Consider the following 72,089-nt stretch of genomic DNA (forward strand, 5'->3'; position numbering starts at 1 on the left):
GTCCTCCGTGTGCTTGTGCTTCGGTGGCATTTCCCTTATGGACATTGGCCTTTGGGCTTGGGGTATCTATTGTGTCCCTCCTTTCCAGCCTTGGTTTTGGTTGTCCTTGACTTGTCGCCTTCTTGGTGGTGTTCTGGGCTGGATCCCTCCCGCTCGACTGTTTTCGGGGTTGTGCATTCTGTGGGCCAAGGTGCCCTGTTGATCCTTTTTGTGTGGTTGAATGCCTCCTTTGTGCCTGTAGCGGCTTCTCCTCTCCGTTTGTCTCTGGTGCTGGTGTTTCCGGCTGTGGTGTTGGGTCCTGGTCCTTCCGGGGCCTTGGTTGTGTCCCTGCTGGTCTGTCCCTGGCTTTGCTGGTGTGTCTGGCCATTTTCGTTTTTTTTTGTCGGTGACCTCCTCGCTGGCCTTCTGTTGAGAGCTGTCTCTGGTGCTTCCTTGGCAGGGGCTCCTCCTCCAATGATGGTTCGGGGCGTTCCCGGTGTGAGTTAGTTGCCCTCTGGGTTGTGTGGCGTTGGGTGTCCTTTGCTGTGGTTGTGTGGCAGCGCCATGGGCTTGCTGGTTGTATATTCGTCCACCTTAGTTGTCTCCTGCTTATTCTGGGTATTGCGGCCCTTTTTGTTTGGTTGGGAGCACTGCAGGCAGTGTGCCCCTGCCTGCTTTTTCCTGTTGTTCTCCTGTATCGCTTCAGTTGGGATGCTGCTTTTGGTGTGGTGTCCTCAGTGTTCTTTTGGAGTTCTGAAGGTCGGGATCCTGACTATGGTATACTACATAAGTCATGAATGGGACAAGGACTGGAGGGACCTGGGGGTAATGCCCTATTACTTACTGGTAATCTTTATTACTGCTGGTCCCGTTGTCCTCGTCCCATTCATGACACCCCTTCCTCCCTCCTGGACATCTGGCCTTTCTGTTGGTGGCTTGGTAGTTCAGGAAGAATGCTGGGTAAGTACTGGTTAAGTACTCCCAGTGGTATGGTGTGGTATAGGGGTCCCTGCATTCCTCTGTTCTTTACTGTCTGGGAGAGGATTATCTCAATAAATCATGACTGGGACGAGTGATATTAAAACAATACTCAATATTATTCTAGATGAAATTAGAGATCTTAGGCCTCACAGGCTATTGAAATTGCAGCCTTACATCAGAGACTATCCAAAATTGAAGAAACTGTGACTCTACTCCCAGAGAGGTTGCAGGAAGCTGAATCCAGCCAGTCAGCCAGTTCAGAAAGCAAAAATCTTTGTTGGAGTACAAAATTTAGGAGCTTGAAATCCATTGACGCCGCTCTAATCTATGTATAGTTGGGGGTCCCTAAGGGGTGTGAGGGCTAGCAGGTTCTTCAATGCGTGGACTCTTTAATTAAGACTCTTGTCATGCCAGAACATTTAGGCAATTTGACCATTATACAAGCTCATCCGGTTCCGGCACGCTTTCCCAAATAAAAATTTCCACGTACTATCTTGGTTAACTTCTCTATTGTATGAAAGAGCGCATATTGGCCAAAGCTTTTGAGAAAAACAGTGTTCAACACCAGAAATACCCCATTGTTGAATATTTGCTGATATGTTGGCCTCTGCATCTAGTCACTAAAACAACTTTGTCAAAATGCAGTATCTGTTTAAGGTGCAGGGTGCTCAGGCTACTATTGCACAACAGTCTAAGCTAAAGGTGTTGGTAAAGAGGCAGTTCCATATTTTCACTAATTCAACAGAGGCTCAGGAAATCCTGCAGAAGATCTCAAATTGATTAGGGGCATTTCTGTGTATATGCTGTTGCTCTGACGATCCTGGCTAGGCTGATGATGTTATTGATGGGGGATGTACATTGGATGCTCTGTGCCAGGAATTTAAGAATGCATAAGATGTAAGCTTAGTCACGATTCCTAAGTGCTACATAGGGAGGGCACTGACTGGAGGGTGTGGTGGGAGGGCCATGTGTGCTCCAGGGTGGAGTTCCATGGCACCCCGTGGGGTTGGAGTAGTTTTGAGAGGCTTATTGTGGGCGATTCATCCCTCGCAGGGGTTAGGAAGTTCTTGGGTCATGTGAGGTTGTAGGGGTGGTTCCAGTGGTGGGGAGCACTTTCATCAAAAAAGAGTACAATCAAAACATGACTTGATTTGTTTTTTAGTGTCATAAGAGCAGTATTAATTAGGAAAAGGTGGTTAAGCAATGGGTCTAAAAGTTAAACTTATCTCTTGCCATGTTAATGGCAAGTCTAACAAGCGGAAAAAAGGGTGTGGGGGGTTGATTAGATGGTTGACCTTATTTTGCCCAGAAATCGTATTTTTACCAGAGACCCATCTTAAGACCAAGTTCCTGGATCTTTTAATTCCAAAGCAGTATCCATATGCTTACTTTGCTTTAGCCGGGTTGGCAGTAAGACGGGGTTGCATTTTTATTAGGGAGGGGGCTGGATTGGCTGGTAGCCAATGTAATTAGAGATCCTCAGGGAAGGTGGATTTGGCTGAAAGTTCGTGCTAATGGAAACCCTCTAAATTTGGTTAATTACTACACCCCAGTTTTTGACAAAGTAAACTCATTGTTTCAGATTTACAATATTGCCATGCGGCAGTAGGCCCGATGATCTTAGGGGGTGATTTTAATTACATCCAGGATTTGACTTTGGTAAACATCGAACAAAACTCAAAAACAATTAAAGCTCCAAACTAAAAATGTAGTTGTTGTGCTGACTTCCAATTTATTGATCCATGGTGTATTGACCATCCCAGCAGTTTACAATATACTTGCTTCTCGCATCGGTTTCATACCGTTTCTCGTATTGATTTTTAAAAATTTCTTAGTGTATTAAAGGGGGGCCTCATTTATTTGGGCCAACTCATTTTCTGACCATTCGCTGGCCGCCATTATAATAGAACTTGATACCAGTAGATGCGAAAGGCCTAGGTAGCAGCTGGACCGGAACCTTTTTTCTAACCAAGAGTGGCTTTTAGGAATGAGAACATTTATCCAGGTTTCTTTCATTTAAGTAGCCGCACAACATCATTGTTCTCAGAATGGGAAGCCTTCTAGACTACAACTCGGGCAGATTATTGCTTATAAGATACAACAAACTAAAGTGTGTGCAGCTCGGATAGCTGTGCTCCAACTGGCCATTGGATCTGGCCCTTCAGGCCAAGAATACACCTGGTGATTTACAGCTCCCTATAGAGAACCATCTTGAAAAAGCCAAGCAAAATCTGAGGAATTTCTTTATTATGGAGGAAATTAACAGTTCAAGGGCATTAAAGCAACAAGTATACGAATAGTGTCAGCTAAATGGGAAGTTTCTTGCATGGTCGACAAGGCATTAGTGGTATGTTTCATTTGTGAGGGAGTTACAGAAGCCAGCCACTGGGGAATTAGCATCGGAGAAGACTGAAGTGTCCCACATTTTTCTACAGCATTATAAAACCTTCTATGAAACTAAATATGCAATCTTGCAGGCTAACATATCGCATTATTATCGGTCCATCAGGCTGCCTCATTTGGTAAATTCACAGGCAGAAGAAATGACCTCTAATATATCAGCGGTAGAGGTGCAGGAAGCTCTTGCCACTATGCCTAATGGGAAGGCATGTGTCATTGAAGTTTTTTTCAAACATTTGCAAGAGAGCTCATATCCTTTTTGCTGTTCAACTTTGTTAAAGAGGGTGGGGAGGTTCCCTCATCCTTCAAGGAGTCCATGATTGTTAATCTTTTAAAGAAAGATAAGTATCCCAGCAATGTTAATTCATATCAAGCGATTAGCTTATTGAATGTTGAATATAAGCTTTTAATGAAAATATGGGCCATCGGGGCTAGCCCCGGGGGTGGTCTTCCCACGAAACTGCATTCGCTAGTTATGGGGTTGGACTGGATAGACGTATGGCGACGTATGCATGGCGATCGGCGGGGATTCACGTACCTCTCGGCGGTTCATAACTCACTATCCAGGATTGACTGCTTCTTTGTCCCTCGGGTGGCAGTTGATAGGGTGGCGTCGGTGGAAATTTTGCCTTGCGGCCTCTCGAATCACTCTCCGGTGTTCCTTGAGCTATATATAGGAAGGGGGAAACAACCGTTTCGATGGCGTTTATCAGTTTGGCACTTGCAGAATGCAGAGTATGGGACCCATATGAGCGAAGTAATTGCCCAGTACCTGACGGATAATGAGGGGTCTGTCTCTGGCGCCGCGACTTAGTGGGAGGTGATGAAGCCCACCTTGCACGGGGTTGATATATCCTGGTGCGCGGCGGCCCGTAGGGAGCGTAGGGAGGAACTGACTCGCGCAGAGGCGGACGTGGAGGCACTTGAGCCCTGGTGTCAGGAGGCAGGGAGGGGATCAGCACGTGCGGAAATTGCTCTTTGCACAAGAGGCCTGTGCTGCCCTTTGGCTGTATGAGGCGCGTCCGGTCTGGCTGGCGACGGGCAGCAGGGTATACCAATGGGGGGACAAGTCTAGCAAAATGCTGCACCGTCTCTGTCAGGGTGCCTTTCACGCCCAGGCCCTACCGGGAATTCTGGATTCGGCGGGGCCGATTACTGACCCCCCCGCCATAGCGGAGAGTTTCGCTGCTTACTGTGCGGAGCTGTACGCCCGCCGGGAATGTTTATCAGGATCCACCATCGATAAGTTCCTCGCGGACTTGCCCCCCAAAATGGTGCCAGATGAGGTGCGAGACCAGTTGGAGGTCCCCTTGACTGATGAGGAGTTGGGTGTGGCACTGGGGAGCTCAGTCCTGGTAAGGCACCGGGACCCAATGGGTTTCCTAGCAAATTCTTTTGTTGCTACAATATGCAGCTAGCCCCTTATTACTGGGCAGTAGTGGAGAAGGCCCGGGAAGGGGGCGTGCGCCCTCTGGATTGGAGGCACGCGGAAGTGGTGGTGTTCCATAAGCCCGGCCGACCCCCAGACCAACATGCCTCGTATCGCCCCATTTCCCTCTTAAACGTGGAGACCAAAATACTGTCGAAGGCGTTGGCTAATCGTCTTCTGCCCCACATTTCTGCTCTGGTACACCCGGACCAGGCGGGGTTTATGCCCCAGAGGGCGACCAGACACAACATAAGGAGGGCGCATGTGGCGGTGGCGGCTATACGGCAGACGGGAGAGCTGGTGGCGCTACTCCTGGCAGACATGGACAGGGTGTTCGATTCCTTAAGCTGGGTTTACCTCTTCGCATTGCTACGGAGACTCAGTCTTGGCCCCCGCTTCCTCTCTTACATAACGCTCCTCTACACGGAGCTAACAGCGTCGGTTCGGGTGGCTGGCGCGTCCTCCTCCACTTTTTCCATAGGACGGGGCACGAGGCAGGGGTGCCCCCTGTCTCCATACCTCTTTGCCCTAGCCATGGAGCCGCTGGCTGCGTGGGTACGCATCGATGCGCAGCTCCGGTGATTTGAATGGGCCCCGGGTCTGACCGACCGGATCGCGCTATATGCGGATGATGTCCTTTTTTTTCTCACAGCAGTGGACAGGACGGTGCCATGGCTTCTGCGCATCATGCAGATTTTTGGGGAGACGTCGGGGTTGTATATGAATCCCCGCAAATCCACCTTGTGGGCCCTGGGAGATCGAACGAGAGCGAGTGCATGGGCGTCCTTGGTCCAGTTGGCGGTGGGGGGCCTGAAATACTTGGGGGTGTTCCTGTCAGATATACCGGCAAACTCCTGGGAACGGACGTGGCTCCAGTGTGGGAGCGAGTTCGTTCAGACCTCAAATCTTGGTCCCGTATGCCTCTGACTCTGTTTGGCAGATCGGCAATCTTCAAGATGGTGGCGCTTCCCCGGCTCCTCTACCAGCTACAGAATCACCCGTACCCCATCCCGCCTAGATGGTTCCGGCTGGTGAATTCTGTGCTTGGTCAATTTTTGTGGGAGGGGGGTAGGGTGCGCGTGGCACTACGCACGTGCTTTCTGTCCACCTATTGCGGAGGTCTTGCATCCTCGGACATTCTGTCGTACTACCAGGCATCACACCTGCTGGTTCTTAATGAATGGTGGTATGGGGATAGGGGAGACTCAGCATATGCGCTGGAGCGGCAGCTTATGGGGCGCCACTCATTACACACACTCCTATACTCTGCACCATTGAGGGGTGCACTGCCATCGGTCACACGGGTGGTGTTCCAGATTTGGCGGCAGGCCCTGCGCCGTATGGGATGGTGGAATACCTTGACTCGGGAGACCCCTCTGTGGAACAATGGGTGCCTGCCCCAACTGGTGGCCCTACAGGGCTTCCGGGGATGGGACAACATTGGCATTTCAACACTGGGAGATGTTATGAGGGGTAAGACACTCAAGCCCTTCCAGAACCTACAGAGGGAGTTCCATATGCCACGGTCTAAATTTATTCGGTACCTCCAGTTTCGTCACGCCCTGTCTCCTAGCCTGGAGGGTTTGGAGTCTCTCCCTGAATTTAGTCCACTGGAGGCGAAAGTCTTTATGGGGGACCTAAAAGACAAAAAGATCTCTCGGATATACCAATCCCTGGTTACCCACTGTTCGTCCACACTACAAAAGCTTTGGGGAGACTTGGAGGCTGACTTGGCGCCCTAGAGGAGGAGGACTGGACGGAGGCACTGGCAGCTCCGCGGGGCGTGGCAATAGCGATGCGACTCGTCTGGTCCCTTTCAAATATCTCCACAGGGTCTACTTTACTAGAACATGACTGTGGCGGGCGGGATTGATTGCTTCCCCGGAGTGTCTTCGATGTGGTCAGGAGGAGGGCACTTTCCTGCATACTGTTTGGCAATGTACGTCCTGAGATCGTTTTTGGAGGGGGGTATTCGCATGCCTCTCGGAGGTGCTTGGGTGGGAACTCCCTCGAACACCACAGCTGGCCCTACTTCACGTTATGGAAGGAATAGGGGGCAATGTCTACGAACGACACCTTATGTTGTTGGGGTTTACGCTGGCAAAATGAGATATTGCTAGGGAGTGGAAGGCACCGCGGGCCCCTTCAATGGCTTCATGCAGAATGGATTGGATTTTTGTATGGGGCTGGAGCAGCCATCTTTGTCGCCAGGGGATGCCCACGCCAACACTATAAGATTTGGAAACGGTGGGCGGACTATCGGGGCATATGGTTAGAGCCGCCAGCAGAGGCGGAGACCCATTCACTGGGGTAGTTGCTAGCATGGTCCAGTTGCAGGGGGGGTGGGGTCGTGGGACTTTTTGTTTGTTTCTTTAGATTGTGAACAGGATTAAGCGGATGCAGTTCGATCACAAGGGGGTTGGGAGAGGGAGGGTGGGAGTTAAGGGTGGGGAATCTTATTATTACTTAGCATGTCTTTGTTCTACATCTTGATTTTCCATATACAAATGTCGTTTGCTTTCATGTATACGTATGTCTGATTTGGCAGATGTCTTTGGAGTACAGAGCCCTGCGCTGTAATGGCTAACTGACGAAATAAAATATGTTTTCAAAAAAAGAAAATATGGGCCATCCATTTTACTCCGGCAGCCGAAGCATTAATTCATATTGATCAGATGGGGTTTGTGGCAAAGATGGGCTTCTTAATCCATGCACGGGACTACTTCTCTGCCAGTCAGATTCAAGCAGCTGTAATAATGGTTGCTGCAGAGAAAGCATTCAACTTGGTTAACTGGGAAGAGCTCTTTTATGGGCTTGGGAAGTTTGGTTTTCCCACCCAATTAATTTAAATACTGCAGGAATGTATGCACAAGCAAAGGTGTTTAACCAACTCTAATGTTGTGGGGATTAGATATTAATAAGGGAACTTGTCAGGGATGCCCTCTGTCCTTAATTTTATATCTTTTTTTAATAGAGTCCTTGGCCATCAGGATTCATGGCAATAAGGGGATTGAGGCCCCCGCATCAGGTATGGCAAAATTAAAAATGTTTGCTGACAATAATATCTTATATTTGAAGCCAGAAAAGGAGATTGTCCAAGGGCTGTTGGACGAGTTTGAGCAGTTTAAAAGGATTGGGGTCATAAAATTAACCTGAATAAAACTGAGCTGATCATTTTTAATACTTCAATCAGCAATCCCCCCATCTCTTGCTAGCAGCAATCCTGTTCCCAAAGCCCGATACGCTATTTGGGGATCTTTTTAATGAATAACTACTCCCAGCTTTATCAATTGAACTATGTAGTAATGCTAAAGAAACTTAAGGGGCTATCGGATAAATGGGCACTCCTTTCCCTTACATTAGTCAGCAGAGTAGGTCTTATGAAAATGTTGATTTTACCTTTAGTTCTATTTCTTTTTTCGAATGCTACGATAAATGGTAATAAGAGTTATTTTACCGAATTAGCAGCACTCTTTAGGCATTTTGTCTGGAATAAGAAGGCTAAAACTCCCCAAACTTCAATTCGACACTAGCCATGGAGGGCTGGTTTTAACCCATGTACAGACATAATATGAAGCGTCTTTTTTAGATGCTTTAGCGAGATCACTGGATGGCAAGGGCAGTCATTCTTTATTTTTATGGATAAATGGTCCAGGAAGCTAAAACACAGCTACCAGTTTTTATTAAGACAGCAAAGCTCCCAAAGAAAACAAAATACAAGGTCCTACAGGAGATAGCTGGCCAACTCCAATCACTGTCTTTCTAAACATATTCCATTGGGGTACAAGTATCTTACACTGCAGGAGTGCATGTATGTCGGCCAGATAATACCATATACTCTCAGATAAGATTCTGGAATGCTTGGGGTTTTTTAAAGAGTTGGGACACTTACTGTTAAGGGGTAAATGCATTACATGGCAAGAACTGCATGCTCGGTGTGGTGAGCGCTGCAAGCGCTCTTTTTTGGGCTTCCAGCAGATCATCCTTTAATTTAGGAACCATTGCCAGAAGTCTAGTCAAGACACTCACCCCACTATATGCTCGCTTTTAAGGTCCAAGCTCCAGGGAATCGGAAATTGGTACAGGCTATTACATACTCAGGGGGTTATCAAACATGTGGTAAGCGTTTTAGAAAAATGTAGGTTGTCTACACACTGTAGCCTTTAGGAGGAGGACTGGCAGACTATTTCAGTAAATGGCCATAAGGCCTTAAGAGCGGCAAACTTTAAGAGGATGGCTTTCCTATCCTGGTGAGTGAATGATCATACTCCTGCAGCCCTTTATAGAATGTATCGTGAGGTTGAGGACCGCTGCTTTCGATGTCAACAGCAGGGGATTGGGACCTGGCTTCATATTTTCTATACTTGGGGCAGTTTTGGGAAAAGGTCTTAGAAGCTTTAAGTCTCGGTCTCCAGGTCAATATAGACCGGGAAGCTTGTATGGCACTGTTTGGGTTCTTAAAATAGAGCCAGGGTTATAGCATTGGTTAATGGAGTCAGGTGTTTATATCAATAGATTTTTAATTGCTCGCCCATTGATTTTACAGAAGTGGAAAACTGTCAGGGTACCAACATATCAAGATTAGTTAATAAAATCCTTAGAACTGAGAAGTTTGAGGAGGTATATGCAAGACGGGTTGGGGGGGCTCAAAGAGATTTAATGCTTCTTGGCTGTTTTGGGATTTAATAAAGATGGCGGGCCATGACCCGGTAGCAATGCATTCGGTGATTGCGTAAGGGAAACATTGAAGATTCATGTAATCCGCAAGGTACCCAAGAAGGATTGGGAGGTATGGCAACCTCACATCTGAAAATTCTACCATATGGCTCTCTAATTCCTCTGTCTGCTTATAGAGAGCTAAGGGGGTGTTGGGATGCTTTGCTCTTATCACCGGCAATTATGACGGCCATGTTTGCAATACGGAAAGGGGTTAGACAAGGATGCGTTTTGGCCCCTTTTTTATTCACATTGTACATTAACAGATTAGGTCAAGCCATAGTGAATCAATGCCAGGATTTGCCACAGATTGACATGCGTTTGATACTTTCACTAGTGAATGCGGAAAAAGCTGTTTTAATGTCACGAACTCAACTCAGCCTGCAGTGAGTAGTGTCTAGTTTCTCAACATTCTTGCATAACCTGGGCCTTCGAGTGAACGCCTCTAAAACGTTTATTATGAAATGTGGAAAAGATAGCGCAAAATGCAGAGACATATTCATTGATAATAATACGGTTGAATTTATTAATACTTTTTCATTTTTAGGCATACTTTTTGATCGCAGGGGGCCTTGATACCAGGCTGTTCAAGTAAGAAAACTATTATTTCTGAAAGACACCTCCGCACTAGCTAACTTCGCTAGAAAATTAAGCTGACGACCGGTCGTCAAATTATTACAGATTTATAAAGCAAAATGCGTCTCCAGTGCTATGTATGGTGCTGGCATCCGGGGCTATGCTGACCCCCACCATCTGCAGCTAGTTGAGAATGCCTTTTTCCGGTATTTGCTGGCAGTCCCAAGTAGCACAGCCACTTATGTATGCCATTCTGAATTGGGGATGCCACTTATATCTGACTTTATAAAAATACAATCCATTTTACTGTGGCAAAAGATTTGGTCTACAACATATACCGGTTTTAAGCCGATATTTTAAATGATGGTTTAAAATTACACCGGCCGTCTACCATCCCTTGGTTAAAATATGTTAAAAACTTCATGAAAGACCTTGGGCATCCCGAATACTTTGACGACCCAGGTAGCATAATTACAATCCCAAGAAAAACATTGAAAACTAGCTGCTTGATGATTTTGGATACAAATAGATTATCAACCGAAATTTTAAAGCCAACGGTACAGGAGAACCAGAAGCTGCTAATCTTAAAATTGTTACTGGGGCTTACGATAGGATGATGTTGACACGTTTTCGACTGGGGAACTTTCACAGGTTAATTAGCTTCCCAGTCATGAACGACTGGCCTAGAAATATGAGTACGTGTCCATACGATGATAAGTCTCTGCAATCCACGATGCATCCTTTTTAATTTTGCAAATTTTATTCTGTGTTAAGAAAGAGGTGAGTTTTACCCATTTTAAGGTAATTAGGTCTTATACAATGTCGTTTAATACTACAATCTCTAGAGTATGAAGTGTACACAAGATCTATTGCCTTGTACTTGAAAAGCGTAATCAGATGTAGGAAAACTATTGGCATATGAATCTGCCTTTTTAATTTTTGTAACCATCAGTATTTTAATATTTGTGTTTTCTTAATGCTGGCTTGAGTATCATATTTGATATACTGTGTTTTTATGATTTATAATCTTTTAAATTGAAGAAAGCTTTTTGAATTGAATTGAATATGACTGAGCTGGTTTGAGAAGTTTGATTCTGTGTTTGCTGCTGCTATTCCACTTGTACTGTATTTAAATGTAATCACTGAATGAACAAAAAAATTCTATAAATAGTGGATTAATGATACATGACAGCACTTTATCTGTTGATAGTATGCATTTGATGAGACACAATGACACTTTTATATATTGATACTATATAATTGTTAACAAACAACAGCATTTTACTTTTCGAGACTATGCTTTTGATGAGACACGACTGCACTTTATCTATTGATATTATGAATATAATCTTTGTTAATTTTCATGAATCGAATGTCATAATCTTATCTCTTATGACTGTCTGTGCTTTTTTTATACTGTATAGATGTCTGCATATTTGTGTTTGGAGAAGGAGTCCAGAGGGGACTCTTTTTTCCTATTTTAATGCGTATCTTTTGTCATTTGTATTGTGTTAATTGTATATATTACTGATCTGCAACTCTGCTCATAATTTTTTTTTTAATTAAGGGAGAATCCGACAGTGTTGAATGCATTTTGCAGCTCAATTTAGAAATTGTGAGAGCTAAAATCATAGGTTTGGCCAGCAGTTTGGTAGTGAAACTAATGAGACATTCCATTTTGTATGAGTCTGCCCCAGTTAAAATGAACCTTTACATTAGATAGGGTTTGATCCTGTTGAGGCTCATGAGGGAAGGATCAAATATCTAAATCAGAAAAGAAACACTACATCCCTACTAGCCAAAGATTAAACTGTAAATAATTAACCTACACGGACAGCCGCAGCCCGTGCTGGTAAGAGCAGTGGGGCCAGGTTCGGGGGGGGGGGGGGGGGAATTCGATTGATGAGACCACAAGGGAAAATGAAATAAATAAATACTTTTACCTCGTCGTCGTCTGTTGAAATACCCACACCAGGCCCCTCCGCCCCACTGCTCTTACCTGCACAGGCCTCGGCTGTACACAGAACTGAATTAATGTGCATGTATGTATTTCTTTTAATTTAAAGATTAATTGGTTTTAAGAACGTCACTCAAATCTTTATCTTAAACATGTTTGAAAAGCATAACAAATCAAGTTGAAAGGCAAACTTATTGAAAAATATAACAGTATACAACAAGTATAAATTGCACAGCTCAAAAACATTATTTAACTTAGAGGACATGTACATAACATAAGTACAGCAAAACACACAAGATGATGGACGGAATGTTGTACATTGGCAAAACATTCATCCCCAGTCACAGATCTGGGTTCAATCCATCGTTATTTTGCTCACCACGCCACCCCAGTTCAGACATGGCCATATGCAAATCATTCTTGACCCTGTGCCTCATGGGAACATTCCAGCCCAAACTGCCAAGCCATGTCTTCCCTGGACCAGAATCAAGCATCCTAGGACTGGTTTCGGGGTTTCACCCCTCTCCAGCCAGGATAGCTTGACTCCAGTGGCGTAGTGAGCACGGGACCCACGTCTGGGCATACCCTTCCTACATAGGGCGAACAGCAAAACGCATAAGATGATGGACGGAATGATGCACATTGGCAAAACATTCACCCCCAGTCACAGATCTGGGTTTAATCCATCGTTATTTTGCTCATCACGCCACCCCAGTTCAGACATGGCCATATGCAAATCAGTCTTGACCCTGTGCCTCATGGTACACTACTCCACTGGACTCAAGCTATCCTGGCTGAAGAGGGGTGAAACCCCGAAACCGGTCCTAGGATGCTTGATTCCGGTCCAGGGAAGACATGGCTTGGCAATTCGGGCTGGACTGTTCCCATGAGGCACAGGGTCAAGACTGATTTGCATATGGCCATGTCTGAACTGGGGTGGCGTGATGAGCAAAATAATGATGGATTAAACCCAGATCTGTGACTGGGGGTGAATGTTTTGCCAATGTGCAACATTCCGTCCATCATCTTGTGTGATTTGCATAACATAAGTACAAACATGAATGCTCCGCTTCCTGCAAAGTATATCACAGAAAAACATAAACCTTATTTGTACTTTAATATATGACTAATGGGGGTACTGTGTTTTTTCTGCCAGTTAAAAGGAGCAGCATTACTCAAAATGGCGAAGCATGCATGTGCCTTTGAGACAATTGTGTTAGCGATATAAGTACATTAAATGCAACATGCAAATCTTTGTGCCACAAGAGAAGCAGCATCTACCCGAAAGTATGCTCTTCTAGAATTAATGGACCTCAGAAATCCCGTTGTAATGCCAGTTAATAGATTATCAAAAGTTCAGTGTCAGAAATGAAACTGCTGAATGAATGCTGGTATTATGTAGGAGCTATGAGATTGCTGGCAGCAAATCTGCTGACCAGTCCCAAGATGCACTTTCCCAAGTAGTCCTCTGGGCTCAGTCCATTTAGCACTAAATAAAATGGCTGAAGACCAAGTTTTGCGCGAACTGGTAAAGCGTACTAATCAAATATGCGATGTTACATCGTATGCGCTACAACGCATGCAATTACTATTCCAACTCGAGCGTGTGCAACAGTAGGGAAGGTGTTGGAATAGTAAATTATACTATTCCTTAGTTAAGCGCACCCACTACAGCAAGTCGTAGAAACGACTTGCGATGTAATGGCTTGAGTTGTAACAACGCGGTCATTGTAACATCCGCATTGTAATCGCATGCGTTGCAGCGCATGCGATGTAAACACTGTTTCCCGTACTAATCAAGATGCATTATGTCCACACCAGTGGCAGCTGGTAGGGAGGGATAACGTTTTTAAAAAGAAACAAGAAATAAAGAAAACTTACCTACTGGTCGCGTCGCCAGCCGCCGCCTCTCCGCTCCCTCTCCTCCGTCGAAGGAGGTACCTGGGCTACAGACTCTCTAAGCCAATTACAACGCTGCAATGCATTTGTTTTGGCGTTCACAGAGGGACATGGAGCCTGCTTATGTTCCCCTCCAGGCTGTATAATGCAGCCTGTGGGGGGGAAAACATGCATAACTGTTTGGCCGGCCGGCCGGCCAAACAGTCATGGGCACTTAGAGTGTGCTCAATGCTCCTCCCCTTGGCCCCTGCCTTGGCCAGCCCCTCCCCGCACCTAGAAACGGGAAAATAAAATGATAATAATGTTCCGTTACCATCATTTTATTTTTCCTCTGCGCTGCTCTGAAAGCAGTGGGGCGACACTCTACCATCTTAGCGGAGGAGCCACCGCTGACCCACACGCTTCTATCTCTGGGATGACATTACCATGTAAACTACACTTTTTGACATTTCACACCGCAGGCCTGCTGTGTGATACATTATTACATAGCATGTATATTCGGTATCATTTCGAGGTTTTCTTTGTCAGATTTTTTCAACATCATCATTGTTGATCACTTCCGTGTTCTCGTCAGTGTAAATACCTTCTGTCAAATGTGTACTCACAAGATTCACGGCAGACATATCATGCTGTTTCGCTATGTTTCTCGGCATTAAGATTCCAGGTCATTTTATAATTTTAATATTTACACCTCAGGCAAGTAGGGTAATTTGTTACACTTCATGTATATTCTTTTTCATGAGTTTAGTGTTAGCATTTCATTTGTTTGTCATGGGATCCCTCCCAGCATGTATAACGCGACTGAGCATTTTGTGACTTCACATATTAGTATGATTTGTTTGAAACCAAGTTACTAGTTATGTAATAAGTGGTTCAATGTACACACGAGCTGCTGGAGCACACAATGCATTGAACACCATTGTTTTTGTAGAATCTACAAGCACAGTTAAACTTTCCTTTTCAAGTCATTCAGGAAAATTACAAACATTGGTTCATGTGTTGCGGTGTATTAGGTCCCACTACACTGCATAATTAAATGGATGGTTTATTATTTTGTTTTTAGTTACCTCGATGAAGGGTTTTGTTTACCTGAAATACATTGGGTCATTTGAGATATTGGAATCCATTGAATAGACACACACGTAGATAATGTTTGATAAAGGAATGAATTATTTTGCTGGATGCTGACATACAGTGTTGAATGAATGCAATATTCAAGCATTACAAATTTTAATTTGCGCAGAACTTGGTCTTTGGCCAGTTTATTCAATGCTAAATGGATTGAGCCCACAGGCCTCCTTGGGACAGTCCATCTTGGGACTGGTCAGCAAGTTCGCTGCCAGCAATCTCATATTCATGCTGGTGCTCATCTGGACAGAGAACACATCAAGACAAATTTGCAGTTCGTTCCACTGAGTGCATCTATCTGTCATCTATTTCACATTATATAGGGGCCACCATTTTATGCCAGTAGGCCTCCTTCTTCAGGATGTTTCCTAAATATTCCAAAGTGATGCTAATAATAGATGCAGAATGTGTCCATCTGCCAGGGAGGCCGCTCATAAATGAAGAGTTATGTCCACTGTGGCAAGGTCCCTGGGGTAGCTACTCAAGGGCAAATAGACCAGAGATACTTATTGTACAAGAAGACTTCTCAAGGTGGCAGATCTTTTATTCAAGGGGTTAGGAGTGATGTATATACCACTGTTTTAATGTCTTGCACAATAGTAATCCATTAGATTTCAGTCAGATGATTCTATGATGTTTTTATGCACATTGCGATAACATATAAAGCACATGCATTGTGAAAGAGTCCACTTCGCTCCTGCATGCTAAGTATTTTGACAGTATACTGTAGTGATGTGATGTATCTGTGTATGTGTGGGCATGACCATTTTTCATGTAGTTTTTGTGTCATTTTGTATTGGTGTTACATTTGTAGTGTGTGTAAGGAATGGGGATGATGTAGTAACATGACATGTCAGTGTATGGATGGGCTGAGTGTCAATGTTGTAGAATGTTGAGTGTGGCTGCTGTTAGAATGTACCTATGCATGGAATGCTGGTGCCTTTGAGCTGGGTGAAGCCTGGGAGTTGGTGACATTTTGGGGGAAAATGGAGCCCTAACAGAATTTATCAGAAGTGGCTGTAACCTAATGGCCTAGCATGACATGAATAACTTACCTCCTACATGAATAGTTCCGGGCTACTGTGTGGAGACCCTGCCTTCCAACTACAACATATAGACGTTGCTCCCAGAACCCAATTGTACTACAACACGGATTCATTCCGACTCATTCTTACAATGCTTTTGTTCTCAGTCAGAAGAGTCTTGCAAGCTCATGACTCATAATCTACATGTTTTGTATTTGAGGAAATAATGTATCATTATGCGGTATGTTTATAAGGTGTTTAAACATGAATAGAAAAATGGTGAGACAGTGCTGTGTAACGAAAACATGATCAAATAGCATAGAAATGCATAAATATTACAATAAGTCATAGTACTTGTTTATAAAAATTAATTAGGTAGGACATTAGGTTACAATTGAACTAATTGTCTGAAATAGATATTATATATGCTTAAGCAGTCCAGAGTAATTTAATATTGCCAACATTTTGACCCCAAACAATTATTTAAGTGCAGGTCTTCATCAGGAAGTAAATTGGATGCACCCTTCATGCGGAAGGGTGCAAGTCCAACCCACACAGCGGAATTGGTTGAATCAGTTATTTGCTCCCCAAAGTAGTGAAAGGGGGTCAAAAAAATCTCCAAGCGGTTGCAAAACTTTTCCTTCAGCCAATTGTGAATAGAGGGATCACATAACTCCCCCACCGCTCCCCCCTTCAATCGGGCTTTGGCCCTCATAAACAGTGAATGAGAGAAAAGTAAGCCCAATATGTAAGCAGCATTACCATGCAAGTATTCATATTTACACTCAGTATGTATAACATAATTTCTAAGAGTAACCTGACATTAGGTTAAGTTTTAACCCTGCTTTCGTTGAATAGAATTTGAGAGGAAACTAGAGCATAGTGATGGCTTTGAATGTTTTGACTTATTGTACTCAAAGAATCATGAACGGACTGTATATTTCCTTTACGTGATCCCAGAAATGGGGGCAGTCAATAAATCCTGATCAATTCAATTTCAGTAGTTCTTGAGTTGCCACACCACTTATACATGGATTCTTTTCTTACATTTCTGCAAGACTGAAAGTGTCATAATTACATATAGCCCATATGTATACAAGGCTTACAAATGTAACAAAAAAAGCAAAATCTCATATACACAAATAGAAATTGACAAAAATACCCATATTTCCATTTAGTGCATCTTAACTCGTAGGCTAAAAGGAATTGGGGTGCCAATCTCAATCATGATAGGCTTTGCTGACATTTGTAATCAATTCACTTAAATTGAGCAAAGTCTCAGTGTTATTGAGGCTACTATTGCAGTGCTACATCTAGTATTAGGATTAGGCCCAAGCTGAGTTCCCGGAGTCCCACTACGTGGAAATCTGCGGAGTCCCGAAAAAACTCTTCTTTGCTACGCGGAGCTCCGTGTTCAAGGCATAGTTTGCTGGCGCACCCATTCGCGTTGCGTTGGGAATGCAGAGTGAGTCTGCGTGCTATAAAATTGTGCAGGAGCGGCACTAGGTGGTCCTGAAGTGTGCTTGTGTTCTGAATCATGCACAAACAGCACCACGCGATCTGCATGGGTGCAGCTATCCTATTTTTCTGCTCTGTTATGGTGCTGGGCCTAATTATTTAGCTCTTGTTAATCCTTGTCATCCTCCTCCTTTATTACTTTTTTACCTCTAATTTTTGCTTTTTACAATAGTTTGCGTCTTTGTCTATTTTACATTTTTGTTAAGATTTTCTTGTGTTTTTGTGACTTTCGTGACTTAGTTTATTTCCCCTTCTTTCCATATTTCTTTCTTCTTTATTTTCCCTTCCTTTCACTTCTTAGTTTATTTCCCCACCCAGCACCATGGCAGATGGGTGTCTTCCATGCGGGCGGCGCCGCCGCCCAGGTGTGCAGCTCCAGGAGATCTTTCGAGAGGAGGAGGTAGCAGCACTAGTATTTTTTTTTGTGCAGCAGCATCTTCCCTCTATGCTGGCAGCAGGCGGCAGACCCGGTAGCGGCTACTCACTGAGAGAGCTTAGGCAGCACTGGGGGACAGTATGCCGGTGCGTGCAGCTCACCAGCGAGGTTCAGTGCACTGCTCAGCAGCTGAGGCTCCGCTGGGCTGATATTCTCGACAGGGAACAGGAGCTGCTTGACCTGCTTGGCATCAGGATTCTGGGGCTCGGTGAGTATTAATTATTTGTTTTGTTTGTGTTCTACAATGCAAAAAAAAATACTAATGGCATACTGCACATACTCAGAGGTAAGTTATGTTTAGTAATGTTTATGCTGGTATATTATTGTGTGATCCAGTTTCTAGCATCAGCTAGGTCGGTCCCGCTACCTAATCGCATTCATCAGGCGCTTGCTTTGGCTGATTAATTAAGAAGCCATTGCAGACTGTTTCTTCTCACTGTGTAGCGCGTTCTCTCTGTGATTTTATTTATGTAGCTCATACAATTCCAGGTTATTTAATTGAATTCACAGTGATGATGTGAAGTATGCATCTATGCATTGCAAAAAAGGAAGACTGATTTGGCTCATCAAAGGTGTTGAGAAAAGGGAATAGAATAAAATCAAAGATCATTAACTGCAATACATTAGTTCCAAATGTAGTTTTTGTTAAGGAGATTTGGAATATGGATTTAACAACAGTCAATAGACTTGAGTCGAACTTAACTAGTAGTACTATAGGTGATCTGTTTTGGCGACTGCGTTTGCTTTTCATAAAACATTTTGTGTAGGTTATTAACAGAATCACTAATCTATCTTTATTATCTTCTTAATTTCTTTCATCAGCACCCAAGGGGAAGAAGAGGGACACTTCCGAGGGTCTGGGGCAAGCTGGTCAGCCAGCGACAACCACCAGCTCCGCTGCAGAGGGCTCGGCAGATCCCAGTAAGTCCTTTTATGATTGGTGTGGACTTCTTAGGGTAGAACCATAGAATCTTGGGGTATTTTCTGTCTATTGGAATGTTGGTGCTATCTACCATGATTCATGAAGATTCAGATTACAGGCTCAAGTAAGTAAGTATTTTAAATACAAAAAATCACCATGTATGTTTGTTCAGAGGACTTTCCTTTTCCTGCTTATGCCTAGCTCTAACACAGTTCAGTTCACGAGACAGTGGCCATGGTCATCATGGACCACACTCCCACTCCCAGTGTAGTGTGCTGCAGACCCGTTCATTTATAGTTACAGTACACCACCAGTTTCCAATGACCGTGCATCAAGGCTGAAAAAAAAAGAATGAGGTCCCACTCGCATTGCATTTGTCACCCAACACCATAGGTTTTTCATTGAGCGTTATTCCACGCCTGGCTTGTCTAACTTTGTGAACCAACCAATCAAATGCCCAAAGTGATATTCGGAAGATACGTGCGAACTGAGCTGTAGTGCTGCATTGATGTTATATTTGGGGTAGCGTATCTGGGATCTAAATTATGTTTAATGTTTTATATTCTAGCCACACAGAACATTAGTGATGCCATCTCCAGTGCTGCTGCAGGAGGAGACAGCGATGGCTCAGTTACAGGGGGAGAAGCGGCAACAGGGACAGGCACTGGTAAGTCACATATTTCTTGCAATTACTATGCTCACTACCTATTGCTATGGCATCGCTTGTCATCGTAATCAAAAATGACTGTGAGGTGACCCCCACCCCAGCTTTACCAACCACAATGATGGTTGAGTTATTATGGACTCTTCTATTTGCAATGCAGCAACATCTCAGATAATGAGCTTAGATGGCTTAAGGGAGACATGAAAGAACTGAAGGTAACTTAAAAGAAAGGAAATGGTATAGGAGTGAAAGGGTGGGCGGGCCATTCTTGGCATGTGCCACATTTAATCATGCAATACCCACGTGAAGTGATTCCAGACATATATCATGGTTTCCCATAACAGATTAATGTACACTTGTTTGGAATTTGCCCTTGTAAATTGAACCATGACTAAGTAAGCCAAAGACAATGAATCGATGATCAGTGTAGTGGGCCCTCTATTATATATAAAAAAGCTCTACACTACCGGTCTAATCACTCTACCCTGCCCCTGCAGTAGAGAAAATCAAGTTTTCTTTGCTTGGTTCTTGCCCAGCAAATGAATTTGTTGGAAAATGTGGTGGTGGGCGAGGCCACAGAGTAAAGTGGGAGTAAGTGCATAATTTGATATCCAGTTTGGCATATGGGATACACAGTGACAAATGTGCTAAATAAAATCTATACAATCTGCTCCTTTAGCTGTAGTTCAGTCCATTAGATTCATTTTCCTCAACGTCTACTTTACGGCAGACAGGACATCATATTAATATCTGCATTTCATACATTAGGTGTGTGACTGACGTAGTATCTTATTTATTATTCATCAGCCTCTTTGGAGATAGGGTAGAAAGAGATATGCATTTGGCGAAGAGCAAGGCCATTGGAATTAGATAATTGTCAACTACAGCTGCAGCCAGTAGCAAACAATCAGAGGCGCTGGCTAGCAATGAGCATGGCTTCATTATCTTAGCACCATATTAGTGCATAATGTGAGAAGGTGGCCTGGTATATGCTGTCCACTACTTAAAGTGGGCATCCTGTACCAGTCCACATAACCCTTATGATGTATGACGTCAAAGATAACCTTTAGAAAGCTATCTTAGTGGTAGCTGTGGAGAGCAGCCTTCAGGCTTAATCTGGAAGGAATGTAAAGCAGCTTGTTTTACCAGAATATCACCTCCTGAATGACTTAATGAAAGGAGAACCACACAGTAGTTATATAAAAACATGCATTTATTAATATAACACTCTCTACTAGTCTCTACACGAGATTAGAACACAAAGCACACAATACTGAATCAATAGAACATTCGTAAGGAGCACAATACACAGCGGGCTCCCGGGGGAGACTGAATCATATACTAAAAAAGGTATAACAATCACGACTTGACTAGACACAGTGCCTAGAGCACGTAGAATAGCTGGGACCCCAAGGAAGCACCCAAGGCAGTGATACAGGAAGCCCACGGAGGACGGGTGCAGTGAGGAAACACGACTGCGTGCTCCGTACAAATCTATGGAAAAGTCGTAGTTGCAAAGTTATAGTTTAAGGACACTTCTACGAGGACTTCAAGCAAACCCTTTGGAACATAGGAGGTTCTAGAGCCAACCCACCAGTGAGTACTGAGGTACCCATGTTACCTATCCCAGAGGAGCCGGGTGCATGGGGGTAATGTGGTGTCATAAACCTTCATCGTTTTCAATGGAGAGCTGCAAAGAATTACTGCTGCCGGGAAGGCGGAGACTGTCCGGTGGAATACAAGCCTGGATTCTAGGTGAGAGGAACCTGAAAGCAGAGGGGACAGAGTCTGGGTCACTTTAGGTGACCAGGGGCTCGATAGTCGAATGCCCACCGATGTCGGGTGCTTCAGGTGCGAAGAAGGGATACTTGACTTTGCAGCCACGGGGACCAGGAGACGTCGAGGAAGACCAAGATCCGGAGGTCAGCTGTCCTACAATGGAGGTCGAGTGCTGAGGGATCGATGTCCGGCTGGAGTACAAACAAGCCTTGGCAAATGCAACCCATGCAGGAAGGACAAACCGGTTACAGTGTAGACCAGCAAGATCCAGGGGACTCTCCAAGCAATGGAGAGTCAGGGCACATCTGGAGCAACCAGGGAAGCCCAAGAACAAACAAGGTGACCCTCGCCAGGACCCACAGGCCAACGGACCAGGGATCGCGAGGAGACCTCAAGCAAGTCTGCAAGGCACCAGCCCACGGAGAGCGAGGAGGACGGATTTCTTCGGTGCAAATACTGTATGGGGTCAGGACTACTTGGAGTCTAATGCACAAGCTCAGGGATCACCAACAAGCATATATTCTTGCAAATGTAGGCGGTGCACAGGAGTTTGGGTCACGCGGTCCCCACCACCGGATACTGGTCTCAGAATCGCTGAGAGGGCAGATCGACCTCAGGGACTTTCAGAAACCCACCTCCTGTGTTGATGAAATCTTCAGAGTCCTCAGGAACTTGGGAGATGCAAGCCTCTCAGATGCACTCAGGTGCCTGCTAGTGCAGGGGAGTAACTCTTTTAGTCCAAGGGAGATTCTTCAATCGTCCAGCGTCATGCAGGCAGTCGAAGTACTTTGTTGTCCAGGTAAAATCTAAAGTCATGTAGCCAGGTAACCCACTTTATACCCACGTGAAAGGATTGGACAAATTCAGGGGACCCTCCTAGGGCAGGGGCAGGACAGAGGGGTGGCTACACCCATGTCCTTTTTCCAATTTCATGCCAGAGCAGGAGCCAATGGCTCCCAGAACTGGTTTGAGCTGGACTATGCAAAGGGACACCAAATGTGCCCCCAGTGCAGACTTTCCGGCACTCTCAGAGTGCACCGACCCACCTCAAGTCACTAAACCCTGTCTGGGAGGTGGTCACATCTCCCTGTGACAGGATGCCAATTGTCATGCCTTCCTCTGCTCGAGCTTGGCTCAGCAGCAGGAGAGAAGAATCATGTCTGTGTCTGGCAGCGTCCATTTTGTGCCGCCGGGTTGAGAAAGCTGGTACCGGGTAGACCGGTGACCCACAGTAGTGGTTTCAGAAGGGTGGAATCGTACCTCCCACACCAGTTACTAGTGTGGAGGTATGATTCCAAGGTGTTTGAAACCAAACACGACATGTTTCGAAGCAGCCATGTTAAACTCAGAATTTACCGCGAGGTTATAATGCAACTTAATCTATATGTCTGGCTGCATCACAGACAACCCCGGAGAATGGTCTCCGAAGGCTGCAGAGGGGCTCTGCTCATGCAGGGGCATCCTCCCACATAAAACCCAGCACCCTGCATACATGATTGACAAGGCCTGCCATAGGGGTGACTGATAGGGTTTTAAGTGTAGTGATTTAGATAGATATGGTGAACCTATATCTAAGTAAGTGGTGCACGCACCAGCTTACAAAGGCTGCTGTAGCAGACCTGTGTGTCATTTTGAATGGCCTCTCATGGGTGGCATAATACATGCTTCAACCCATGGGAAGCCTCTGGGATACCTATGACCTGGGTAAATGGTGTACCATATACTAGGGACTGATAAGGGTTCCCCAGTATCCAATCTGGAGTGTACCTAAAGTACATACATAGCAATTTAGGGGAGAAAGCAGATAGACTGGGGTCCTGAATAGCAGGATCCCAGTCAGACTAGTCCAAAAACAGTAAGACATCAGCAAAAAGGTGGGGTAACCATAAGAAGCAGATACTACTTTCCTACACATACTACCATACTCATCAATGAGAAGTCATTTATTTTTCAACTCAAAGTGTCTGACTCTGTTTATAGTTACTTGAAAAGCCATTCGAAGAAAGAAATAATCCAATCACAGTTTTTTTTAATTCTGTGATGTGATGGTATTAACAGTCTGCCTGTTACTTTTCTGCCACACAGTCACTGCTTTCTTATGTGTGGCAAATTGTATGGGTATAAAAAACATTAAATTGGCCTTGTGATTCTCCTAATCATAATCATCACATCAAATACATTTCAATGGCCCTAGGAGATCAGCAATGTACTTCTACTGTGCCACGCTGTTATTTAAAACAGTTGTTTGCACAGAGCATTATTTACAATTTGTCTTTTTTGTTTTTCTCAATATAGCTGCTTCTGCTGGTCCAGCTGGACCACCCAACAGGCAGGAGAGAGCGGCCCATTTGCAGCAGCAGAGACTGGAGCGTATTCCATCAGGAATACTGACAGCGGATGGTCTTGCAAGAGGAGGAGGACGAAATCAGTGCACAGCTCTCGGGTCCATGTGCAGCCAGTCCCTCTCAGCCTCCAGCTTCTCATCCATCCCATTACCGGCGCTGTCACCAAGTGCCGCTACCCCCCACCAGAATGGCAACAGGCCATTGCTGCGCCACATCCTGCATCGGCTAGACACTATTGAGGGCTGGCTCACCTCGATGGACCAACTCCGGACCAACATCCATAATGCCCTCTTCTGAGCCTTTTTTAAATACTATGTTTGCTGGGGCTGGGTGGAGAGGGTGGGAAGGGAGTTGGAAGTGGGATTCAAGAGACTTTCCTGAACATTTTGAGTTATGAAGCTTGGGTCAGTTTTGTTTGAGAGCGAAATGAACATGTTGTTTGGGCGGGGAGGGTGGGTTGCTTTGTAAATAAATAAAGGGGGCAACTATTTTCTATAATCTAAAGTTATGCCTGAAGTAATTTATTTTACTTTTACTTTACACTGCTGCCTTCAAGCAGTTTTACGCAGCCTGTTAATGTGCTTGTAACTTAAGACTAAAGATAGCTTAGCACTTAGTTATAGAGTTTAGGCTTATACTTCTCTAGCTATATTGACCATTATGGGGAATGCTGCCATGGTGAGATGACCTAGGCTTCAGTGGCGGCTCCTCCATAGGGGCGTTTAGGCATCGGCCCACTGCTTTCTCGCAGTGCGAGAAGCAGAAACATAAAATGGTAAAAACTACTATTTTATGTTTCTGCTTCTTGCACTGCGAGAAAGCAGAAGTGCCTGGTTGGGGGCAGGAGGGTGGGCGGTCGTGCTCGAGTGCAGGGGGGCAGGGGGGAGTGGCTTACCCACTGTTGTGGGTACTGACTGTTTGGTCGGCCACTGGAGCCGACCAAACAGTCAGTACCCACAACAGTGGTAAGCTACTCCCCCCTGCCCTCGAGCGCGACCGCCCATTCTCCCTTATCTCTATGTAGGTGAAAATGGCACAGCTGGGGCGCTCTCCCTTGTGCCTCACCACAGCGTTGTGATTGGCGGAGGCGGAGGGGAGGGAGGGAGGCTGCCTTTTACGTCACGAGGAGAGCGCCGCATGCGTTGGTCGATAATGCTACCGTCATGGCACGCATTTGAAAAGTGCAGAGTTCAGTTTCCCGCAAAAGGTATGTTAAATTAAATTAGTTTGTTGGTGTACCGTGTGACAAATAAGCTATAAGTGCTTTCACCATCAGCACACGTTATCGTCGATATCGATCAAATTCCCCATTGCCAAAGATTTCAGTATGTTTAACCATCGCAGGCGCGACATACTGTTTTTGTCTTTGCAATTTTCATTCGATAGATAAAAACAGTATTCAGCGCCGACAGGAGTTAAACATTCTTTTTTGTACCAATATAGTTTTGCGGCGCCAGCCTGTCTTTCTGCATCTGGCGTTCGCTTGCAATCATTTGCTGGAAATGGAGAGCAATGTTCTCTTCAATCTCCATTGAGTCTTACAAAAATAAAACAGAACTCAACGGGTCGCACCCAGGCCAGGACGTTGTTTCCCACACTCTGTGATGGAGTGAGAAAGACAGTGTCTGATCTCTATAAAATGCTTTGATGTGGTCATGTGTGCGTGTTTGTGTTCACTTGTATGTATGCACGAGTCTTGCGATACACAACAAATGGTCGGAGCGCTGCATGCTGGCGCTAATTTATTGAGGGCACCGAAATGGCCCCATTGCCAAAGACTTCAGATTGTGCTGCAGGCAGCCAACTAACTATATAGAACACCGGTGCCCAGACTTGAATAGCTTTCCCCCTCCCACCAATCTCAAGTTCTCCTCGCGTGCAGTTATGCCCACTCAGGTATGATGACAGGCAAAGTTCTCTTGCACCCTGATCTTCGGTCACAGGCTGCTCCCCGGCTCCTGGTGTACACGCAGCATCCTTTCACCTAATCAGTGTTTCATTGTGCAGAAATATCATATTTCTTCAGTGCCCACGGCGCGAATTGTGTCTACTTGACAGCCAGGGAGGACAGGCAATCTCAGAAAGGAGAGGCCAGGAAGAAGACAGACAGTCCCAGGAAGGAGAGGGCAGCGGACTGAAGCAGGAGTATCCAGGGTCAGAATGAGCAACAGGGTAGAGGAGGACAGACTGTTAAATGGGACAGGTGATGGGGGCAGTTGGGAAAGTAATAAGCTGCCTGTCATGAAATCATCTGCAACCTAGTAGAACATCTCTAAAAAGTGCTTTATATATGAACTTCTTTGCACCATGTTCTAGAGCACGGACTGCATCTGGGTTATTTTGCACATGCATGGGAATTCACCTTGCTCCATTCGAGGCCACTTTTTATAATATATATTTACCCTGGTGTTTTCCTCTAGACCTAGCCTGTCCCTCCTAAATTTGGATGATTGATTCTGGCAAGTTTTGAGTGTTTTAGTTGTTTGCCACAGAGCAGAAGGTCTCTGAACCACGCCTCACTCCCCACATTTCCTGTTCCATAGAGCTGAGGAAAAAAACATGGGATTGCTACTTCACTCGTTTAAATTTCTTTTTTTGTAGTCTGCAGCGTGTATACTATATATTCTTTTTTGATCTGGGAAAATGTTTATTTCTAATCCTGTCATAAGGCAAGGGCGATGCTATCACCTTAGTGCAAGTAACACGAATGTAAAACTTACAGATTTGAAATTGTATCACGGGTTAGCACTTAGCAGAGGGTGTTCTTACCATCAGAGAGGATGGCTCACTAAACAAGTGTTTGCAGTTAACAAATGCCAGGCTCTCTCAATTAGAGTCCAAGCAAAGCAGTATCCTTCTGTCATGATTGTGTGGTGAGGCCATTAATGCCACAAAAGGGGTACAGTTATTTGCAATGATAAATGCACTGTTTAGCAATATATCCCAGTCGGACACTACCAGTATATTGAATACACTTCAAGTTAATCAGTCTCTGAGCCAGAGCTATTTCATGGTGAAAGTGCCATAAAATGTCACTTCACTTTTTCAAGAGTTGCTGGTCACCAAAAATGCTTTCAAGTGCATTGTCTCCACCATCACTGTCTGAACAATTCAAAAGTTGTAGCGCCTACAGAGCTCATGACCGAAAGTAATCTACTGAGAGCATGCACTGCATACATCCGCTCTAATCACAGAAGCAATGTCTTCAGTCCATGTTTTCTTACCTAGGTGTACTTTTTAATCACCATGATTCCTGGGCACCTGCCATATCCGCCAAAAAAACAGCCTTTGCTAGATCTACTGCTGCACTATCAAACTTTGCTAATAAGTTAGGTAGGAAACCACCTACATAATTGCTGCATATTTATAAAGCAAAGTGTGTCAGCATGGCAACCTATGGAGCCGGGGTGTGGGGCTTTGTGGATATTAATCCCCTACAAACAATCGAAAATGAGTTCACAAGGTACATTCTCTCTGCTCCTCCTAGTACATCCACCTTTATTTGCCACGAGGAGTTAGCTCTTCCCCATATAGCAGATTTGGTAAAACTAGAGCCTATCCTTCTGTGGCATAGAGTCTGGTGTAAGGACCAGACAGAGTTGAACAGAGAGATTTTGAATATACCCTAAGACTAGACGGGGCCCTTACAATCCCTTGGATTACATTTGTACGTGACTTTATGAATGAATTGGGCCATCCTGAATATTTTTTAACCCCATCTTCATTAATGGAGATCCCAAGAAAGTCATTAAAGAAAGAGGGCATCCAGTTTTTAAAAGCTAAAAGATTGCATGGAGAATCTGTAGCAAAAATATCTTTGAGATCCCATCAACTGTTACGTACTACCATAGGGATGGAGCCCTACCTATCTTTTGTGCCTGGAACCTTTGACAGATTTCTTCTTACTAGGTTAAGATTGGGTATTATTCACAGGTTGATGACATTCCCGAAAATGAATGATTGGTCTCGTATTCTAATACTGTGCCCTTGCGATAACATCTCTACCCAATCTACCATGCATTTAGTCCTGTTTTGCAAATTTTATCAAGAGCAAAGGAAAGCTTGGATTATTCCTTTTTTAAGAAAACTTGGGCTTAGGCAATGTTGCCAAGCTATGCTTTTACTCCAATTACTAGAGAATGAGCATATAGCATGGAGGGTAGCTCAGTTCTTAAAAGCTGCACTTTATATAAGGAAAAGTATCTTACTGGAATAGCAATGTATGTATTATGTTTCTCCTCTTTTTAACTGTAAAATTTTCTGTACTATTTTTATATGTAAATAATATGCTGTGTTTTTAATCTCTGTCCTTTTATATAGCAGCCGAATAAAGCTTTCCTTGACTTGACATGTCTTCAGTTGTTGTAAAGGGACTGCTGCACCCTTTCTGTCCCCGTTTCTTTCTCACCATTATTAGTGCAGCTCGTGGTGTAATCAGGTTTGAGTGTAGATTTTTAGAGATGCTTGAGTTTAGGGCATTTCTTTGATGACTGCTGAGTTTTGGTGTGTGCAGTTTTTGTCTGCCTTTCTCAAATTAGCATTGAAATATACAATTTGCTACTGTTTTTTTCAATATCTTCTTTGGTGAAGAACCCCCCCAAACACCCTTTCTGTTCACCGGGCAACGCAACACTAATACCCAACTTTTACACCCACCATTTTCAGATGTCACCAGCCGCCACTGCTAGGCTGTATTGTGTGGAGGGCCTGAACTGAAATTTCCCATATTACAGTTCAACACACACCCTCCCTGAGTGTCTGCCACCACATGAATCACACATCAACTTAAATCATCACTCATGCAATCAGTCACTCATTGTTGCAATAGTTGAAGTTACCTCATCCAATCCAAGGCAAGCATGGGCAGGTCAGGTATTGGGTATTCAGTCATCTTTGATGCAGGCAACACATTGGAATTTGGTATTGGAAGGCAATCCTGTACATAATAAATGATTTTATGGGGCAGCTCATTAGGACTAAGTGATGAAAAAGGATAGGCATAAGGCAGTTGACATGCGAGGGGGCAAGCATTGTCCCCAATGTCATAAAGGAATTGTGGAGGCTTCTTTAATGCAAAATGGCCCAACTGCAATCCTGCAATATAGATGTGACTAATATAAAAATGTGGAGCAGTATAAATCTGACACAAAATAATAATGTTGCTCTAGCTAATTTGTTTCAAATGTCTTTTTGCAAAGAAAGAACTAAGTTCAATGAGAAAATGTTAGAAGTTCTATGGGACACTGGCATACTTGGTCGAGTTCATCCTCAAACTCAGGCGGTTCACCCAGAAGTTGGCCAGCTAACACATTTGATCCAATTTCGGACCAATCACTCACTTCCTCCTTCTGTACTGCAGTTTCAGGAATGGTGTATTATGGGGTATAAAATGTTGGTTCATTTTGATCATTATCAATCCCTCCACATTTTCGGGCGAGAGACTGATCCTTCTCACTGTGACAACCCCACCAGCTGCACTGAACACACGTTCAGCAGACACCACACAGGTGACAGGACAACCTAGATACTTTATTGCCAGCCTGCTGAGCTCTGGCCATTGGCGCGTCTTCCCATACCAATATATTATTGGATTTTGATCCACATATACCTCTTTTGAATCATCCAAATACTCCTGGAACATCCTGTGTATGGTCATTGGTGCTTCCACTTGCTCTACCTGTTTTGCCATCACCACTGCACTGGACGTGAGCCCTGCCAATTGAAACCAATACAATGCAGAGGTTGGGTCCGGTCCATCTTTTGCTGTTGTTGCCGGTGTTCTGGTTAATGGACGAGACTGCCCTCTCTGGAAGTTGAAGGCGGCACCCAGAACTGCGAGGTGGGACTCACAGTTCCAGACGTTCTTCTTCCAAGTCTCCGGCTTGCTCTACAATCCACCTCTTGTATTTTGAAACATCCCCTGCAGAAAAAGAGATAAAAGTGGGCAGAATGTTTTTGGACTGTGGATCAAGTAGTGTGGCACATATGTACTCTTTGGATTCGATGATCCCATATTGCAGCCTTATATTAGAAGCCAAGCGCAGGACTAAGCTCTCAACCAAGGCATGTGCTTTCTGTGTTTTCATTCACACCTGAAGGGTCGAACCTTTCAGATGCCTTCTTCACCTGGTCTTGTAGGAGATGCAGCAATAGAATGGCTTGGCCCATCATACTGTCCTCCTTGCTAACTTCCAGCGTGAAAACTTTAAAAGGAAGAAGCATCTGTGTCAGGCATTTGACTATGCCTCATTTGTCCCCATACATGGTCATAGATTTTCCAACTGCATCCCCCCTCCTCTTTGAATTACTTGGTCATTGATCTGTTTGTACCGCTCAAACAGAGGTTGCAGCATGTAAAAGGTGCAGTTCCAACTTGTTGGCACCTCCTGTATCGGGGCTTTAACTGGCGCTCTATTATTATGCGGAATAATCCGCAGCTGCTTCCGGGCTTTAAAAGAATGGCTGAAATGTGTGCAGATTCTTCTGCAGGCGGTCAGTTTGTTGCTGGCTATGTCTTCCTTTTTGAGGAAGTCTTGCACCACTAGTTTGATCCAATGGGCCAAACACAGGACCCTGAAATAGACTCCCTCTGACATGGCCTTGACTATGTTACTGCCATTGTCCATGGCAACAAATCCAATTCTAAGACCTCTGGGTCACAGCCATTCATACACATTGCTGTTAAATTCCTCCAAGATGTTTCCAGCTGTATGTGATTTCTCCATGGCGAACATGGCCACTTTTGAATGTTGACAAGCGCTCTTAAAACTTTCTTCAGGGCCGAGATCTGAAGATATCTTTTGCCTTATCCCTGCAAAAGAGATCCAGTATGCAGTGATGCACATGTAATCAGTCGGCTGACAGCTGGACCACGTGTTTGTCGTCAGGTGGATGGTGTGAACATCACTTTGCTGCAAACCTAGTTCAACCAACTGCAGCACATCATGATGCAGGGCTGGAACAGCCACTCTTGCAATGTAGGTCCTACTTGGTACCTTTCATTTTTGGCAGATGGCTGCCACAAATTCCAAAAATCCCACTCCTCCCACAAATGAAAAAGTAAGGAGGTCCAGCGGCTTCCCATTATACAAACGTGCGGTTGGGTAGTTTGGCTCAGAGGGCCCCTCCTGCCTAAACATGCCTGAAAAAGTAGCCTGGACATTCTTCTTTTCTTGAGGCACTGACACAGGCGTCTTTTGAAAAGTAGATGCTAGTGGAGTCTCAATGTGCATCATGATGGTTGGACAGTCACTGTATGCTGTGGTGTCTCCATCATCTCACTCTTGTGCCATTGTGAAGTTGCTGAGGTGGGTGATTCTGCTGGTGCACTGCTGGGGACAGGGGTGCTTTGCATGGAAATGTTACACTCTCTTTCCTCATCATCTCCTTCCGCCGTGATTGGATTTGTAGCTGATGTTCCCTGGTTCTCCCTTGAACCATGACCACGTTCAGCAATTTTTTTAAGGTGCTACTCCCACTTGATTGTGTGGTGTGTTTTTATATGGGTCGTCTAGCCTCTAGCACCGTAATGTGTACCAGGCTTCTCTTGATGAACATTTGTGTGGCAAATAGTGCACACTGCAATGTACTCCTCCTCTTTGCTAACACTAAAAAAGTCCCAAACTGGGGAGGATTGCTTGTTTACTGATCCACTGCCAATGCCTGAAGACAAACTGGAGGTAGGTGGGCATGTCGTCGATTGCGACTTCTCTGCTTCTCCTTGGTGCAGGTCTCAGCTGGGGCTTTGCAAATATGGGAGCTGGTGGCGATGCTACCTGTGCCACATCCCTCTGAGCTGGTTGAATAGCAATGTCTGATTATTCTGTGTCACCTTCCACCATGACTACCTCGTCATCCTCCTCTTCATGCCCTTCTAATTCTTTCTGGAACTTTTCTTTTCTCTAGCCTCTCCTGTTTTCTCCTGGTCTCCGTCGGAATCCACTCCATGTCCCAATCATCATCATCAGAAGAGGTGCTTGGAGAAGATGGCGCTTAGCACCCTTCCTTTTCCTTGCTGGAGATGTGCAAGTCAATGATTCTAAAAGAGAAGGTTCAACTTCTTGCTCTGAAGGAAGCTCAACCTCCTATCCTGCTCCAACATCAGACATATCCATTGCTGGCTGTGGCTGCTGAACACTTTGCTGTGTTTCCTGAAATGATTTGCGAAAGGGACAAATCCAATTCAAAATTGCTACTCGTGGGCATCGACATGATTGCACTGGCTGCCTCACTGACAGACATAGTCCTGGGGTTAGGTTGGGGAGGTGGTGCTTTTGATGCAGGAGTGCTGCTCTCAGCTTGCTCACTGGAGGCCGGTGCAGCAGGCACAACTTTCCTCAGAAGGTTGCGGTCGGCACGCCAGTGGTAGAAATCTGCTTCTTCTGCTCCCCACTAGCCACTTTCTGGGCAGCACCTTTCTTTGGGGCATTCTTGAAGCTGTCAGTTGGCAGTGGCACTTAGCTTCACAACAAGCTGAAGAGGTGACCGTGTTGCGTAGTCAGTCACGTGTCACGTCATTTAGAGGCCTTCTTTCTGGAAGTACTGTGGGTGATGTCTCTTCTCTTGTGACCCTAAGAGCATACAAGCAAGAAAAACCATCAGTGAAACATGGCATTGTTACAGTTCAAGTAGTAGTTACAAACAAACAATATCATTTAGTGTGGTTACTTAAAGTATTATAAATAATTAACAATAATATACAGCCTTCATTTGTAAAAGGGAAAACTACAACAACATAAACTTTCACGGTGACTGTACACTCAAGAAGGATTAGAAAGAGCAACAACATCAGCAAAACAATACAGCTGTAACTGTTTGCTTTATGTGTAATGCATCACGTGGGATGTGGCACGCAGAGCGGTGCAGCTGACAAATTCCTTGACAATAGAATAATCCTTATACAATGATGGCTGTTGTGCACCTATTGCAGACATGGGGTTGATTCATTAATGCGGCAAAGGGCCACACTGGCTGGACACAAAAAACGGCTGCCTATCATTGCCACATGTTCATCAACAACAACAACACAGAGCAAATAGGCTTTGGAAATGGAAACAAAGAGAAGAAGACATGCTGGCCTATGGCAAAAGCACACTGGCTGGCTAAACAAAATGGCCGCCAGCCACATGGTCACAACAACAACAACAACAACCAGCAAGGGGGCTTGGCCACAAACAAAGAAGAAATGCAGGCCTATGGGGAAAGCCACTGGCTGGCTACACAAAATGGCCACCAGCCACATTGGTCACAACAACAACAAGCAGGAGGCCTGGAAAACAAAGAACACATGCAGGCCTAGGGTGGAAACGTACTATACAAAATGGCCCCTGGCTACATGGCATAATGATTCTTGAACAACAAAGACAAATGGTGGCCTATGCCAAACACACATACACACACAGTGGCCAGACAAAAGAGGCATGGTAACACAGAGAACACAGCATTAATTCAGCAATGCTAAAAACGAAAAGTAACAGGGGTAAAAATGTTCACAACAACACACATCCTCTAAAGGTATTACCCCACCTAAAAACTGTTTGCAGGGGAAAAACGTGAAAAACTACACAAAAAACACATTTTGTATTTTAATACAATGACATCCTTGGCCTAAATGATGTTTCAAACCTACAGACACCACAGAGACAGTTGTTTAATGCACCCATGAATAGTACAGGGCCTACTGGCTAGAAGGCCCATCGGTAAACTACCCGCAGTGAATTAAATCAATCAATATTACAAACTTTTTTAAAAACATGGAGAAGAAAATGTACTGAACTGTGTAACATTTTTCCTTTACAAAAGAAGATAAATTTAATGCACAAAAAAACTAGGCCTCGACGAAAAATGCAGGCCACCCCCCACAATAAATTTGAAAACTCGAATAAAAGTACAAATAAATCCAGGTGTATGCCCCCAGTCAAACAAACAACACCATTATACACCAGTTTTTCGACTTACCTGTGATATGTCAAAAACAATCTCCTTAAATCCAATGGTATATATGCAGCAGAGAAGGAAAATTATCCTTCCAGCTCCAAATCTCAATGAAACGAGACCAGGAGAGGGACAAAGCACTGGGAGGAACCCAATGGACAGGAACAGGAAGTTGGAGTCTCTGGGGCACTTCCATCTGGTTTGAAAAAAAAGTTTTTTAAAAATGGCCTCGCACACAAAAAAAACAACTCCACCAGCCAGTTTGAGAAGAAATTCCACTCCAAATGCCTTTCAGCTTCATTCTCAAGCAGACAAGCTGATTGACCGCTCTGTTTGAGATTGGCTCTAAGAATGCTAGATTGGTGCTTTTGCAGACAAAAGCCGTGTTAGTGACCGCAAAGTCTTGTAGGAGCTCTCTGGTGGTAAGAAAAGTCTCTTGCGCACTTACAAGTGACCTGAGAGTCTTGGCACTTGCGGTTGAGAGCCAAAGGAAAACTTGAGTATGCAAACGGGAACAAAATTCTGCTTCGCGCCGCAATAGTGGAATTCAGGAATTCTGCATTCCTCTGCGGAGCGTGGAGTGCCCGAATTCTGCAAACTCCGGGTGTGGAGCAGAGTTTACCACCCAGGGTTAATTAAGATACATAAACATATTTATTCGGAATAGAAAACAATTGAGTGTGCTAACACTTACTGAAAAAATCACCCTGCAGTACCACAAGACAATCATTTCATGCAATCATAATATTTCAGACGTTAGATACAATGAGTGAGTTCCATACACCTCATGTATTATTAGCAAGGAAAGTACACGGTTCCTATGAAAAATGAGAATCCAAATTCAAGTAGTACTTACTATTACAAAATTATATCTATGATGAACGCACCAGATATACTTTTAATCCACCAAAACTCGTTTGGTGTTATGCTATCTTGCAATCAATTAGAAGAAAAGAAATCAAATCCTTGATCTTCTTAACAATAATGTTTCATCACACCTCTGAAGTAAATTCAACAGTCCTAAATGGGTCGCACAGTGAGAACTGAGCACCCATGGCCACATGGTTTAATGTTTTAACTTATGAAGTCCCTATACAGAATTTACCTTTCTGTCAGTGCTTAATTTGAGCTGGTGATTTCTGGTGCTCGGCACCGGCACCTAATTATCAACACCAGAATTGTGGCAGTCTGCCGTAATTTGGGGCAGTCTGACAAATTTAGAGATGATCACATCAGCAGGTAATTATTAATTCAAAACACAGTAAAAATGACTATTACCTGCCGTCCGTACCGTTCTTATATCCTCGGAGCCCTGAAATAGTCTGAACTGTCACACTTCTAGGAATTTGATGTTTAATAGTTGTCTTGTTACTATCATTGGCAACATTGTGGATCAATGTGTGTTGCAAGCTTCGGTGGGCTCCTGACGGGAGCCCTGGCACTTATTGTTTTTTTACAAACTAAACACTGCTTTGTGTATTATCCCTGGGCTAACCCAACTGGTGTATAATCATCCCACTAGTTGGATATTAGAAGCCAATATCTCATGAAAGTTGTAGGGAAAAAAGATGTGTTCTATTGTAGGAGCAGTGAGGTTCTATAATATAGCAAGTTGTAATCAGCAACCAGGATGTAGATTCCAGTTTTCTGTATTTAGCTATTAAGTGATGGAATTCTTCAAAACTGTGATTAAACCAATACCATGACTAATATTATTTTAGAAGCTATATATTAGGCCTGTTCTGATTTTTTATTTCTATTTAAATTATTGTTAATATGATTTTTTTAACTCAATTAACTTTTTTTTTTTTTTAATTTTTATTTGAGAGTTCGTACCGGCAAATACATATTACTAAATGGGTACATAGATACATAAAATAGAACATAGCATTATACCCTCATGCAATACAAAAACAGACAGAGTGATACACAGTGACATACAATACAAATTAAATTAGCATATTAAATATCGATACAGCCAATATATCATTCGTTTGTGGTTAATTTTGCTGTCCTCCATGTAGCCACTGGGGCCCAAAGTCGCTTGCCCACATCCCTTAACTTTGCTCCCTTTAAGTCATATAGTGCCTCCTCAATATTATGTATACCCAACATTCTACACAACCACATTTGAAAAGTTGGGGCTTCTGTATCCTTCCAGGCTGCGCTAATTAGAATCCTAAGAACTGCTACAGAGATAAAGACTAAAGCTTCAGCCTCGATACTTATGTTTAGTTTCGCGTCACAGCCAATTATTATCAGGGTCGGGGATAGGTTAATTTTAACATCAAGTAGCCCCTCTAAAAACCGTGTTATTTCAATTTTGATTAATTTCAATTTTTCACAGCCATGGAACATGTGTATAAGATCTGCCGTACCTTTTCCACATCTGGGGCAATTACTATCTGTCGCTTTCCCCCACGAAAATAGTTTTTCGGGCGTGTAGTATAAATTAAATAGGGTTTTGTAATGTTGGGCTCTGATATTCGAGGAGCGTAAGAATCTCTTGTCCATAGCTAACGCCTTATCAACGTCTATTTCTGGATCTCCTAATTTTTGGGACCATGCAGCTTCGATTTTGCCGACATCATCTATTATTGCATCATTGAATATTTTATATATATCTCTAATTCTATGGCCCCCTGACTTCAAATACTCAATTAGTTCATATTTCCCTTGCAGAGTGATACATGGCCTAATTGATTTAATTCTATTTACAATCTGCATGTATTTGAATTCTTGATAGCCTCGTAGTGAATAGTGTTGTGTAAGTTCTTCAAGTGTTCTACACTGATCACCAATCATTATTTGCCCCAGCTCCACTATACCATGACTCTCCCAATGACGCCACGTTCCATCCCTACTAAAATTTGGAAAAAGTGTTGAGTTCCAAAGTGGTGTGCGATAATGGATGGTAGGTAGATCTAGAGCTTTTTTAACAGTTTTCCAAATATACCATACATCCTCAAGCGTCTTATATCCAGTTTCCTTGAAATAACTCCTCTGAGTTTGCCTTAATAAAAGCCCTACGGCTTCACCTCCTACCAATAGCTGAAAAATTAATGGTATTGCCGACTGTCTGAGGGTTGGGCCACCCGGATGGAGTAGAATAGCCATGTCTGTAAGGAGACATGCAAGATGGTAGCTCTTAATATCTGGCAGTCCCAAACCACCTCTATCTTGTGGTAATGACATATATCTATTTGACCGCCTTATTTTGCCATATTGCCATAAAAATTTCAAAAAAATGGCCTCAATCCTCCTAATAATTTTCTCATCAATTTTAAATGGGATTGATCTTAATTTGTAGAGCACCTTGGGAAACATTGTCATTTTTCTAACGTTAGCCCTCCCTATCAGTGACAGCTGTAATGAGTCCATTCGTTTTAGGTCTGTTTCCATAGATTTCAAAAGAGGGGTATAATTGTCGTCAATTATTTTACCTGGTTCTGCATTTATTGTTATACCCAGGTAAACTACAGATCCTGCATATCTTCCATCCACCTTGGCTATTTTTTTTTAGCATAATACCTGAGTTTTGTCAACATTTAATCGGTAGCCAGACACATCTCCAAACTGACCGGTTATGTTAACTACCTCCCTCATAGCTAGCTCTGGATCTTTTGTGATGACTGCTAAATCATCCGCATAAGCGAGAATTTTAGTATGAAACCCATTTGATGTTACTGGTTTAATAATCGCACTATTCATTAATTGTGTAATTAAGGGATCTATGTAAAGCGCGAACAAGATTGGAGAGCATGGGCAGCCCTGTCTAGTACCCCTTGTTATATTGATCCTATCTGATCTTTCCCCCATTGATTGAATTCTAGCCGTGGGTGATGAATACATAGCACGAATAGCTTGACAAATTCTAGGGCCAAATCCCCTTGCTTCCATAACCTTCCATAGAAAACTCCATCTAACGCGATCAAATGCCTTCTCTGCATCGAGGAGGATCATTGCGACCCTCTCTCCCCTAGCAGCACCAATATCAAATAATGTAATAGCTCTCCTAATATGGTTTGTAGTTCCTCTTCCAGGGATAAATCCATGCTGCCAGGGGGAGACCAGGGACGCAATAACCCTCCCGATACGAGCAGCCATAATTTTGGCATATAGCTTGTTATCACTGTTAATCAGTGATATTGGCCTGTAGGAGCCCGGGTTGGTCTTTGATTTCCCTTTTTTGTGAAAGATTACTATATTGGTTTCTTGCCAAGACTCTGGTATTATTCCGGTATTCATAACACCATTGAATAGATCTAAGAGCAGTGGTGTTATTTCCTCCCTTATACTTTTATATACCTCTAACGGTATGGCGTCCGGGCCCGCCGCTTTTCCACTTGCGAGATCTTGCAGAGCTTCCGATATCTCCGTCAATGTAATATCTTGTTCCAGTGATGTGATCTGGCCTAAATTTAGCTTACTGCCCATGTCTAACCAGCTTATATTCGTGTGCCCTCCAACCGCTTCCTCCTGATATAGTTCTTGATAAAATTTCCTAAACCCCTCCAAAATTTCACCAGGTTTGTTGTATATTTGGCCCTGATATTCGATTTGTGACACAGTGTTTTTACTTGCAACCTGCCTGATTCGCAGGGCAAGAGCTCTACCTGCTTGCTCACCGGTTTCATAAAGACATGATCTCTGTGCCTGATAGTATGCTGCCGCCTTTCTTGCTAATTGTTTCTGGATCTCAGCTTTTATGGAGTTTACTTTATGTAGGCTCTCAACAGATTGATCACCTGTAATTAAATCTTGTCTATGTTGTGTCTCTGCCTCGCTCAATTTTCCCATCCATGCTTCCCTTTCACTTTTAGCCTTTTTCCATACGTTGGTGGTATAGCTTATAGTCTCTCCTCTTATTCCTGCCTTAAAGCTATCCCACACCACTCCCCGTGAGGCGCTATACCCATTAGCGTCGAAAAAGGACTGAGTCCATTTTTTCATACGAGTAATGTAGTCGACATCCGCTAACAGTTTTTTATCGAATGTCCAAGGTCTGGGGACCTTGACTGATCTATTAATGATCATATTTAGGACTAGGGGGTTATGATCTGACATGATTTTGGGAAGCTTGTTTATTTGAACACTCTTAAGTAAGGTATTCGAGATCATAAAGTAATCTAATTTCGAATATTTATTATAAGGATGTGAGTAATACGTGAACCCTGGATCTCCGGTCGATAAGTTTCCCCACACATCATATAAGCCATGTGACTGCATCATTGACATAATTGCTCTAAACACCCTTGGCTTCCTGCCTATGTATGCACTACCATCCGTGAAATTCGCAGAAATGTTAAAATCTCCACATAGTACTATATTGGTATGCCAATCGATTAATTCATTTTCAATGTGGCTAAAAACTTGTGGCTCATCTGTGTTAGATCCATATACTGTGCAAATAGTGAAACCTAAGTTCATTTCGCATATTGCCCATCTTCCTAGTGAATCCGCCTTACACCTTTTGGCCCCCCCTAACCCCACTTTGGCAATTATGGCCACGCCTCTTATCATAGAAGTCTGGGATGTACATGACAACAATTCATAGCCTTTAAAATTCAACCAGTGTTTTTTGCTCCACGGTAGGTGGGTCTCTTGTAGACATATTAAATCTAAGTTTATCATATTTAGATACTGTTCAAGCTTCCCCCTCTTTTTCCAATTATTTAATCCTCCTATGTTAAGAGATCCAATACTTAGTTTAGGTATTGTCAATTTTTAAATACTTCCATAACATCAACCTGTCCGGATACCTGAATTCATAATAAGAACCCATCATTTGTTTCATATTTCCTCCTTCATGCGAAATCCCTTTAACAGTACGAGCTCTCTTCGGTTTTTTATTTTCTCCCCCCAAATCCACCATCCAACCCCCTTTCCCCCCCTCCCTTCCCCCCCCTCTTACCACCCCCCCTCCTGCCACCCTTAGAGGCATCCTGGGTTTAGACTCACCCAGCTGTTGATGGCCGTGTAATCCACACGCCTGAGCCTACTACCTGGCCTGCTACTATATAATCACGCTTAGTGTCAGCCTTACATCAGATAATAGTAGTTGATAGTTTGTCGACACTAAATGTCTTCTTCTGTTCAGTTACCATTGTTTTGCTTCATACTTGCTTCAACCTCCTTGAGATAGACCTCCGCCTGTATCTCACTTGTGAAGCTCCTTGTTGTGCCTTTATATGTTATTTTTAATCGTGCCGGATTTTGCAGGTAGACTGTTGCTCCAAGTTTTTCAAAGGGGGCGAACAGCTGTCTCATTCGCCATTGTCTTTCAACTGTTGCGTGTGCAAAATCTGGTCTTACAAAAAACTTAAAGCCCCTATATTCTCTTTGAGCCGTTGGCCTAGCCAGATCATATATAGTGTCGCGTACCACAAAGTTTCCAAAGTTGACTAGGAAAGCTCTCGGATATTTAAGTGATTTCTCTGACCGTTTTGGTGTTGTCAGTGGAAAGCGATGTGCTCGGCATACTTCTTTATCCATTTCCCAGGAGTTAAGTTCCGGGAAAGAGGATTTCAGTAAATTGATCATGAAGTTTCTTGGATCACTACCTTCCGAGCCCTCGGGAATCCCAAGAAATCGAAGATTATTCCTTCTTGTTCTATTTTCTTGATCTTCAACCTTTATCATTAGGTCTTTGATTATACCCTCGTGCTCCTTGGCTTGGAGTTGTAATCTGCCAACGTCTGATTCCAGGTTTTCTGCTCGAACTTCTACCGAACACATTCTATTGGAGATTTCCTGACATGTATTGCCAACTTTATTGATAGCGCCTTCCAATTTTTGAATAGCGACATGGTTTCTTTGACTATCTTTCTTTACATCTTGATGAAAATTTTTAATTGATTCGAGAACTTCACTCAGTGTAGGTTCTCTATGCTTCAGCTGCTCATCGTCATCCGGATTGTCAAAAGAAATATTCTTATTTCTTTCAGATTCTGCATTTGTTTTGCGATGAGGACTTTTGCGTGACAGTTTGGTTCTCACTGTTTTTTGTTCTGGATTACTCCCAGGGTCTGTTGTTTCATCCTGAGTTATATTTAGGTGACTTTTGGGTTTGCTTCTTTTTCTCCCGGATTTCTTTGTTAATATATAGTCGCAAAGTAGAGTATTTTTAGATCCGATTTCTGTCGGTAAAAGTACTTTTTTGTCCAGTTCCTCCTGTCTAGGATTCTTGCCATGATCGGTCTCTTCGCTGGATTTGCTGGATTCACTGTATTCACTGGAAATTGATATTCCTGTCTCATAGATCTCCGATTCAGAACCATCGGAAACTTCTGCCGAGGCATACTCCTTCGTAGGTTGGTTTATATTCAACAGTTCTGCTGTGGTGCTGCCTTTCACTTTCCGCATATTTCGCTGTTCTAGATGTTCTGCCGGGACTAAAACCTCTTCTACAGCAGTCATGGTCCTATTTTGTAATCCTTGTTGATCCATTGTGATTGATGCAGTTTCATTATAGGTGCCATTCTGCTGTCTTTCCTTGATTGCGGGGCTAAATATATTTGAAATTCTGGGTTGGGAGCCTGTTGAATGCCCAGTTATATTAGCCACAGCTTTTAATTGTTTAATCGTCTGTAGTCTTTTAGCCTTTTTCTCCAATAGGTCAAGATTCTCCCTGCTTGTCAATTCCTTTTCCTTTTCTATCTCTTTTGCTCTCTGATTTTCCTTAGCTTTCTTTTTTAGTTTCTCAGCTTCCTTATACCGTTTCTGTTCAATCTGACCAGTCTCGATGTTTCTCTCTTTTCCATCAGACTTGATATCCTTCATTTTGCCATCGTCATTATTTTCGTCGTTTTTTTCCATTGCTTTGTAACCCCTGGTTTCGGGTCGTCTTTGTGTTCCTTTTATCTTCTGAGATCCTTGTAAATTGAGGATCTCTTTAGTATTTCCTCGGTCCCGGTCCTCTGAATCCTCTATGTTCTCTTCTCTTTCATAATTTTCTTGTATTTCCAGTTTCTCTTGATCGGCCTCATCTTGTATCTGGGTCTGAGCCTTTACTTTAGCTTTTGTATCGGTTGTATCGGTTGTATAGGTTGTATTGGTTGTTGTACCGTTCTTTATCCCAGGCTGATTCTGATTTTGAGTTTGAGTTTGAGTTTGAGTTTCATCTTGCGGAACAGAGTCACTGGTTATATCATTGTTTTTCTCTTTATCTTTTTCCACATCTTTCTCCATGATTGTGTTCAAAATTTGTATGGTGATTTCAGTTATATTTTCTAACAGCACTACGTTGCCTCTGGCCCCTCTGGCCCCAAGACCTCCGCCTTTAAATCTTGATGCTGTTTTAAGTAGCCTTGGGAGTCCAGCATATGCCCTTTTCGCCCAAAGAAATTTAATAGCAAGGCCTGTGTTTTTCCCCAGCTGTAGATCAAAATAGACCAACTGAGAGTTTAGGCCAATCAAAAGAGAGCCCATACATTCAGCTCCTTTTATTCCTTTTGTTCCTTTTTGCTCCTTTTGCTCCTTTTGCTCCTTTCACTCTAGGTATGTAGTTACTGTCGTCGTATTGTTGTGCTGTATATATTTGTTTTTTTTCCTCGCTTTTCTTACTTTTCCTTACTGTCCCTTGCTTTCTCTTTGCTTTTTCTTTTTTTTTCTTTTCTTTTTTTTTTTTTCCCCCCCTCTTGTGTATATTTTTTTTTTTGCCTCCCCGGTTGTACTGGATTGAATGGGTCGTCTTCTTGACAAGAACACAGTCTCACGTGATCTCCCCGCCTATATATCCCTTTGCAGCCGTGTCTGCAGATGACAGGTGATGTCAGTCAGCAGTACCAGCAACCAGCAGTCGGCGGTCGGCGGTCGGCGGTCAGCGGTCAGCGGAACACAGAACACAGAGCACAGAGATTAACGAAGAAGCAGAGAGGCAGAACGGCTGAAGCCGAAGCCGTAGCAGAAATCACGAAAACGGAAAGCTTCAATCACGTCCTGGCTTTCGCTTCGCGTTACATCTTTTCGTGCCTCGCTTTCCAAAGAGGAGCCATACCTATCCTGCAAACTCTGCTAGCGCACCGAAGCGGTAAGTACGGGATCCTGGGGGTAGCGAGTAGACTATAGCTGATAGTGGGAAGTCAATAGGAAATTAAGGGGAACTTTGCACTCAGGCCGCGTAATCGCGCTTTTTTTCCCCCTTTATGTGGCAGGCCTCATCTTCTTTTTCCCAGAGCAAAAAGTCTGTTACACACAGTTCATACAGTTCAGCAGCTCAAGTTCAGCAGTTATCAATCACGATGAAACGCAACAGCAGAGTGCTACAAAACAAGGTATCCGCTTACATTTAAATTTTCACTTTTCACTTTTCACTCCCTCTTGTCGCGCCGCAGTCATCATGGCATACACCGACCGTAGTCAACGCCTGGAAGTCTTAGGGTCCAGCAGCTGAGTGAAAGCTGACGACAGAAGATAAAGATTAGGTTTTTAAGGTTTTTAAGGTTGACAGCCAGCGTTGTGCTGTATCAAGCATCTTGCAAGGTCCAGGTCTCAGGAGCAGGCTCTGCAGCGACCTCTCACACGGACGCCATCTTGCCTTCTGCAGCCACTAGTCATTTAACTCAATTAACAATAAGCAAATTTTTACTCCTGGAAATACACGATGTTGTGTTTGCATTGTTTTTGTCTCTTGCAATAAGGCGACTTGAACTGAACGTGAAAGGAATTACGGGGGAAGTAATTGTGGTACTACAAAGTTAAATGGGGGCACAAGGGTAATTGCTGATATTAGATGAAGATTAGTTGGCCTTTAAGGAAGTATTATTAGGCTGGCTGGATTTGCGTAGTGCACGAATTTTGCAATAATCAGAACTGATGAAATTACAAACATTTTTACTTCAAACAATTTCGCATAGTTTTAAAAGCGAGAGACTTGTTTGATCAGAAAATGTCTTACTGGAACCCATCTCTTGCCCGTATCTTGCGATTTTGTTCAAAGTGTGCGCTCCCATTAATGCCTTCGCCCAAGATAAGACAAACCACAATTTACCTTAAAAGCATAATTTTGCAAAACTCTTATGGAATTACATCAAATTGTGTAGAAAAAAATTACATAATTTCACCCAACTTTAATGATTAGCAGGCGGCAGAGGTCAGTGGAGAAAAGAACTTTGGAAGACCATGAGAAGGCTTTTATAGCAATCTAATGTACTCATGGCAAGCCTATTAATGACTATTTTCTCGGAACAGAGTGGAATGAGAGATCAGTGGAAAGCCTCTTCATGTCCAACATTTGGAATTTGGCTACTTCAGCCATGATGGAGACAAATAGTTCCAAGCCTGTCCACGAATCATAGAACACACAAACTTTCATCCAGAAGAGAAAGAAATAGAGAGAAGCATCACGATTAGCTGTAAAATAACGGGTTTAATTGTTAGACAACTTAAACATTAGTGAGCGTGGGATTATTCATTGGTGGATAGCAATCAAGTAATTTTTATTTACATCTATGTAGCGATGCAGTATACCTGCAGGTGCGATGGAAGGTTACAAGAAAACAAATGTTACATTGGGTAAGTAGAAGGTGGCGTTATGTGCTTAAGGTTTAAGGTATGTCTTTTGACAGAAAAAAGTACATAGCCCATTCAGGCAATCCATTCAGTTGTACTTTATAGATAGACCTAATATTTATATATTTACAGCTTCATGGCGGTGTTAAATGATGCTGTGAGCTTGACATTTTCAGGTAAAATATGTGGGATCCTAATTAGTGTTAAAAAGTGGTGAAAAAGGCACTGGCTGTGAACTGATAAGCGAAGGCATTCTTAATATATGAGGAGAGAAAGAAAGGTGTATTTCCCTAATTCATGATAACAGAAATTTACCAAATTATGCATGTTAAAAACTCTTTTCAATTACAGTGCCACAGAGCACTACGTTTGAAATTAAGCTCTTCTAAGAAAATATGAGATGCAAGGACTGAGACAGAACCAAGAATTGATATTTATGTATATTGAGTATTTGCATATAAGATAATCTTCCATGGGCCACAATCCACTCAAAGGGGAATTAAATACATTTTTGGATGCTGTCATATGCACTAAATTGAAAAGAATTTAAATAGATTTATGTTAAGTATTTATGCATTTATCTAAATGCGATATTTTCGGTAATTCAGGAAAGTCATTTTCTGTGACCCAATACTCTTTGTTTGTACAGACCATTTCAGAGTACCTTCCGTCATCTGAACCCAGAGAGCTCATCAGCAATGCTGTCCTATGTTTAATGGTGTGGAAAGCAATTGGTTGCAGTTGAACCTAGAAATGGTTATCCTTCTTCTTCATGATGGCTCCAGTCACCAAATATCACATCTCTCCACCATTTTTGTGGTGTACATCCTCAGTCCTTCCATGTAATATTAGAGATCCTTGCCCTAACACTCATTACAATCAGTTTATGAAATAAACATAAATGGGCTTGTGATGCCACACAGTTCCTCTGATTCCCTGGAACAGACCCTGAATGACTCGCAGATCCCAGTCTCGACAGACCTAATGAGAATCCCTGCATTCCAATCCAAATTCTGATTTCCTCAGCTACCAATTACCAAAAATTTGCACTCCCTCCTCAAATAAACACTTTATGCAGCTCATCAGCCAAACATGAATACGAAATTGGGCTCCTGATCTCAAACAATCTAATTTTATATATTCAGACAGAGACATGCCTACCAGATTTCTCCCAACTAGTACTAAATCTCCTATTGCACCTAAGGTACAGGATAATGCAGCTAGATCAGAGAAGGAAAACAGGGAGTGGCTTGGCATTAAAACACAGTTCCTTCATTCAATGCAAACCTGCTCCCTTCCAACGATTGTCTATTGAAAACCTCTGACAAGAAACCCACTCAATCAGTCAATAGATACTTTATTCTGTTAAATAAAAACCACAAAAGTACATCACATGCATAAAAACAAAAATAATATAAAGTACATTTTATCATAAATACCCACTCAATAGCTCATCATGTATCATTCCAGAGGGGACAAGTCATTGTTTGCTTTGTCAAAAGTACATAGCCCATTCAGGCAATCCATTCAGTTGTACTTTATAGATAGAGCTAATATTTATATATTTACAGCTTCATGGCGGTGTTAAATGATGCTGTGAGCTTGACATTTTCAGGTAAAATATGTGGGATCCTAATTAGTGTTAAAAAGTGGTGAAAAAGGCACTGGCTGTGAACTGATAAGCGAAGGCATTCTTAATATATGAGGAGAGAAAGAAAGGTGTATTTCCCTAATTCATGATAACCGAAATTTACCAAATTATGCATGTTAAAAACTCTTTTCAATTACAGTGCCACAGAGCACTACGTTTGAAATTAAGCTCTTCTAAGAAAATATGAGATGCAAGGACTGAGACAGAACCAAGAATTGATATTTATGTATATTGAGTATTTGCATATAAGATAATCTTCCATGGGCCACAATCCACTCAAAGGGGAATTAAATACATTTTTGGATGCTGTCATATGCACTAAATTGAAAAGAATTTAAATAGATTTATGTTAAGTATTTATGCATTTATCTAAATGCGATATTTTCGGTAATTCAGGAAAGTCATTTTCTGTGACCCAATACTCTTTGTTTGTACAGACCATTTCAGAGTACCTTCCGTCATCTGAACCCAGAGAGCTCATCAGCAATGCTGTCCTATGTTTAATGGTGTGGAAAGCAATTGGTTGCAGTTGAACCTAGAAATGGTTATCCTTCTTCTTCATGATGGCTCCAGTCACCAAATATCACATCTCTCCACCATTTTTGTGGTGTACATCCTCAGTCCTTCCATGTAATATTAGAGATCCTTGCCCTAACACTCATTACAATCAGTTTATGAAATAAACATAAATGGGCTTGTGATGCCACACAGTTCCTCTGATTCCCTGGAACAGACCCTGAATGACTCGCAGATCCCAGTCTCGACAGACCTAATGAGAATCCCTGCATTCCAATCCAAATTCTGATTTCCTCAGCTACCAATTACCAAAAATTTGCACTCCCTCCTCAAATAAACACTTTATGCAGCTCATCAGCCAAACATGAATACGAAATTGGGCTCCTGATCTCAAACAATCTAATTTTATATATTCAGACAGAGACATGCCTACCAGATTTCTCCCAACTAGTACTAAATCTCCTATTGCACCTAAGGTACAGGATAATGCAGCTAGATCAGAGAAGGAAAACAGGGAGTGGCTTGGCATTAAAACACAGTTCCTTCATTCAATGCAAACCTGCTCCCTTCCAACGATTGTCTATTGAAAACCTCTGACAAGAAACCCACTCAATCAGTCAATAGATACTTTATTCTGTTAAATAAAAACCACAAAAGTACATCACATGCATAAAAACAAAAATAATATAAAGTACATTTTATCATAAATACCCACTCAATAGCTCATCATGTATCATTCCAGAGGGGACAAGTCATTGTTTGCTTTGTCAACCGTATCCTTGTGAGTGACTTCAACCTACATTGGTGAGATACTAAACACTAGGGGTGGGCAGAACTCGCTGAGTTTTACTTCATGGAATTCCGCGGAGTTATCTAAAAACTCTGAGAGATTCCGTGGTATTGTGCGAGCAGCGGAATTCCGGTCCGTCATGCTGTATGCGGATTTTTAGCACCGAGCTTGTCCTGCAGTGTAAAATCAGCGCAAATGGCACCACGCGGCGCCCGAGAGCACTGCTACTTTCTGATGCTCAAGCTGATTTTCTACTTAAGCGGCAACTTTCGCAACATGATCAACAATACTTTCTCAACATGAGCTTTGCGACCTGCCTCAACCGCCCACTCTGAGAAGTCTCACTGGGAGGCTGTGTAGCACTCAGCTGTTGTCGGAGTTTATTCCGAACTCTGTGGGCAAAACTCTGCAGACACTGCTCATGGAGAAGAGTTTAATGCCCACCCCTACTAAACACACAATTCGACCAACAACTACTTCAATCAACTTTTCTCTTAATCTAATCAGTTGAAAGATTTAATCGTGAACCTCCCTATTTACAAAGAAACACCATTGCGATCAGAATCCAATTCCACCTAGCTGGTTAGATCACCTATCTTTCTTTATTATAGGCCAAGTATCTCACCTATTGACAACTCAGAGGATCTCAGCGACAAACCCTTCTGGAAATCTGTAGAGGTATGGTCCTCTCTCTTTCAAAGAGATATCACAATTGGAAGTGACATCACCTCTTGCAGACCTTGGAACTTCAGGAAACACGTATACCGTACCTAATTATTCAGGTCAACACCGCTTTCATCCAGAATATCATGGGTGTTTACTCCCCTTATTTAAAATCTGGGTGTAGGCCTGGAAGATATGAGTAACTTCTGTTCTGTCTGCTATCTCCCCTTCTTAGCTAAAGCTCTAAAGAGTTGTGTGTCAAAACAAATACAAAATGTAATCAAAGAAAATAACCACCACAATAATTTCCTACTTCAGCTCCTTCTGCAGCACATAACCAATATGCTGTAAATAGTATATGACACTTTGCATATCTTATCTTAGACTAAAGTGAATCATGCCTCCTCATGCTTCTTAACCCATCAGTAGCATATGACATGATTAACCATGTGTAAGATGTGTAAGCAAATGCCTCTTTTGCGTGATTGCCCCCAAAGGTTTTGACAGATGCTGCCGGTACTCTCAACTCTGAAAGTGTACTGAGGCCTGCCAACTGGACCTGAGTGCCAGTGTTCTAACCCTTAACAAAATATATGTTGTATTGGCTACCTTCAACTGGCATAGGTTAACCTACTTACAAGTCCCTAGTATATGGGACCAAGGTACCCAGGGGGTTTACATTAAACTACAAAATGGCTCCCACCCTACCACTGCAACCCGGAAGATTAGTTTTAAACTGCTAGTTAGACCTTGTCATTTAAAACAATGGCAAAGCCCACACTTGCCTTAAAAATATAGGATTGCCTATTGAGCCCTAAGGCTGGGAGTTCTATTTTATTGGGTAAGACATACATTCTTATATGTCTTAGTAGTTAAAACCATAAATTGTTATTTTTTCTTTTGGAAGCCCGGTAGCCCCATCAGCTAGAATAGAGTTGCACACTGACCCTTCAGCTGTGCAATTTCTGAATGGGACCATCAAATGGGTACTTCAAAATAAATCATGGCATTATACCCGACTTGATGCCCAAGTCGAGTTTAATGTCACTATTAAGCAAAGGCAAATTTTAGAAAGTTGCCACTCTGTTGCCCAGTCTTTCCAGAGGCCACTCGTAGTTGCTGGCCACCGGGCAACCTTCTCCCCAGAACAATAGAGGCCTGCCATAGAGGGAGGTGTTACCTCCCCTCTCAGAGTAAGCCACCCAGGTTGCTGGTCCAAAAGGTGAGCTTCGAAAGGAGAAGTCACATTTGATGGGCAAATGGCACCCACACTCAAGAAGGTCTGTGGCCTTTGTTCAGAAGGACAGGCCAACAGTGGAAACAGAGATGGGAAACCAGTGGCCAAACTGGTTTTTCCATGGGCGTGTAGCCCACAGGTAGCCAAACCTGTAGGGTGGGCTACCAAACACCCAACAGCCAAGGAAGGGGGCAGACATCTTTAAAGTGGGCAGAGTAGTGCATTTATAGATGTCATACATAGCTGGAAGTCATCATAAGTAAGGAGGGACCTTGGTAGCCCAATGGCTAGCGAATGCATCATCCACCCAGGGCACTTACTGAACTTAAATATGGCACCCCTGGTACCCTGAACCTCAGATCAGATCTAGACTGGAGAAAGGATTGAAGAAGGTCTGCCATTCTAACCCTTGGACCTGGCAAGAGAGGCAGCCTCAACCACTGGACTGCACCTGCTACTCTTTGGACTAGCAAAGAGAGGACTGTGCCTGTAGTTCCTGGCTCTTGGAAAAGTTGCTCCAGAGCCCCAGACCGAAAAGGTGAACTTCATGGATCAGTCAGTTGATCCCCCTCCCCCTGTTCCATCACTCAGGCCATAGAAGCTGATGTAACACGTCCTCACTAGTGAGTGTCAATCTGCAAGGAATCGCTACTGACCTCCAATTCGCAGCCAGGAAGGCCTCCCCTCAGGACTCAAAAATTGCACCAGTGTCTGCCGGACTCGGGAGAGTCATCAAAATGCAGACCGGCTGCCAAAAACGGACTCTTGTCCTCACCAACTAAAACTGCTGGACCCACTGTGACCGGAGATCAGTAGCCCAGCCAATGCTGGGCTTCTTCTGGCTCAAAGAGGACTTCAAGGGACCCCCAGCTCCTGTGGCCAGAATTGCTAAACCTTATCCGTGGACCGAGGAAAAAACCCAGGAGGACCCCCGTCAGCCGCACAGCACCCAGAGCATCTTTCAGCATCCTCAGCATCAGGACCACTCCTTTGAAGTCTATGGTGGTTTTGATGTAAAGTATGGAACTGGACTTAAGACGGCTTTTGTGATCAGGTAACTATCCAAATATTCTTAACGTTTTCAAACCTTTTGGTTACCAATGCTTGTTTCTGATTTGGAATAAGAAGCTGAAATTTACATTGTACTTAAAAAACTATATCTTCGGAACTCTCTGGTCGATTTTGCTCATCTTGGCATCCAACAATTCATACAAATATAATCTATAATTATACATTTCTGTTTGATTTATGTGTTGTGTGACTTTCTTATTCTGTTGTTTAGTGCTTCTAAATGCTTTACACTATTTTTTTGGTTTACGACTTGCTGCTCAAAGCCACTGCTACCCAAGGTTGAGCACAAAATTTTACAAACGAGCCCGACTGAATCCAAAATGCTTCCATGAGTGTATTATGTGGTGAGGTCTCAAACCACACCATGTATTACACCACAGGCCTCATACCATATCATTCTTCTGAACACATAGAACTCAGACAGGGGTGGTACTTTGATCCATATTTGACCATCGCTTCCAGCAAATAAAACTGGAAACTCCTTCTGAAGCCCTTCCCTTCTCCGAAAAGGATCTATACTGTCACCCGGGCTCTTCAATCTATATATGGAGCCTCTCATCACACTCTTGATAACTACTTACATCTCTTTTACTTTTACACTGATGACACTTAACTATACCTGAAAGTCAGATACATTAGTAACCTTCCTAAACTCTTAAATGTCCTCCAATCCTGGATGTTATTACATCACCTCAAAATGAAGCCCCTGAATATTGAGTTTCTCGTGATACCTCCCCTGAATTTCTCCAATTTATTTGTGGATGGCGGCAAGCAACACAGATGAGGGAGGATGAAAGAAACATTCATTGGCAGAAGTACATGACCAAGCCAGCTAAAAAAGATGTGCTCTAGTAGACTGCTTAAACACAAATAAAAGCGAAGGACACACGTAATGAGTCCATGCTAAAGAAGGGGAACAAACACACAATGAGGAAAGAAGCCTAAGGTAGATTACCAATAAGAACTAATCAAATGAAGGTAACAATGAAACCAACCAATGGGAAGCAATGGGTATCCTCTAAGTTTACTGTTAGAAAACAAAAGCACTCGCTGTCTAGGAAAGACCAAATGAATCACCTTCATCCCAAGTCAGTCACAACACAACCTCCCAGATATTTTCAATAAAATCCAGGACCATGTTTTGCCCTTGCAAAATCATAAAATACTTCTATGTTCCGAGACAATCCATAGTTCTCTAACAACCTAAGCAGTCTTGATCTTGAGTCCCACTAGGCAGAGTAAAAATAGAGGAGATACTTCGTAATGAGGACAAGAAATATCTATTTCAGATTAAAAATAGCTAAAAACCAACAAGGTAAGATACATAAAGACAGTATTTCTCAGAACAAGTTAGAAACTCTGCAAATATTGCCAAAGAATAAGTTCACAGTATATCCAAGCTTCAAACACCTAAAGTAAGTCCATCAGCTTCTCTACCCTTTCTTCAGCTATTTGTAGATATTGTGTGTTTTTTTAGGATACCACTTGGCACATTCAAGCTGGTATAAAGTGAAATTGATTGGTTTGCACCTCAATAACATGCTGGTAAAGTTACTCAATGATTCCCTGTATACTGGAACATCCCCCACAGCTTGGAAATCTGCACTTGTGAAACTTCACAATTCCCGAATAACCCAAGCAGCTACAACTTAAAATTCCTATTGCCATATCTTGTCAATTTATTGGAAAAGGAAGTTCTGACACAACTTCAGACTTATGCAGACAAAAACATATTGCTGCACTCTTTTAAGGCACCTTAGCAGAAACATAGTTTTACAGTCTGCACTTGACGATTTACGTAAACTGTTCAATAACACTGGTTTTGGGGCCCTGGTTTTATTAAATCTTTCTGTGGCCTTCAGCACCATTGATCATAGCATCCTGGTCAACAGGCTGACCAATGCCAGTTTTGAAGACAGAGCTATGGTATGGTTACAGTAATTTCTAACGGAAAGGTCTCCGAAGATTATCATGCCACCTTCTGCCTCTCAGCTTAGAAGATTTAGCTGTGGTGTCGCTCAAGACTTAATATCATCCTCTATTCATTCCCACTTACATATCATCTCCGGATCCCTGTTGGAGGTCTTGGTGGCCCGCTGATATGTTTCCCCCCTCAGACGTGGCCTTGTTGGCTAAAAATCTTGGTGTTAAGATGGACAATTGTCTTACCCTGAAACCTCAGATTATGAGCCTAGCTGGTCAATGCTTTAGCATTTTAAAAATGTTAAGAAAATGTCTCCCTGTTCTCTCCATTGCCCATAGGAAAATCACGATGCAGGCCATGATAGGTTCTAGGCTAGACTATGCCAATGTCCTGTATCTGGGTCTCCCGAAGTTCCTTCTTTCACGGCTTCAGGTTGTGCAGAACTCGGCCGCCCGGGCAATCTTTGGCCTTAACCGTCGCTCCCATGCTACGGGACTGTTGCAATCTCTGCACTGGCTCCCTATTCAGAGGCGCATCGAATTCAAGGCACTTACTATGACATTCAAGACCCTTCAGGGCTCAGGTCCTCTCTATTTGAGGAAGAGGATCGGTTTTCATCAGCCTGCCAGAGCCTTGCGTTCTGCGTCATTGTCTCTCACCACGGTCCCGGCAATCAGGCGTGCCCGTATCGGTGGGCGTTCTTTTAAATATCTTGCACCACGGGCCTGGAACGCCCTCCCACTAGCTTTAAGAAAGAGCGACAACTTGACGACCTTCAGAAAGAAGCTTAAAACATGGCTGTTCAGCCTATAAGTTTTCCTCCCCTGACAAAGCTTTATGGTCTCGGGTCTGTCAGTGCCGGGACACTCCACTTGAGTAGCTGAGCGCTTAACAAAACCCATGATAACATAACATAACATAACATAACATAACATAACATCTCCATACTAAACATCTACATTAGCCTGGGTAAAATTTAGCATGAAGCTAATGACAATCAACTAGTCTTTGGCCTCTCAAAACATGCTACATGAGAATGAGGGACCTAAAACATCAATTATAGCCAACATAATTATACTTGTGAGTTGGTGCCGCAAGCTCAATCCCACAAAAATAGAGCTACTTTTCATACCAAGGGCCCCTACCATCTGGTGGGGATTGTTATCTGGCCTGAGGTTATGGGAGACACAGACAAACGTAGCACATAATCTAGGCTTCTGCCTTGGTCTAAATCTGACTGTAGATACTCAAGTCTCAAATGTCATCAGCTCTTGCTTCTTTCAGGAGGACAGAAAGGCCAAAGACCATTTTAGAGAAAGGCCAAGGGATGAGGACTGAAAGGAAAAGGACCAGGAAAAGCAGGACCATGAGGATCAACATGATCATGAGGACTGGGACCACAACTAGGAAGTCCTATGCCCTTGACTGGCAAGACAATGACCAGAGAATGAGAGACAGTAGGCCCAAGCCGAGGAAGACCAGAACCAGTGGGACGAGGAGTTGGAAGACCAGGAAGACCAAGGCCAAGAAGGGTTGTTTTTTTCCCCTTCGGCCATCTCGCTCCCAGTGGAGTGAGCAATCCAATTAGCTGGCCATAACATGAACAAACATTTTGCGGTTGCAATTAAAGGACTTTTTTGCCGCAATATTGCAGTACTCCCATGGGATTAATGCGAAAAACCGAGGAAAAACACAATGGGGGCCGCCATTTAAATGAAAAAAAGAAAAATAACCCCTGGGGTGGGCCATAGCCCGGGTCAAATAAAATATATTTTGGGGGGTGCTCAAACCCACCTCTCTGAGCTGATTACATCCCCAAGGACCCCATTCTCCGGGGGCCCAACATCATTATGAAAGAGGAGGGGGAGTGCAGCCCCCCTCTCTGTGCTAATTACAGGCATGGTGACCCCATCCACTGGGGCTGGCTCCACTGTTGTGTACTAGGAAGCCTACCCCAGGGACCCAGCTTACTTGTCCACAAGAGTGCTGGCATTGAAAACTTGTCTGTTAACACCTGGCGGGAGCAGCAAAAATGCCGGATGGGAGCAGACATTTGCTTAACTGTCCAGCCGCCTGTGAGCAGCGAAACTCAGATTGCTCCTGCCCTGCAGGAGCAGAAGAAAATACATACTCCCACTGGGTAGAAGCGATGCCGGTTCACACTGATCCAGGATGGGTGCATGTGGGGAGCCGGCAGGGCCACTGGGTCCTTCAGTTCCCCATATTGTGTCTTGTGGGTACCCCAGGTGGGCATTGGGCACCAACATTAAACCCGGGGGAATGTGCTCCCCAGAGCCATAAAAGCTCCAGGATGGGAAGCTATGTGCCCCCTCCTTAAAAAAAAGGCCCTGGGAAATGGGGTCCACAGGGCCATAAAGGCTGATGGAGGAGGGCTGCGCCACCTTCCCTTAATAAGAAAGGTACCTGGGAAAAAGGGGTCCCCTGGCTGGGTAAAGGGCCAGGAAGGAGGCCACACGCCTCCCTCCACCCAAAAAATAATACGTCCCCAAGGGATGAGGTTCCTGGGGCCAGTAACGGCATGGGGAAGGAGGCCATACGCTCCCATTCCCATAAAAAAAGAAAATGCCCCCAAGGGCTGGGGTCACTAGGCCCTGTAAACACTCTGTGAGGGGGCCACATGCCCCCTCCCTATAAAAAACAAGCATTGGCATAGCCGATAGGGCACGCCTTTGGGACCTTATAAGTGATTAGCCATGCAACAGTTGATGTTGTTGCACCAAGGATATTGTGCTGCATAACTAAACACTTATAAGGTCCCAAAGGCGAGACCTATTGGCTATGCCAATGCTTGTTTCTGTTTGTTTCAGCACGCTCCAAGAGTGTGTGTGTTTTCCAGCTTTCTCTCTCGTGTACTTCTCCGTCCTCTGTGTTTCTCGTTCACTTTCATTATTTTCTAGACATGCCCCACAGCAGCCACGCTACTGTACAGCATGGCTCAAAATCATTGGCAAAGCGAAGAAAGAGCTCTGGTCAAAGAGAGCCACTGGATTTTCCAATGCTTGTTTTTAAATGTGAATATGCCTCTCTAAGGGATTTCCGTAGAAATGTCCTGCCTGGGACTCCCTCTCTGGATCAAGGTGGGCGGAGCTGAGAGGCAGAGTTGCTACAATTTGCTCAAGCCACAGACCAGCCGAGGCAAGCAGCATTACTATCTTATCTTTGTTGGAAGGGGGCATTTTGGGGTGTTCACGTCAGTTGCTTGTACTGAGCTTTAGCCACACTTAAGGAGGGGTGTAACGGAGTACCCGGCACTCCTGCGGTGCTGGGGACCCTGGTACTGAAGGGGGGCCCTCGAGCACCCATGCAATGCCAGTACAATCTGGGAAAATACAGAACAGCCGCTTGTGTTGCTGCCTGTGAAAGCCTACTCTGTCCTATGCTTGTTTGGCAGTCTGCTGAAAGTAACACAGTTGCAACATTTATTGATTTTTTGTTGCAATGTGGAAAATCCTGCGCCAAGCAACCATGTGACTCTGTCACTTCACACAGGAAAGAAAACAGAGTAAGAACCATCAGGGAAAGACAAATGAAGAGAGGGGCTTCTACGAAGGTCCCGGAGGGAGTAAAAGAGAGAGCTATAAAAAGTCAAGTGTGGAAGAGACTTCTGAGTTAAAGAAATAGAATGAGTGAGAACAAGGTTATAAAGAGACAGGCGAGAAAAGTAGCTGAATGTGAACACAGAAGGGAGAGTGGGGGGAAGAGAGACACACTAGAAAGAGACAGTCGGAGAGGGAGAGATACATGTAGACTATGAAAAATACAAGCAAATGACGGACAACTAACAGAGAGACAGACGTGAGAACCGGGGAGAGAAAGTGAGAGAAAGGTTGTATATTAACAAGTGGAAAAAGAGCGGAGAGAGAAAATGCAAGAGGAGAAAGTGAAAGGGAAATATAGCATTTAGGCCCTGATCACGAGGGCCAGAAAGGCATATTTGATTATGAGTGCGCCAGAGGAGTATTCAGCATCTATCGCAAGCGATAAAGTTCAACGCCCCCGGTTTGGAATGTACCAAGTGCAATCCAAAGCATTTACACAGAGCTTTCCCCAGTGAAGGGCAATAACACACACCAAAGGCCTCCCTTGAATTACCAGGCCCTTTTTCCTGTTACACGCTTTGTGAAGGAGGTGTATCGGGAACAAGACTGTTTGGGGTACATTGGGTTAGGTTTTGTTACACCACTCCTTTAGGTCGCATCAAACCTCTAAAAGGGTGGAGAGGGACACCTCAAAAGGCTTGCATAGTGCCCCAGAAGTGGTGTAACATGAGGAGGACGAGGGAGCATTGGAAGGAAGAAGGCCCTGGGAGTTGCTGGAGAGGGAGTGATGAGTGTGAAAGGGAAAGTGGGGAAGACAGGGTAGGGGGGCAAAAGGGGGAAGGCAGAGCATAAAAGGGGAAAGTGGGTATGAGAGGGAACTAGGAAGAAGAGAAAGGGGTTCATGGAAGGAGGGAATAGCAGTGCTGGTAGAAGGAACCATGACAATATCCATTTATATATTTTTGGGATTTTATAGCGCTGGTGCAACACAGAGGTCACTTCAAAACGTTGCATAGCGCTTATGTGGCTGTAAGGGAAGTGACTGTGTGTGGCTAGGTGCACATGAGAAAGAAGGAGGGGCATTAGATGGAAAGGGGGAATTGAAGATGAAGGAATAGGGTGTTGTGTCAGGTTGCTTACAGGAGAGGGGGTGAGGGATGTAAGAGTGAAGCAGGGGTATAAGAGGCACACAAACTATGTGACGGAGATGAAACAGAAAGGAATGGGGGAAAGAGCTTAAGGTGCTATGTCATAGGGTGCTTGTGAGGTGCCTGTGCCTACCATTGGCAACTTTGAAGCACTGCGGGGTAAATGAGAGGAAAGGGAAAGGCAACAAGCGCGCGTGCTAAAAATTAAAAAAAACAAGAGGCGGCGAAAGTGAAAGCGTTTCCCTTGCGGGAGCGAGCAGCACCAGGAGCGATAATGGCTAACACATGGCGCCAAAGTTCACTTCCGCAAGGAAATCGCCAAATGTACACGCGTTGCCATTGAAAGCAATGCAAATCGTGCACGTTTTGGGGGACAAAAGCGGATCGATTCCAAGAGGTCCCCCCTACGCAACGCATGCGCGCTGCGTAGGCGAGACCTAATAAATACCAATGCTCTGGGTTTCCCGGGTGGGCAATGGGACACCCAAAATATTAATGATAATAGAGCTGCAGGTGCTCCTCACTCATCGTTCATTGCTCCTGACAAGGTGTGTCCCCTAATGCCCTGGGCCATTTTAACAAAATTTATTTTCATGCTTGCTGTACCCCGAGAAGAGGCAAGGCCACAAGCAAACATTTGTTTTATGTTTTATGGTGGCGATAGGGAGTGCAGCAACCTTCCAGCAGCATTAAAAAGAAAACAAAATCAAACCAGAAGTCTCCTGGGTTATCAAATCAATGACCAGGAGAGCTTGCCATAATTTTTTATGACACTTCTAACCAAGGTCGGACTGGGAACCCAAAGTAGCCCTGGAAAATGTTGTCAGACCAGCCTCCGTACAGTGCACAGGGAGTGCAGTGAGCAAGCCTGGCCACTATAAAGGGGGGTTTTGGGGGTCTCTCCCACAAGAACATTTGGGAACAAATAGTGCATTCTACAACACATTTGTCATTATATGTTCAATTGTATTATCTTTTAAAGCATAGTAAATAATGACCTGACTGTGCACCAGGATGCAACAATCTTTGTTGGGGCTCTTCAATGGTTCCCGCACTATTGCCCTCCAACACTGCCTCTCATTTCTCTATAGCCACCCTCTCACACATATTTCCTTCGCTTTATAGGACCTCTCATAGCACTGTAGGTTGTCAGAGGACTTTACATCACACACAAAAACAGAAACAGTGAATCATACATGTGTAAATCAGTGTATAGAAAATGTTACATATGGCAAAGGGGACTGCAAGGTGTAGGTTTCACATGCCATCCATACTAGTAGGCTTTTTTTAAGAGCTCTTGGTCTGGAGAAGCACAAACTCGGGATTAGAAAAACAGTATAGTGGTTAGGGTTAACTTTAATAATAAAAATGTATTTCTACACAAAACAAACCTTCTTTAGCAACATCAGGATAATGAAAGACTGGGAAAAAACATAACTTTCTAACCTGTACCATGCAGTTTGAATGCAGCTATTTGATGGGAGTTCTAGCTCACTGTGCTAAATTCCATTTGTAATTTATGAACTGCAGAGTAACAAAAGAATCTTTGTAACAAAAGTAGTAACCCACTGAGCTATACACATAAAACAATGTTCTTTGATATGTGTGGTAACGTTCTTTAAAGTTGGCATATTAACCCTCTGCACTACCTTAGATGCGTCAAAGCTTCCACCTCTCTCCAGCAGGCACATTAATCACCAGAGTTATCTTGACACTTTTATTGTTGTCCGAAAACTGCTGGATTTACAAGGAACTTTGCAGTGCTTTTAAAACTGCTGCACTGTTACAAAACTGGCCCCACTAACAAAACTGCCCCCAATCTTCCAGACTCCGGGGGAAATGCCTGATTAGCTGTACGGCCGGTCCTGCCTTGCTTCTAGCTGGAGCTGTATTCTCTTTAGCTGGAGCTCTATGCTCTTCAGCTGTAGTGCAGATTCCCCCTGTGGTTGGTTCTATGCCTGCATTTTGTAGCCTGATAACTGTCAATAAAAGACTCAAAGACATGTTGATTTTTTTAAATAAAACTTTATTAAAATGTTCTGTAAGACAATCACTTGTATTGAACATTGTACTGTGTGAATTAATGAAACATACATTTGAATATGATTATTGGTCATTTTCTGACAAAGACAATAGGTGTGCTTTTTATATGTTGTAATGCTGACCCCTTTATAAAGCCAATAAGCTCACTTTTTAGGTTTTACTGTTCATTCCAATTGACAAATTCAGTAGGTTGGCCTTACTTAAAATGACACCCTTTTGACTGTAAAATCACATAATCAGCCCTGTGCACCCGTGGGGGTTTGGATGCTAGGCTCTGTGCCCATTCTCCCACCAGCGCCAACAATCCTGGGGGTCAGACCATGCAGCCAACACCACACCCACCACTGCCGAAGGTTGTGAGTAATGGAGGGTAAGGATATTGTGGGGGTTGGCTGCCTGCAGGGCCTGGATGCCCTCACCATGAACTGCTTATGACCTCACATACTAATGACTTGTTCAGTGACATCTTTGACAGCACTACTGATGACAACTGAACTGACACAATTAATTTATAACACTGTGTATGGTGTGGGGAAGAGTTATGGTAACCTTAAGACACGAGTCATGGTTACTTGAGATAACCAAAACTGGTAAATTTCAGAGTTTTTTGTTTTTTTTGTTTAAACAATTACATTATCACTGACATTTTCACCTAACTTTAACAGTATATTATCCTTTATTTTTTAAGTGAATTTCTAAGGTTTTCTGTTTAATGTAAAGTAAGCTAAAATTACAATTCCTAACTATGATGTCACTTTACCCTTTCTACTCCTAACCTCCCTTCCCTTGTTCCCTCCCGTGAACCCCAAAGCCACCTATACCTTTCTTTACCTCTACTCACCCCCTAAACCCTCAAATTACGCTTGCCTCCCTTCACCCCTATCCAACTCTAAAAATTGAAAATTGCCCTTACCACCATTTATCTCTACCCCCATGAACCCTAAAGTCACCCTTACTGCCCTGGACCTCTACCCACCCCTAAACCATAAAATCATCCTTAACTCCTTTACCTCTACCCACATCTTTACCCCCTTTTTCAGAACTTAAAAAAATTAAGTTATTCTTAAAAGAAAAAAACTTACCTATATCGTAAGGTATTGCATCACACGTGTTAAACGATGTGTGGTAAAGGTTAAAACCTATAACAAGTGCTTACCTGTGCATTAAAGGTCTTGCGTGATAAAGTCTGTACAGCTTAGATGCATTTGCACTCTAAATAGTGTGCACACAGGGCAACAAACGGGAAAGAGTTGCTATTTAGGTACAGCATCATCAATGATAAGGACCAAACAGCATGAAGAACTATTAAAATTAAAAAGGTCTTTTAAGATTAAGCAAATAGTGACAGCAGTTAAGAGTGAGATACCTGATAGAAAAGAAAGGATCAATCAATCAATCAATCAATCAGTCATTTGTTAAGTGCACTACATACCCGCGAGAGTCTCAAGGCGCTGTGGGGGTGGCTGCTACTGATCGAACAGCCAGGTCTTGAGTGTCCTCCTGAAGGTCAGTAGGTCTTGGGTCTGACGTAGGCTCAGTGGGAGGGTGTTCCATGTCTTGGCGGCGAGGTGGGAGAAGGATCTCCCGCCGGTGGTTGCTCTTCGGACGCGCGGGACTGTGGCGAGTGAGAGGTCGGCGGAGCATAGCTGGCGGTTGGGATGTAGAAGGAAAGTCGTCTGTTGAGGTAGGCTGGGCCAGTCTTTTGGAGGGCCTTGTGTGCGTGGATGTTGAAGGATATCCTCTTGTTGACGGGGAGCCAGTGCAGGTTTCTCAGGTGGGGGGTGATGTGGCCGTGGTGTGGTATGTCAAGGATCAGTCGTGCCGAGGCGTTTTTTGATGCGTTGTAGTCGTTTGATGAGCTTGATCGGGGCTCCCGCGTAGAGGGCGTTTCCGTAGTCGAGTCTGCTGCTGACGAGAGCCTGGGTGACTGTCTTTCTTGTATCTGTCGGGATCCATCTGCGGAGCATGCAGAGGGTGTTGAAGCAGGAGGAGGAGACGACGTTGACTTGCTTGGTCATTGAGAGCGATGAGTCGAGGATGATTCCCAGGTTGCGTGCATGGTCGGTGGGTGTCGGGGGTGCCCCCAGTGCCGTCGGCCACCAAGAGTCATCCCAGGCTGAGGGGTTGGAGCCGAGGATGAGGACCTCCGTATTGTCCGAGTTCAGCTTCAGACGGCTGATCTTCAGCCAGTCGGCGACGGCCTTCATTCCTTCGTGGAGTTTGGCTTTGGCTGTGATGGGGTCCTTGGTGAGGGAGAGGATCAGTTGAGTGTCGTCGGCATAGGAGATTATGTTGAGGTCGTGCTGTCGGGTGACATCTGCAAGCGGGCCCGTGTAAATGTTGAACAGTGCCGGGCCGAGGGAGGATCCCTTGGGTACGCCGCAGATAATCTCGGAGGCTGCGGATCGGAGTGGGGGGAGGTGGACGCTCTGGGTTCTGCCGGAGAGGAAGGAGGTGGTCTCTTCCAGAGCCTTGTCTCGGATCCCTGCGGCGTGGTGGCGTGCGCCTAGTGTGCGGTGGCAGACGGTGTCGAAGGCAGCGGAGAGGTCTAGGAGGATGAGTGCTGCGGTTTCACCGTTGTCCAGCAGGGTCCTGATGTCGTCGGTGGCGGGGATGAGGGTGGTCTTGGAGCTGTGGTTGCTGCGGAACCCTGACTGGGAAGGGTCAAGGATTCTGTTTTCTTCTAGGTATCGGGTTAGCTGTCTGTTGACGATCTTCTCGATGACCTTGGCCGGGAGCAGAGAGATGGGCCGGACGTTCTTGAGGTCTCTTGAATCTGCCTTGGGTTTTTTGAGTAGGGCGTTGATTTCGGCGTGTTTCCAGCTCTCTGGGAAAGTCGCGGTCTTGAGGGAGAGGTTGTTGACGTTGCGCAGGTGGGGTGCAATGGAGCTGCTTGCTTTGTTGAAGACGTGGTGCGGGAATGGGTCTGACGGAGAGCCGGAGTGGATTGTACTCATGGTCTTGATGGTGTCATCGGTGCTCACGCTGGCCCAGGCTAGCAGGGTGTCGTGGTCGATGATGTGCAGAGAGTCTGTTGTGTTGGTGTCTGTTGGGGCTGTCTGGGTGTTGAAGCTGTCGTGGATGTCTGCTATCTTGCGGTGGAAGAAGGTGGCGAGGGAGTTGCACAGGGCTTGCGACGGCGGTATGTCGTTGGTGTAGGATGAAAGAGAAGGAAACAGAACGCGAAGACGGTGAGAGGGGAAGCAGGTAGAACAGATAGAGACACTAAGGGCAGAAGTGGAAAGGTGGGAGGGTGGGGAAAGGATATGATAGGAAGTGAGAAAGAGATGGGTAAACGGAAGGGATGGGAGAGTGGGTAGGAAAGAAGGAGAAATTATTAGAGGAAATGGCTGAAAAGGGTGTGAGGGGAAGGATGAATGATGAGGGAATATAAATGTATATCAAAGGGCGGAGTGGATGGGGTTTGGTGTATTGACGAGAATATTTAAGAGGGAGTTGGGATGAGATAAGGAACGGGTGAGAGATGTTGGGGAGAGAAAAAAAGAGAAGTTGTTTAGAGAGGGCACTGGAATGGCAGAAGAGGCTAAGATGAGGGAAAGGTAAGTGATTGCAGGAAAAGGTAAGGAGTGGAAAGGCTAAGCAAACAGAATGGAAAAAGGAGGAGGGGGAAGGGAGAGTCTCTGAGAGATGGGGCGAGAAGGAAAAATAATAGTTGAGGGACTGGTATATAGGGCGAAGTGGGAAAATAGAATGAATGTAAAAGATGAGGGGTAAGAGAATGTTTCAGAAGTAGCAGGGGTCGGTGTGAAGGAGTAGGGGGAGATGGTAAGGATGAAAACGGTCAGAAAGTAGGAGAGGGATGCAAAAACATGGATGGGGTGGTAAAACTCCGAATAATCTGTTGATATAGAGGTTAGGGAAGGGCTCAGCAAAGAGTGGAAATGAAAGAGGGAAACGTGAGAAGTGTGAAGTGAGGAGACGAATGGCACGAATGAGATGAGATTAGGTCAAGAGAGTGGAGGTGTGAGGATGCAGGGTATGAGGTCCGGAGGCTGAATAGAGTGAAAAGAGGCGTGGCAAAGAAGATAATAGAGAGCTGGAGAAGGGGTTCCCTTGAGCAAGGAGGAGTTGGGAAGAGTAGGGACAGGGCAAGAGAGCATATTGTGACAGCTGCTCGTACCTATGAGAGCTGTTAAAAGAGGCTAGCAGGGTTGAGATGAGTGTTATGGATAGAAAGGACTGTACCGCTGACCTTGAGGAGGAAGAATAAGGACTGAAAGTTCAAGAGGCTGTGATGCGGGATTGAATGCAACGAAAAATAAGAGAAATAGAGACAACAGGAGGCGTGTCAGTGGTTATGGTGAGAGGGCCCATGGGGAACTGGGAACGAAGAGTGGGATATTCACCTAACACAGAAACGAAGAAAGAGCTTTCGCCTGCTGAGGGGTGAGCACGCTGCACGAATTCACTGTCAGCCTCCTCATCCAGACAACTCCCCCGCCCAGGAGAGGAGCCTCTGGGAGGCCGGCGAAGTGTGGAGGGCAGGCCTGAGTTGAAGGGAAAGGAGGTGAGGGGAGGTGTGAATAGAATAAAGACAAGTCTTCATTGATTTGAGAAACAGCGAGGATGAAGGAGGAGGGCGAGAGAGACCCGGGGGAAGCAGTAGCCATGGTAACAGCTACAGGGAGATTCGAGGTGGGCCTATGAAGTATTTTGGCAGCGGTACCTGGTACAGGAGCAAAGAAGGCAAGACCGTTTCATAGAAAAGCAAAATGTGTAAAGTATAGAGTTGTGGAGGAAGGTATGAGAGCGTGCAGTCGGTGGAACAGGGAGGCGAGGTTGCCTTCTTAGAGGAAGCAAGCAAGAGCCTCCCACGGCTGGAGACTGAGACGTGAGGAGGACAGCTATGTTATGGACTGGCAGAAGGAGAAATGAAGGAAAAGGGAGGAGGGAGAGAGGCTACTTTTAGACGGATATATTTTGTTTGGGTGGGGGTGTTTAGCGTGGATCTGACCAGCGTGAGGTGGATTAAGAGTGTGATGTTACAGGATGCATGCAGGCACCTTTACACAGGCCATTACATAGGGATTCAACATTACTTAATAATGCAGTGACACAATGGTTGCACCCCTGAGCTTTGATTTCATCTATGAGTGCATTCTTGGAGTTGTAGTCTTGGTTCTCTTCAATTCAAACAATTAGCCGAACACAAGTAAAAATAAGGGTGTGTAAAATGAAGACACAGGACAAGAAAAGCAGGGCCCTGGTGGCACAGTGCCATGTGGTCACTCGAGATCTAGCAGTATGGTGAAGGTAGGGAGGACTGAAATGGTAGGAGGAGACAGGTGACCGATATGATCAAGGGCAGGAGAACAATGATGGGGGAGGATGAGAGGCGAAATCTGGTCGATTCAATAAGGACAGTCCTCATGGATTCCAGTGGTGGTAGAATAGGAAAACTCATGAAGACGGGGAGGTGAAAGATTCGAGGAGGAGAGCTGCAGGGTCACATTGAAGGACGAAGAATGGAAGAACAACCCAAAGAATTTATTACAACCCTCCGTCTCACCAACCAAAAATCGTACCACACATTAAAACTAACATATTAACTCCAAATCACCATAAAAGAGCATTAGGCTCCACTCAGCATTGGCTAAATTTGGAAAGTCGTCCCCAAAACTACTGGAAGACATTGTACTGCTTTAATAATGGAAGATTGTGCTTTATACAAGTGCTGGTTAACAAGAACAATGGTGACACTTTTTTTAATTAATTCATGCTTTGCACAACATTTGCATTAACCACCTCCATGCGCGCACGTATTTTGATTGTCGTTATCATGTTAAAGTTGACCATAGTTAATGTAGGCCTAGATTTAAAATGACTCAAGTTAAATTGACATGTTCTCCTGTCTGTTGTGTATTTTTTACCTTCTCTTGTTTCAGGAACCAAGCTACAGTAGTATGTGTTAGGTAATTTTTATCAGAATGCTTTTGGTTTCTGTGTCGATGGTTATCTGTATGTGTTCCATCGAGAGCTCATTGTACCACTGAGAAGAACATACTGACTTGACCAACCTGTATCATCCTACTACAAGATGTCCTTTGAATGTCACAGAGTCTTCTATTGCATGATGGCTGGGAAAATGGCTGAAAATAATTTATCAGAAATTGTTCAATCCGTATTGGTTCTCTTCTTCGGAAACATAGGGAGTTGCTCTTCACTGTTAGAATTGTATGGGTTTAATTGTGCATTGCTGGGTTACATCAGATCAGATCCCCCTTTCCACTCTCCTGAGAGTAGACGCTGTACGTTGCTACTGCCCAATGAATTAGACTCTTGGGCAAATCCATTATTGACGTATCTGATTGAATCTTCGTTTCATTCTGCCTTTTAGAGGCTTTATTTCCAAACACCTTCTGCCAGACTTGTCTTCAACTCACCGGACTTCCTAGTTTAGTAAATTAGGGAATTTCCATTAGGGGAAACTGTGCCTACTTCGATTTGCTTTATGACAACTTTAACAGTCTGTCTTTATATTTGCAATTTTGAATTGCTTTGAATTATAGTGACAGTTTCATTCATGTATTGATTAATTATTTACAAGTAATTTGAATCACTGGAGTTTGTAACGTTGCAAATATGTGAATAGACCTTTATGGTTTGCAAATCTAATACTCTGGCATGATTGTGGGGCCTAAAGTGATTCACTGTCTTTGATGTACTTTGATGTGTTGAGTCACACCTCCATCCTGAACTAAAGGTCTATTCACTCAAATGCAGCTTGTGCTTGAGTTTGCACCAAAGATCTGCATTGTGCAAATCATGCTGCATCAACAATAACATATTTAAGGGCTATACAGATGGAGAAAAGGTGGGAGTATGGGGATGATAGGTAGAAGTATCCTGCCTAATCAGAAAGGAAGATGAGTAAATAAGGGAAATGTATTCTGAGGTAGAAGAAAGAGGAAAGAATGGAAAAGGAGACAGCAGCAGATTAGTTGGAAAGAGAGGGAATTATGTAGGCCAGAGAGACTGGCAGAGTAACAGAATAAATTGACCAGATTACCTTCAAATTAAGTTGATTTGAGAATTAGGCAGAGGGACATGGAGCATGATAGGTGGTCCCTCCCTGGGGCCCACTGTGTATTTCATGCTATTTACTGTGTTTCTTTGCTAAAGTATTGTGTGCATTGTGTCTATCTCCATGTTGGAGATATTTGAATGTGCTAGAGAGTATTATATAATCAATACATATTTTTATAAATACTTGGTGTGGTTCTTTTCACTTAATCTATACTATACTGTGAGAAGTTGGCCTGGCATATGCTGGTCACTAGTTATAGTGGCCACCTTGCACCAGTCCAATTCGACTCTTATGATAGATAGGTTTAAGACAACCTTTTAAAGAAAGCTATCCTAGTGGTAGCTGTGGAGAGCAGCCTTCAGGCTAAGTCTCAAAGGAATGTAAAGCAGCTTGTTTTACCTTATAATCTCTTGAATTACCAAATGAAAGGACACCACACAGGTATATATATCAAATATATATGTATTTATTACTAGACACACTCAACTAATCTCTTTATGAGATTAGAAACCATGTACACATTAAAATGTCAATGTTTCACAATAAATGAAGCACAAATATGGCTGGAGCCCTAGGGGCGTACCAGACCATATACTAAGAAAGTGGTATAAGGATGTCGACTTGCAAAATAACAAGGCCTAGGGCCTGGGGAATCGCTGGGGCTTCACTACTGCAGTGTTAGCAGGTAAGTAACAGGCCCACGGGAGACGCGTGCAGTGTGTGAACACAGCCGCGGGTTCCTTATTGGTTATAATGGTGCAAGTCGCGGTTAGATTTTTAAAGTTCTAGGGTACTTCGAGGAAGACTACAAGCAAGCCACTTACAAGGTAAGTACTTCGAGGGCCAACAGACACTTGGGCACCAGAGTGCACGAGTTACCTCACCCAGGGAAGCCGGGTGCATAGGTTTCTTTTGGTGTCGAGTCGCGTCGCTGTTTTCTATGGAGACCAAAGAAGACTTGCTGCTTGCGTCATCTGAAGAAGTGGCCAGTGGAATCCAAGCCTGGATTCAAGATGGAGAAGACCTGAAAATTGAAGGGACAGTGTTCAAAGTCACTTGCCAGTGACCGGTGGCCAGGAAGTTGGATGACCACGGATGTCGGGTGATTTCAGGTCATCGATGGTGTTTTGACTCTTCGCTCACGAGGTCCAGGAGGGATCGATGATGACCAGTGGCTGGATTTGGAGTGTCCCATGACGTCGGCAGCTGATGGCAGTGTCCGCACCTGGATTGGAGCAAACAAGTCTTGGCAACTGCAAGTCTTGTGTAGACTGAAGAAAGTTAATGGTGCAGACCAGCAAGGTCTGAGGGACTCACCCAGCAAAGGTAAGTGAGGGCAGGCCTGGAGCAACCAGGGGAGCCCTTTGAGTTGATAGAAAAGTATTCGAGGGACCCACTAGCCAACGGGCAAGTGATTGCAAAGACGCCTCTTCAAAAAATGCTTCACAGGAGCGCACGGTCACTCGGGATGGGGTAGGCTGCTGATTTGTGGTGCAAGACCTGCGGAAGGCTTGGGCCACAAATGGTCCAATGCACAAGTTCGTAGAGCGTTGTTTAGGGTTTGCACTCGACAATAGTGCACGTTCCCCGGGTATTGCTGTTCCTCGTCACTCGTGGGGTCCACTCACCACAGCTTCGCTGGGGACTCACAATGGCCGTCGAGAAGTCAGGAAATCCACTTCTGGGGCAGCTGGGACTTCGAACTCCGGCGGGAGTGGGAACGTTTTCAACCGTTGATTAAGGTTTTTGGTGCATACCAAGCAGGGGAGTCACTCCTTGACTCCAAGGGAGATTCTTCTGTATTCCAAAGGTAGTGGAACGTCGAAGGGCCAGGATTCTTCTTTGTAGAGGGTCATCCAGGGTTATGTGATTTGTAAAGGCAATACTTGCTATCTTATAGTGAAGATAGGGGAGGGACTAGCTCTATGACCACTCCTCTAGGAGGGTCAGGGGAGGGGGTGCTTACACTCACTTCCCTTTGTCCAGTTTCACGCCAGAGCAGGGGCAAGTAGCCCCTGAACCGGTTTGAGCTGGCATATGCACAGAGGAGCCTACTGCTCCCCCAGTGCAGGACTTCAAAGCACTCTAGGAGTGCACCCACCCAGCTCCAATACACTAAATCCTGTCTGGAAGGTGGTGACACCTCCCTGTGACAGGATGCCTTTTGTTGGGCCTCCTCCACTGCGAGTTTCAGTCAGCAGCAGGAGGGCAGCCCAGTGTCTGTGCTGGTGGCATCCATTTTGTGATGCCAGGGCTCTATAGGATTTCTGTCGTTTAGTACAGTGGGTACATGTCATCCCCTCTAGAAGGGTGGGATCATACTCCCACACCAGTTACTGGTGTGGGGTTATGATTCCAAGTTGTTTGACACCAAACACGACATGTTTTGATGCAGTCATTTCAAAGTTCGCATTTCCTGCAAGGTTATAATGCACTTAAGAGTATATGGTTTAACCATATCCACAAACAGCCACAGGGAATAGACCCAGCCAGCTGCAGAGGGGCCCTGCTCAGGCAGAGGCACCCCCTCACATAGTAAACCACGCACCCTGCCCTCAGGATTGGTAGGGCCTGCCATAGGGGTGGCTGATAGGTTTATATGTGTGTGTATGGTGAGATATAGGAACCTATACCTCTGTGAGGAGTGCTAACACTATCTCACACAGGCTGCAGTAGCAGGCCTGTGGTGTCAGATTGAGTCTGCTTCCCAGGGGTGGCATAATACATGCTTCAGCCCCTGGTAGGCCTGTGAAGTACCAATGCCCTAGGTACCTAAGGTACCATATACTAGGGGCTCTTAAGGTACCACAGTATCCAATCACTAGTGCATCTAATATGCATACCAAGTCGTTTAGAGAGAACAGAGAGACGGGGGCCCTGATTAGCAGGGACCCAGCCAGACTATAGCCAGAAACCAGTGTATACATCAGAAAAAAAGTGGGGACAACATAAGTGCAGATCCTACTCTCCTACATATACAATTACATTCTGGTAAAACAAGCTGCTTTACACTCCTTCTGGACTAAACCTGAAGGTTGCTCTCCACAGCTACCACTTAAAGAGCTTTCTAATGTTATCTAAGACCTCTTAAATCACCATAAGAGTTGTCTGGACTGGTGCAAGGTGCCCACTTAAAAAAGTGGACATCATATACCAGGCCAACTTCTCACATGTGTTTTGGCAGGATTAGCCATCCTGACAGGATGGGTGAGGCAGAGCTGTCACCTACCACACTTGCACTTCAATAGGGGCAGCCTCCTGCACTCACAAATAACTTCAAAATAGCCTTTTGTCACCCCAACATCTTGCGGGCTAGGCAGAGGAAGGAAAGTGATTCCAGGACAAGATGTGGGGAGAAGTCTACATATTTCTCACACTTCAAAGCTGCCACCAGGTATAAATCTTGGACCCCGAGACCCTCTCTTCCAAACACTCCTGTTCCCACATACTTTATAAGCAGAAGTACATGCCCAGCTGCTGAGGACTGCCCTGCGGCCTTTGGGACTTCTTTTATGCTTGAACCCAGGACTACCAGAGTGTCTCCAAAAGTCAGTTGACTGACCTCCCGCTCTGAGCTACAGAGACACAACAGGCTCCTGACTGGCAGCTTCATTGGAACTGATGCAGCACAAAGTATCTCAAAGCAAGTCATTGCATCGCCAGCTCCAGATAGGTGGCTACCTCAGAACTGACGCAGCACTATGCATCTTGATGCAGGTCCTCTCATCTCCAGACCAGTGGCTTCATCGGAATTGGTGCAGCTCACCCCACCTCAATGCCAGACCTCACATCGCAGCTCCTGATCAGCACTTACCCCTGCACCAACCCAGCATGATGCATCTTGACGCAGGACGAAGCATCACAGTTCTTGCTTGATGGCTCACCAATGCAGGCTGCACATCTCTACTAAAAAAAAACAAGGTACTATCTAAGTGGTCCAAACTTGACCCTAAGTCTGGCCTGTGCTCCAGTGGCCTTAGGCCTAAACTTGAGGCTTTGTCTTGATCTAGATAACTGTACTTGGAGCTGTTGGGCGTGGCTATTTCTGCAGGGTCATCCCCAGACTATTTGCCTTTACTTCTCCATTTTTGCTGAATTTGTTCTTGTTGTCCACCCGAGTCTGTGCATTTTGCCACTGCTAACCAGTGCTAAATAACTTGTGCTCTCATCTTAAAACATTGTAATATTGGGCTTGACCCAATTGGCATATTTAATGTACTTATAAGTCCCTGGTAAAGTGGCACTACATGTGCTCAGGAACTGTAAATTAAATGCTACTAGTGGGCCCGCAGCACTGTTTGTGCCCACCTAATTAAGAAGCACTTTAAACATGTGTCAGTCCTGAGTATGCAGTTTTAAAGAGCCATTTCAACTGCCAAAAAAAACCTGTACTATCCCAGAGGGCAGAGTGCAATTTATTTAAAAAGTAGGACATGTACTAAAAGATTTACATGTCCTTCAGGTAGTGAACAACTCTCAACTTCATTTTTCACTACCGCAAGGCCTTTCTCTCCCATAGGATAACATCCGAGTTGTCTTATTACATTTTATAAGTGTAATTTCGAAATGGGAAGAGATGACCAGTTCATGTTTGGAGTCTCTTGAATCATAATTTAAAATCCTTATTTATTGTGAAGTCGGAATTTCAATTTCAGCTCTGAAAATGCCACTCAGAAAGTTGGCATCTTCCTGCCTCATCAATTTAGTGCATGTTCCCTGTCTCTAGTCACATGACTGGGAATAGCTGACAGTTGAGCTTTGTGTATTCCTCCTAGACAGCCACACTCAATTAAAAGTTTAGGTGTGCTTGTATGTACTATCACTGGTAGGATGGGAGGGAGGAGATCAGCACAGCCCCACTTACACCTGAATAGGCTGTATCTTGTCTCCACACAAAGGGTTGCGTACCCCCTGTAGTTAGTCTGGATCCAGGACTAGGTGACTTCAAAGACAAACCTCTACAAGCTTTTTCCCCATTTCAAGGGCACATTTGGGTATAAATACTGCACCTAAACACCCCCATTTCAGTACACTTCTGGACCGCGGATACTATGCCAGGAAGAAGGACTGCTGTTCTGCTGAATGACTGTAACTCTGCTGGACTCCTGCTTTTCTGTGCTGACCTGCTGCCCTTTTGCCTTGGTGAGACGGACTGGATCTGCATCACCAGAACTCCAAGGGCTAGTTGTCTGGCCTCCTGTTCTGAAGCCTCAGTGACATAATAGGCTTCCAACAACCTTGCATCTGGACTTTGCCATCTGTGAGTCTACCCCGCCAAGTGGTACTACCCCAGTTCTGAACTCTTGAACGTGGGCTTAAGGTGCTTTACCAGCTTCTGTGGATCCAGAAGAACCAATGCATCTGCTCTGCTGTGTGGAGCAACCCAGAGTAGAACCAATGCATCTCTGCTGCTGCGTGGTTTGCCCGCAGCAGCAGAGATGTGCCAGTTCTGTTCGACATCATCATTGCAACCCACAATGCCTTTGAGGCCACCACTGCCCGAGGCAGATTGTCATATTCTAATTTGAAAGCAGCCTTGTGAACGACACTGGACTCCGCATCACAGGCTCTCAGCTCATCGGAAATGACGCATCACCTCAACTGTGCGCCACCTCCTCAATGCCAGACTTAGCATTGCAAACCCCGTTTCCTGGATCCATGAAGCAGGGCTTTGCAGCCTCGCTGCATCTTCAAACCGGCACATCACTTCAGCTGCACGACACATCTTCGTCGCAGATCCACACAACGCTCCTCAAACCAGAATTGAAGGTACTTTATTCAGTGGGCCTAACTGGGTCCCTGTAGCCAGCCCACTCACTATCATGGATGGCTTGAACTTGTGACTTTGTCCCGGTACAGCATGATCAGATATCCACAGTTCGCACTTTACACCTTTTGTCTAAAAACCTCCAAATTCAGTATTTCCGGATCTACTAATTGTTTTTTTTATCATTTTAGTATTGTTTTATTTATTAAATTAAGCTATATGCTTTCTAAACTGGTGTGGGTTTTTCACTGTTTCAACTTTTGAGCAAATACTTTGCACAGCGCATCTGAATTAAGCCTGACTGCTCTGTGCCAAGCTCCCTGAAGATTGAGCACAGGTTAAATTAGGGTCTGCTTGTGCCTTACCCTAAAAAGGATTGTGGTTGCTACTTGACCAGTGTTCACACCCCAGTCAACCAGTAACACATTTTTTTATAGGTGATATTTGCTTCTAAGTGCTATATTTCCTAAAG

This window comes from Triturus cristatus, chromosome 3_2 (assembly GCF_964204655.1).
Source record: "Triturus cristatus chromosome 3_2, aTriCri1.1, whole genome shotgun sequence".
Classification (NCBI taxonomy): Eukaryota; Metazoa; Chordata; class Amphibia; order Caudata; family Salamandridae; genus Triturus; species Triturus cristatus.